Source organism: Haliotis rufescens, unplaced genomic scaffold, assembly GCF_023055435.1.
Source record: "Haliotis rufescens isolate VD_foot unplaced genomic scaffold, xgHalRufe1.0.p SCAF_16, whole genome shotgun sequence".
In the NCBI taxonomy this organism is placed as follows: domain Eukaryota; kingdom Metazoa; phylum Mollusca; class Gastropoda; order Lepetellida; family Haliotidae; genus Haliotis; species Haliotis rufescens.
The window spans coordinates 6,076,194-6,148,282 of NW_025963846.1; the positions used below are offsets into that span (position 1 = coordinate 6,076,194).

Genomic DNA, 72,089 nt, shown 5'->3' on the forward strand with positions numbered 1-72,089 from the left:
GAATAACTAACTTACTGAAAGTCTACTTATTTCTTTTCTTAATTCCATTTTTTCATGTCTATCAAACTTTCATAAGAGCGGGTCATTTGAAACAAACTTAATCCCATATTCATGGATTGCCTAGGATTCTAAACGAAGTGCCCTTAGCAGGCAAATTTTGAAAATATTGCTCTTTTGTTAAAAATTGGTAATTGTTCTTCCTTTTTTCAGAGGGATTGCATTCAACGCAATCATATAAAATTAAGTGTTGCAGACTCTTCCTGTTTATGGGGAAAATGCATGTCACCTTGAACAAACCACCGCATCAGTTGTAACTATAGTAACTTGAATTGGTGAATATTTAATTCCCACTTGGGAATTTCTGCTGACATTTGCTGCAGGCTGAGAGCGGAATATCAGGTTCTGAGCATGTCTGGATAAGTCCCTGATATGATGATCCTGATCTCAGAGTATGGGAGCTACAGCTCATGGCTTACGAACAAATGTTTTCAAAATTGATGGACATTACTTGGTTTTGAAGTAGGCCAGTGAGTATTTGGGGATGTTTAGTCACAATGCACTTGATTCTTTCTTGTGGCTAAGGGTACCCGAAAATGACTACCGTAACCTGTATTACCTTGTGAATCTGAACCCGTCCACTCCATCACTCTGTAGAGGGACAGATCACAGGTATTAATGAACATTGATGAAGTTATTGATGGAATCATTTGTTTCCGACTGAAATGGGTGAAGTCTTTGTACAAGTCTGGACCTCATTTCACAAAGTGATCACAGCTCTGTGACTATTGGGAATCTGTATTGAGATATAAAATTACAACAGTTGTAGCGCTAGGATCACTGTGATCTGACCTGGGGCCTGTAATTGCATGATCATACTTTGACTATATAACCAGAATCTATTTGTGAGATCATATGCATGACAAGTCACACTGCATGTTACATATATTCCTGTGGCATCTGCACAGCAACCTGTAGCACAGTATGTTGGTTGGTTGGTTGCCGCACTCAGCAATATTCCAGCTATATGGCGGCAGTCTGTAAATAATCGACTCTGGACCAGACAATCCAGTGATTGATATCATGAGCATTGATCCACACAATTAGGATCGATGACATGCATCAACCAAGTCGTAGCACAGTATGTGAGGGTCAAGGCCAGATGCATGCACAGTGACCTGTAGCACAGTATGTGAGTGACTTCAGGCCAGGAAGTGGTAGATATTTAGCATGGCACAACCAGGATCTGGTGGCATGGCTCTACTTATGTCTTTCAGAGGAGTATTGACCACCTAGTATTGTAGAGTGTGATAATAACAGAGCTTGAGGAGTGAGTGGTGATGATATTGGCATCAAGGGTCAGAATTGAAGCATGAAGGGCAGTGGTAAAATGTCATGAGGGGGCCAGGTTATGAGCATGAGGGATGGGGTATGGGCAATACCGGTGGGGATAGAGTCATGAGGGCGCAGGATAGAGTCTTGACGGGTAAAAAGCCATTAGAAAATTGAAGAAAGACATGAATGGTGGGGGAGGGAGTCATAAGGTGTTGGGGATGTGTGTTTTGGTGTTATGCACAGAGAGATGTCACTGTTTTAAAAATGATGATCTCATATATTGTGGGCGGTATGAATTGGAATCTTAAAAATATAGCTTCATCATCAGATCATGAATGTTGATTTGGGCAACATTCAGGCATGGGCATGTTTTGGTTGTCAGGCATCTGCTATTTCTCATTGCAATCCATACAAAACATAGCTGTGATAATGTTTGAGGAAATTGTTTTATTGGATAATTTTGGATAGATTGTGAAATGTATTAGCCAGAGAGCATGGAGAGTTGGGGAGCGAATGTTGCATACATGTCACAAGTACATGTATTGAGATTGATGAAATCCGCAGTAAATGTATTTTTTTGTACATTTTCCATGTTAATGTTTCCAGAGTACAGATACTTGATATACTAAAGTGAAATCGTTTACATGAAATTTGTCACTGTTATTTATAAACTCAAGTATTGATTTTCTAAGAAATAATGTTTGCATTTCCTACCAATCATACACAGAAGATTTGGATTATATCACATTTCCAAACCAATCAATACTGACAGTGACCATATCTTCCAACACTCCAATGCTCCAATGACAGGCAGCAGAAGATGGATGGCAATCAACTTATTGGGTCCTTGTACAAGTTCTGGTGATATCAGATATTATTATATAATTTGATGAATACTATAGTTTTAGCTTTGCTTTTTTTCAGTCAAATGTATTTATTTTTACTGTTGCCAAGATTTGAGGGACAATAAATTTTTATTCATTCCTGATGTTTCTTGTTATCATTATAAAGATGGATACATTATAAGATGATCTGGCACTGCTGGCCCAGTCATCCAAAACTCTGTAATTGGTTGTACAGAGTTGCATCCCTTAGGTGTGCCAGGATCAGATGATCATGGGTTAGAATTCCAGATTTGCTCTGATTGTGATCGTTATTTGTCATCACTGCAGTATTTTCAACTACAGAAATTTCAAGGATAGAGGCAAGCCAGTACTCATGACCAAGGAGTGCTTAGGTTTCACTGAAAAATATGGCAACATTACTTGCTTGACAACATGTGCAATAGCTTCTGCTGGTTGTTTGTGATTGAGTATCATGGTCAGCTACTCACATCAGCTGCTGGTGATTGAGTGAAGATGCTGTGATAAACAGTAGAATAACCAGGCAGCTGATAGACAGGCTGTGAGGGAAATGTCAACCCATCAGTCAGCAATATTCCAGCTAATTGTTATAGGGCAACCTGATTATGATCGTTTTCCGAGACTTACTATTTAAAAGTCCAGTTTGGAATGCCTTCATGCATGCAGACTCGTTCTTGATCCACATAAATAAACATGCTGTATTACACATTGTGTAATACCAAAAAGGTGGTTAAGTACTGCGGGAACAAGTTTCACTAAAAAATATTCAAAACTACCAACATCTCTGGGCATTTCAATGACATTGCGTGTAGAGATAATACATCACCGAGAGGAGCTCATGCAGCTCGATGACCCAAGCAACCCTGTTGCTGAGCTGACGTCACATGGTATTGTTTCGCCAGTGGATCTTGCAACAAAATTCCACAAATTAAGTCAAAGGGCACTGTGACGTTATTGTTAACTTGTGGTGCAGAACCCTGTTCCACAAAGCGAACATAGCGAAAAGTCTGTCGTAAGTCTCTGTTAAAGTATGGGAGTTACCATAACATTAGCACCACGATAGCTTTGTGGACTGGACGCCTGAATTCTAAAGGTGAGCCGTTGTATGGCATTAAGTTCCAATTCCAACCCGGATGTTCATAAGGTGCTGTGACATAAATAGATGATATTATATAAGTGTTCATGTCATACTATATATGTGTACGACACGAGTGTCTAAATTCCGGTGAGTTTGTGCGTGGCTGCTGTGTACTAGTCCAGACTAGTATCGGTTTTAATGTGCTAGCTTACTGAGATACCACGCCGACGTTTAACATGGATACCTCACTCGGGCACACTATACTGACTCCGAACCCAAGGGCGGGTTCCTAAATTTCAAAATCCTCTCAGATAATTTTACTGCCTACAACACACTACTGCCATATAATAACCTTTTAATCATAAACCATAACATCAACTTGTATATTGTAGCTCTTTGCAAGTGAATGCAATACATTTTCACCTTGTCTGGAAGACATTGTCGCGTGAAAGCCACCTGAAGAGACGAGCAGACGACGAACTAAGGGACGTAACTCCAATTTCTCACCACTCACGGCTGATATCAATTCAAAATGATATCAGCTCGGCAGGTGGTGTGATACGGATCTGGTTATAACACCTCCTGTGTTGGCTCTATCGCATATGCAAAATGCTTCATATCATAGATACTTAAATGAAAATAATCAGTAATACAGAATACTAAATGAGCCCCGTGTAATACCAATTTTATGAAACGAGTGAATAGTTCTAGTATCTGACGAGCGATACTAGAACTATATATTCACTCGTTTCATAAAATTGATATTACACGGGAGTGAGTTTAGTATTTTATCTATAACTTGCCGGGTTTTTAAAAACCGTTTATTTAAAATTTCACTGTCCTGTGTCAATAGTCTGACATCTACCTGATCCACAGCCTATTCCAACTGAGTTTACGGAATAATACTTCAAACACGTCAAAAGTTGATAATTAGGAGATAAACATGTGTTTTCAATGTAGAGCTAGGTTAACTGTAGATTTAACCCCGCCAAATTGAATTTGGAACCGAACGCGCAGCGTGAGGTTTCAAATGTTAAATTTAGCGCCATGACTAAATAAAACGCGAACTCTTTGGTGTTAGCAAATATACTGAGTGAAGCGGCGTGGGTTGAGTCCACTGTTTTGAGTGGGTTGTTGATCTGAATTACGGAATCACCGAACAAAATATGGCGCTGTATATACTCAAGCAGTTTGTTTACACCGTAATACTTCACTCGAACATATGACAGGCATTTAAAGCATATAAGCACGGCAACTTGGTAAGCTAACATGATGGGGGCATCCCTAAAGAAAACAAAGCAAGCTTTGCAAGGCTTTCGTTCTACATCGCACGTTACCATTATGACGTCATATCGCTCAATGTGACGTAAAATATATGACGTCACAGTCGTATATAGAAAAGCGCCAAAATTCCAAGCTCTCTGTTGTCTCCAAAACGTAAATACATTCCCTTTGTTGATTTCTGTCGTGTTTTCTGCACGAAATGTATTGCCACACATCCTTTGAATATTGTAGTAACCGCACCTGTGCATTTTGTAACCTGTGATTGTAGATATAATTATTTAAATATGCCTACCGACAACGACTGAAAATGGTACTATTCTATGAATATTAGCTTCCGCGGTGATGCGGCCGTCAAACCAGCTGTTTCAATCAGAGGGGGTTTATTGTGATTTAATAGCCTCTGATTGACCAATCAGAATCGAGTAAATTCCAATTCATGGTAGAATTTAAATTTAATACCATACACCTTTAGAATTCAGGCGTCCGGTCCACAAAGCTATCGTAGCGCTAATGTTATCGTAACTCCCATACTTTAACATAGACTTACGACTGTCGTTACGCTACGATCGCTTTGTGGAAGAAGGTCGTGCACGGCCCCGATCCACAAAGCGATCATAGTGCTAAGACGATCATAACTCCCATATTTTACCATAGAATTACGACTGTCGTAGCGCTAAGGTAGCTTTGTGGAACAGGGTCCCTGCACCACAAGTTTACAATAACGTCACAATGTCCTTTGACTTAATTTGTGGAATTTTGTTGCAAGATTCACCGGCGAAACAATGCCATGTGACGTCAGCCCAGCAGCAGGGTTGCACTCTCAGTGATGTATCATCTCTACACCCAGGGATGTTAGGAGTTTTGAATATTTGTTTGTGAAACTTGTTTGGTAACACACACACACACACACACACACACACACACACACACACACACACACACACACAAATGCCAGTCACTGTATACGTGCACAAATCTTGAACGCCACTTTAAACTCAATTCATCGTCAGTCTCATATAAAATGTCACTTGGAAATTGTAGGTCTTCACGGACTACTGCCTACGCGCGGTACGTGAACGCTACCGACGTGCTTTGTTTATACATTACACTCTCCAGTTTGGAAGGTACATTTTCTGACATCAACACTTCCGCGTCTCACGTGGTTGTACATGACGGAAACACATCAGCATTTCGCTGTTGCACAAGTCAATATAAAGAGTTGATTAAGTGTCCTAGCTTTCACTTTTCTGTATTGGAATTCTCGATGTGTTTTGAAGTGATTTTCCATTGACAGGCCCACGGATGCTTAAACACACACACAAGAATGCCGGAATGTAGATTGTTTTGTAGGCGTGTCACATACGTATTGTCATTTCTGACCTGAATCTTTTATTGTGGGTGTCTGTATGAGAATGTATTACGGTCACGTGACACTGTGCGGGGTACCTACCCACCTTCTTCACACACGGTCACCTGGAGCTAAAAACAGCTAATGTCAACTTACGTTTACAAACATAGCGACGAAGAGTGTCTGAACGCTTGGGCTCGCTATCATAGTGTTCATGTGACGGATATCGGGGATATTGTAAGCAAGATACATTGAACACTATTCTTAGGACTTACGGAAACTCATAGTTGCTCAAAGTGAAACTACAGAGTTCCGTAGTTTGGGCATGAATCGTAACGTTGAATCGCAGGGATCGTTTGATTTTTTAAGTCGTTTACAACTGATTCCTAAACGTGGGATGTTCATCGTTGTTCGTGTATCAGGGATATATTACACCTTCTGAAACACGGATCACAAAAATTAGATGTGATTACCTTCGCCAAGTACTGACTTCGTGGAGTGACTATGGTGGAACTGGCCAGGAATTATCTCCTTGTCGGCCTCTGTGCACTTGGCTTGCTTCATGTCACACGGGGTTTGCGTCTTGGAGCCTTTAATCTGAAAATATTCGGAACATCCAAGGCATCTAAGCCCGATGTTGTAGAAACAATCGCCAAGGTAGGTGACATGTTTATGGCTATTGGACTTACGACATCTTTGTTGTAGAAATACTGACGGACCACAGGCCTATTTATAGCACAAATCTGTGCCGGTAGTAGATATTCAGAAATTGTTTACTTTTGTCTTATAATTTCTAACTGCATTGAATATAATATATAAGCTGTTATTTTCAAAATACATCGATATTTGCAGAAAACATTAATTCATAAAACTTAAAGATATTTGGAGATTGAAGCAAGGTATGTACAACTTAGAGATTTTGATAAAACCGGCCATTCGTGACCAACTCGTGTTATTCTGGGACAAGCCGAATAGCGACTCGTGCCCCTCTCAATGCCATTTTTGCGACCGGGTTCCGTCTTAGCGCAAACGAGCATACCTAAAACAATTGTCAACTCGTTGCGTAATGGTTCACATAATATTTCCCCATGTATAATATATACTTCAGATGCAATTTGAAGCACATTGGGAAGTGCGGAATTATACAGTATGATTGAACACTTTTAACTGTTTCTTGGGTATATTTTTAGATGCAAGACATATGTAGAATCAAAAATTATTTCTGAGGGATTCTTTGACGAAGAAGTTAAAATCATAAGCGCATTCTGATTGGTTTGTCGTATTTTCGCACATAACATTCATTGATAGGGGGACGAGTCTTCTTGCAGGTTGCGGAAAGGGGCGAGTGGTGACGAATGAAAACGGGCATATGAGAACAATGTGGCACTCGTGTTAACTGTAAACTACACTTGTCACAGTCAACCTTCCTTCCGGTTTTTTATGTTTCTTCCTGCTTCAATGTTCAGTACATATGATGAGCATTTAGATCTAAATCTGGAAAATGAAATTCTATATTTTTACAAGAGTAGTTGCATATGATGCTTTCCAGTCTTAAACTGTGTTTTAAACATGATAAATTAATGACATTTTATGAGATAATGCTAATGAAGAGTGTCTTTTTGTATATACATATGTCTGAGTCTTTGAGTACACGTATCAACACATATTTTAGTAATGACGTGTATGCACGTGACACCGCGGCTGTACACACATGACCCTTGAACCCGAGATAAATGGGCTGTATATTTCAAGTTTTTTTTCCATGACTGCAGATTATATCTCGGTATGACATCATCCTGTTGATGGAGATCCGCGACATAACGGGGACGGCCGCATCAGTGCTACAGGAGAAACTGCAAAAGTGAGTGTGTCAGAGTACACACGTGGATAGTGAGTGTGTTAGTGTACTGACGTGCCGAGTGAGTGAGTGAGTGAGTATTAGTGCACACACGTGCGCATTGTGTGTGTGGGTGTGTTAGTGCACACGCATGCAGGGAGTGTTAGTGCACATGTGCAGAGTGAGAGTGTGAGTGGCATAGTGTACTTAAGTATAGAGTGAGTGAGTGAGTTGTGTGAATGGCAAGTTGTTTCTTTTCAAAAGGTTCTTTTCGTTTCTATTTTTCACTGGTTAAGAGCGACTCCACGGCCAGGTCTTCGAAATAAGTCTGGACATGTAATTAGAAGCTGTATGAAGCTGAGACATTGTCTTGGTTTAATTAGGGTAGTCTTTACTGCTGAATTAATATACATAATACAACTTTAGTCTGCAGACAAAGCTGGCGTTGGATGACTTGAAACAAACTTGCTTGAACTGCCAATTGGGCAAAGCCTAGTTTACCTAATAAATAAAGCGAAGATTTATTTAAAAAACGATCCGGTCGTAATACCGGGAACTTTTAATTTATCCTTTTAACAGACAGGTCATTTCGTTTTATTGTAGACATAAAGATGTAACGTCAGTATATGGCTTTGAAATCAGCGATCGTCTTGGGCGAACGAAGAGCAAAGAGGAGTATGTTTTCATTTACAGGTAAGTAACTCAGTTATTTCTTCACATCATCGCGTCCAAACAGCTTCCTCCGTACCCAACACATTACCCTGGGAAGTCGTAACCTAGTAGAGTTGCATGATGTCATTGCAAGCCGTGTTAAAAAGAGTCTTTGCAGAAGGCTCGATTTGAGGTTTGTTAGAATTTAGGTATGCAATTTGATATAGAGCAAAGCAAACTGCCGCGAACTCCCTCTTTCTGTGTGTGTGTGTGTGTGTGTGTGTGTGTGTGTTTCCGTGTTGCCCATGTGACAGAGCAGTGCATGTCTGTCTACTGCCATTTCTGTAATGCACAGCTAGACTCCCAACACTGTCTTAATCCTCCTCGCAGTGTTTTAAAATAATTTTATTCAAGGGTAGACTAACATTGAATTCCGCACTAAGTACCCGAAGGCTTGTCAGATACAGGTGTGGTGGTGAATATGTTACCAACACGGTCGTGTTGGCGGGGGCGAGGATACAGCTAGTGTTGTTACTGATGCAGTTATATCACGTAGTATCGTTGTGACGGCTTGTTTCAGGAAGGACAGGGGCATCAGCGTTGTCGACAAGTACCATTACGACGATGGAGACGAGGCAACGAAAGAAGATACATTTGAAAGAGAACCCTTCATTGTTCGGTTCAATAGCAATAGAACAGGTGGGAGTGTAACCTTACCCTTCTGGAATACGCTAGACTTCTGTTTTACATATATACCGCACAAAAAAACTTCATTTGTGTTTTACTGCTTTATGCTACTGATTAAGCCAGCATGGTTTACTTCAATTTCCCGGGAAGCATAATAAATAAAATATTGCTATTTATAGACACGATACATATATTTAAGTAAATATTTTTTGTAATGTTTTATTAACATCCATGATATGTTGTTCAGAAAATAGCAGCTTACACAACATTTTTCTTGAGATAAGAGTTATCCCCCTTGCCTCGGGAAGGTGCTTACACCATCGTTTGGTTCCAAATATTTCTGATTGCACACACTAGTTCCATCGACACCGTTTGTCCCGTCAGAGGGAAGTGCCATTGCAGATGGGCCACATCAACCGGAGTAGGCTAATGGTTAGCGTTAGCTCGTTACATCGAAGATCGGGTTCGATTCCCCACCTGGGTACAATGTGTGAACCCAATTCTCAGTTACCCCTGCCGTAATATAGCTGGAATAAACACGTCGCAGAACCCAACTCACACACTCATTTACCCAGTCACAAGGAGTGAGTGAGTTGGGTTTAACGCCGCTTTTAACAGTATTCCAGTTATATCGCGGCAGTCAGAAGGAAGGTAGTGGTGGCCTATAGGTGTATATAAAGCGACTGAACTCCCGACACCAAGATTAGATTCTTTTCATTGGTATAGTAGCAGGGCCCAAGCAGCCATGGTGTCCTGGCCATGATGAACTGGACAAGTCTCCATTGTTTTATAACAACATGAAAAAAATGTCCCAATTAACCATAAGCTGCCCCGTGATGATTCGGATAAGAATTGGCCACGAGCGACCCATGCTGGTCGTAAGGGGCGACCAAATGCATCGAGTGGTCAGGCTGGATGACTCGATTGATTGCTTGTCATCCTACCCCAATCGCGTGGATCGATGCTCATAATATCAACCACTGGATTTTCTGGCCCAGACTTGAGTAGTAACAGGTAGCCTTCATAAAGCTGAAATATTGCTGACTGCGTCGTTAAACAACAAACAAACAAACAAACAAACAAGCAAGCCAAAATGAAGAACACAAGCAATATGCAATTAGAAATGTTTCATGATTATTCTTATTAATTAATATTGGAAACAGCTTCCAGTCTACGTCAATATTTGACCAGAATAATGTTATATGACCTGAATAATGCTTTACAGGACCTGAATAATGTTTTATAGGACCAGAATAGTTCTTTATAGGACCTGAATACTGTTTAATAGGACCTGAATGATGCTTTACAGGATCTGAATAATGCTTTATAGGACAGGAATACTGTTTTATAGGACCTGAATAATGTTTTATATGACCTGAATAAAGCTTTACATGACCCGAATAATGTTTTATAAGACCTTAATTATGCTTTATAGGACCGGAATAATTCGTTATAGGACCGGAATAATTCGTTATAGGACCTGAATAATGCTTTATAGGACCGGAATAATGCTAACAGTAAATTTCAACACAACTCACAAACTCACACTTCAGTGGTTCCCGACTTCTCGCTCGTGGCCATCCACACCAACCCCACCAAGGCGCTGGGAGAGATCAAGTCACTCCTCGATGTGTATCACGACGTCAAGCAGAGATGGAAGACCAATGACGTCATTATCCTAGGTGACCTCAATGCTGATTGCACTTACGTACGCAAATCTCATTGGCCAACGATTGATATACGTAACCAGCCGGAATTCTACTGGCCAATCGGAGACGAGGTGGATACAACTGTCACCGACACAGACTGCGCTTATGACCGGTAGGAGTGTTTTTATCTTGGAGTAATATTTGCACAATTCGCATTAAATCTTTATAAATCACTCGATTAAACTGTTTCTCTGTGTTTCTGTGGAATGCTGCCGTCGCATGACAGGAGTGGGGCTACGGACACTTTATTATGCAGATTCTGTAAGTGGCGGGTGCTACGGGTAGGACAGGACATGCTTACCCTTTGCACGAACACCTCGTGTCATCACTGATGTTCAGTGATACATTCTCATAATTTTCACCACTATTTTGCCTTTCACGCCCAAAAGAATCTTTTCGTCCGTTGATAGAGACTGGTTCCCTGGCGTTGACGTTTTATAGTTTCAAGAACATGTAATCTCCTAAACCAGTAGGGGTTCTACTCCCAGGATTACCCTAAACCCTGCAGGGGCGGTCGGGTAGCCTAGTGGTTAAAGCGTTCGCTCGTCACGCCATAGACCCGGGTTCGATTCCCGACATGGGTACAATGTGTGAAGCCCATTTCTGGTGTCCCCCGCCGTGATATTGCTGGAATATTGCTAAAAGCGGCGTAAAACCATACTCACTCACTCACTTACTAAACCCTGCACACATCCTAATGATCACTACATGTACCTCTTGACCCGTGAAGCTCCCGGTTAGAATTGACCTTCAGCAACCCATGCTTGTCGTAAGAGGCGACGAACGGAATCGGATGGTCAGGCTCGGTGACTTGGTTGATGCATGTCATCGTGTCCCAGTTGCGAAGATCGATGCCAATCACTGGATTTTCTGGTCCAGATTCGTTTATTTATAGACCGCCGTCATACAGCTGGAATATTGCTGAGTGTGGCGTTAAACAACAAACAAAAAACCCCAAAAGGTCGAGTTAGTTATGGTGCTGTAATACTTTACGTTTTGCATACCCGTTCACATTTATAGCTGCCGAAGGTATGAATCTTTTGTTTGTATACAAAAAGAGATATGTACACACTCGACGGTTGATATGCAAATAGGTGCATCCGATTTCCAAATACGGACATCCAGTTCAGGTTCTCATACATTGGGTCATGTGATTCACGCCGCTGCCAGGACGCCGTTCAAGTGCCATTAAAGGATACCATGGACATTTTGATACCGCAGTTCCTAAACAAGGAACGTTATATATATTTGTCCTGATAGTAAGATGAATTGTTCCATAATTATAATAATTATCCTTCAGTCTGTTGAACGAAAAACATTGCCACAATAATTACATTGTTGCAGTTGTGCAAGATGTTTTTTAACCCTTCCTTCAGAATATCAAATGGTTTTTGCCCAATGTGTTGCAAGGAATTGGTTTCAACACTTTTCCTGGGCAATTCTCGATTATTTACAAAGCGCCGTTATATGGCGGGAATGTTGATAACTCGGCCTTAAACAAAATTGACTCACTCGTAACTGTCAATCATTTCAGGTTCATAATAGCAGGAACCAGACTCAGAAACAGCGTGTTAAACAACAGTGTCGGTATTTACAACTTCCAGAAGCAATACAAGCTGTCGAAAGAGCAGGTAAATTTCTTTTCCATGCGTGACCGCTCGTGCATGGTACGGAAAGGGAGACTGTGAATGTCACCAGTCGTCACTTTCTGGCGTGTCTCTGCTGTGTAGCATAGCAACAAGAACCTACAGAAAGAACAACCGTTATCATCCTTGTCGCTCCACTTGTCTGAATCATTTAATCAACTCAGCAAACACGGTAGTAATATCCCGGTGCACTGATACATCAGCGAAAGTTTATATATTTGACAGGGCCCTGGACTAGCCCTGAATCCGGATACTCGGAGAAACCCTGATGTATTCAAGACAGGAGACATGCACAAAGACTTGTTGTTACTGATGTCTCCTAAACACTGAATAATAATAATAATAAAAATAAAATTATTAATAATAATAAAATTATTATTATTATTATTATTATTATTATTATTATTATTATTATTATTCCGTAAATGTGCTTTACCATTCACCAAGTCAATTCTTATGGCGCTATGTTATTATTACTCCGGTCGATGGATCAGTGCGCATTCTAATTTCATTTTCTGCACGCTTGGGAATATACAACCCAAGCTGCCCAGTGAGGCGCCAGGTGGTTTACAATCACAATATCCGCATCTCATCCTACCGGGTACCCATTCACTGCTGGTGAACAGAGGTATATTTCAAACAACGTGTCTTACCTCCCCTGTGCATGCTCTACATGTTTACACAAGGGGGTAACGGGCGACCTTTAAAATTACAATCTTACCAGAAATTCACTTTCAATCGCATAAAGTATACATCTTCCCGAGGTAAGAGAGTTAACTGACATTAAAAGTCCAGTTTCCGAACTAGGCTGGAACTAGGCTGGAATTCCTGGGCTCAATCGTAGCGCCACCAGTGGCAATTACGAGTTATGTCCTTTCTGTGCCTCTCCTATTGACCAATCAGATTCAACCTCTCGTATCACTTGCATTTGCTTCAAACAAAACGGTGGCGCCCAGTCAAGACGATCTGATCGATAATCAAGATCTATATTGTGATAAAACGAGTCTTACATCGCGAAGTGCATCAAATCACATGAGCACCTTGATTAAAAACATGAAAAGATATAGAAAATATCTGTTGACAATGAGTTAGCGGTGCACATGCTTTGCAAATCCTGCAGTCGACCGAAATCTGCATGACACTTTACGAACCGGATTTCGATTTCGGTGCCCGATTTTGATTGGACTATGCATAGACTCGTTAGTCCAGCGAAAAATATAACTCCACAATACCAGCCTAGTTCGGCAAGGGTGGAAACTGGACTTTTATAGTCAGTTTACTCACTTGCCTCGGGAAGATGAAAGTATATGGAGGTAACCAACAATTTAACAGCCCATAATAAGCGTTGGACTAATGAGGGTGTACCATAAGCGCATAATACTTCTTATTAGTAGATGTTTATAGTAATTTATAGATGTATGTATGATGTATCATTGATGACTTGATTAACGTCACATTTATGCTTTCCCTAATCTGAGCGTTGACTGTCACAGGCCCTGAACGTGAGTGACCACTTCCCTATAGAGCTGGAGTTGAAGGAGAAGCTGGCAGTCGGTGAGGGAGCCAACACGACCTTCAACATGGCAGTAGTTGTACTCTCAACCCTGTTTGTTGCCAAGATGTGCCTATGTTGAAACACATATCGAACACGAAACATCCTCCGTGTCCTTATCACTGTGATACAGATTAATATGTGAACATTTGATTCTGTTGGAGATTTAACGAGCGCTTCTGATGGATCCGATTCCGCACCAGGATTGTTGGCTGTGATTATCCCCTTGTGGCAGAGAAAGGGAATGGGATATGACACGACAATGTGAAACAAACATACCCTTGTTACATGCGCCATGTCCCAAGACGATCGTTGTGGGTACTCCTGGTCAGCATGGCTCCCCCGTTTACCATGTTTTTGGAAACAGCCGACTGTTTTGTGACCCTGCTGATTATGTGTCATCGCACAATACTGCGTGTATTGTTGCTCATACTATTAACAACTGGTTAAGACTCAGGCTCAAAGGCCGCCATGACTAATCTTGACTAATGCTGACTTTCTTATAAAAGAAATTGTACGAACTTACAATTCCACTAACGAAAGTGCAATGGATATATACCACACGATGTTACTCAGGTACCCTTTGTGTACTAACCGATTAATGATATACTGGTATACTGAATTTGGAAGATTTTATTTTTTGCATATTAAATAAATCAGATTTTCTAAAATACTTAAAGGGGACGTTTCATTCAGCTATTAGTTATTTCTTGTCAGTGTTCCAATGTCTTTTTAATAGAGTGCAATTTTAATGCCATGGCAATTGTACCAGGATGTTTATTACACAAAAGGGGCGATGGGGTCGTCTAGTAGTTAAAGCGTTCGGTTGTCACACCAAAGACCCGGGTTCGATTCCCTACATGGGTACAATGTGTGAAGCCTAATTCTGCTGTTCCCCGCCGTGGTATTGCTGGAATATTGCTAAAAGCGGCGTAAAACCATACTCACTCACTATTACACAATGACAGTGATAACTGTGCTTTTGCACAAGTAACACCAGGAGATGTGAAATGAACATATCGGGGATTGTACACATTGAACAAAATAGTTATGTGTTTCAATAACCAGGAAGGGAGCAAACTTTTACACTCCAAATGTTCGTTGCCTACCTAGCTCATGAAGGGAATAGGGGGCACGGGTGGCCCAATCGTCTAAGGCGCCGCGATTCGCTGTTCCTTGGGCACGCCAGAAACCTATGATTGTGGGTTGGAATCCCGGTTCGCCCCGATTATGTTTCTAGGTTTGTCAGCACCATACCCATGCTCGTGGGTTTCGACAAAGTGGTAAACGTCTGAGACCTGCATCACTTCGGTCTTTCCTCCCACATTAAGCTGACACGCCGTTAAACCCAACACACTCACTCACTCATGAAGGGAATGGATGGAAGGTATTTCCAGGTGCTGGTTCATGCAGATGCCAAAGGGACACGGGTATGAACATCCGGGCGAGTGCCCTGTGGTACACATACATCCTTTAGAGTGAGTGAATATGGTTTTACGCCGCTTTTAGCAATATTCCAGCAATACACGGCGGGGGACACCAGAAATGGGCTTCACACATTGTACCCACGTCGGGAATCGAACCCGGGTCTTCGGCGTGACGAGCGAACGCTTTAACCACTAGGCTACCCGACCGCCCTACATCCTTTAGAACTGTTACCGGCAACCAATGCTGGAGGCGACCGAATAGATCGGGTGGTCAGTCCTGCGCGGATCTTACTTTTAATCACTGGATTGTTTGGTCCGGACTCAATTATCTATTGGCCGCCGTCATATGGCTCGAATATTGCTGAGTGCGGCTTTTGTATCCCTTGTTGTTGATAAGCAACACGTCATACCCTGTCTTATAAAACTGTGTGTACCTTCTAAGACTTGGCATATTCCGTGCTTGAGGGTTGCCTGGATACAGCCTGCTGAACCGTCCCAGACTCCTGATGGGGAAGATGTTGCGATAGCTGTCGCTGTTGCTGGTGCCAGACTTCGTGGGTGCCGTTCACACGCATCTTCTCGAGGCAAGGGAGTCAACTGACTGTAGAAGTCCAGTAGAAACCTTCCAGCAAATATGTTTTCTGTTTCTTAAACCTTTGTTTCGAATAACGGAGGAAGTGTTGCGAGAAGTTCCGATCTATTGGCAATCTTTTCTTCTCAACAATGACCTTTAATAAACTGATTTAAGATACGTTTGATTACAAATGACCAACGGTGAGGCTATTCTAAGTTGGATAACTTGTTCCTAATTATATTCATTCTTGTGAATACACTAGTTTAAACTAACAAATACACAGGTTGTAGAAGAATCGTCATACCCTCTTCGGGGGCACTGATGACCCCAGTCGCCTAAGGCGCCGAAATTCGCTGTGCAGAGTTGCGACCATAGGAAACGCCAGAAACCTATGATTGTGGGTTCGAATCCCGGTTCGTCCCGCTTATATTTCTACGTTTATCAGCACCACACCCGTGTTCGTGGAAATCACTAAAGTGGTAAACGTCTGTGACAACATCATTTCAGACTTTACTCCCACATTAAGCTGACAGGCCGTGATTTAACTGGAAGATTGTTAAAAGCGGCGTTAAATCCGACTCACTCACTCTTACCCTCTTCAAAGAGCAGTTTACTTCACGTACACATTAGTTGGTTCCAGAAAGTGCCTCTAAACTGTCTGCATTGAACACTTACAACCACGGACACAATCACCGGTTCTAGAAACTCTAGCCTGTACACACTGAACTCTTTATACTGCGAACACAGTCACTGGTTCTATCAACTCTCTTCGATGTGGTTACTGTTACGAAGTGATTTTCCAAACTGAAACGCCAAGCTTTTTAAAGGTTCATACAGGGTCATACAGATATAGTTTTATCCATAAATACCCACGCACGATCAGTGCATAATTCACAAATGATATTGAAACACGCAAGTGTAGGTTTACAATCACAAAAGCCAGTACATTGGGTCCAATACGTGGCAGCAGCAAGGCGTTACAGGCCCTGTAACAAATGTCAGTGCAGTCACGGTATTGTGAAAAGCGATTCATTTAGGCCCCGTCACTATCTACAACGATATCACTTCATCACGACTGAGACCCTCCTGTAGACCCACCAGATGTCTGAACCTGATGGATCGAACCTGATGGATAAAACCTGATGTTATGAGTGAGTAAGTGAGTATGGTTTTACGCCGCTTTTAGCAATATTCCAGGAATATCACGGCGGGGGACACCAGAAATGGGCTTCACACATTGTATCCATGTCGGGAATCGAACCCGGGTCTTCGGCGTGACGAGCGAACGCTTTAACCACTAGGCTACCCGACCGCCCAGATATTTAATAGACTCGACCTTGTGTATATTTGTTCCGATTTTGCTCGTGCTAGAGTTCGATGTACAAGGCTTAACATTGATACCGGGAGACACCCCACAAGTCCACCTGAACGATTATGAACATATTGTAACGAAAACAAGATCGAAGATCTGTTTAATCTCACCGTTATATGCCCAACCTGAGAAAACATTCGAAAGCAAAACCAAATAAATATTTGAATCTCTGTAAAATGTGAGTCTATTTGTAAACTACTTCATATTTGAGCCTATAGCCTTTCATACAATAAACATTTGAATTGAATTGATTTAATTTAATTGAATAAACTACTGATTATTTCATGTTGAGGCCCAGTGGGTTTCTAGTTAAAATAACCCCTTACTGCGCCCAGTTGGCCTTCGGGAAAACTTAATGTGGACACGTGCTACCATAGTGTGTTACATTGTTACATTTTGACTCGCCATACTGTATTGCAATTAACTGTTTAAGCCTTCATGTCGTTTTATTGGCACCTTTGACTGTGGCGTTCCAGTTACTAAATAGTAGTTGGTTGGTTGTTTTGTTGTTTAACGCCGCACTCAGCAATATTCCAGCTATATGACGGCGGTCTGTAAATAATCGAGTCTGGACCAGACAATCCAGTGATTGATATCATTAGCATCGATCCACGCAATTGGGATACGATGACATGCATCAACCAAGTCAGCGAGCCTGACCACCCGATCCCGTTGGTCGCCTCTTACGACAAGCATAGTCGCCTTTTACGGCAAGCATGGGTTGCTGAAGACCTATTCTACCCCGGCATCTTCACGGGTCTACTTTGGAGTCAATCACTACAATACCTGAAGTGAAGCGACTTCACCATCCCCGTCTTATTGGTAACTTCTCGCAATATAGTATCTAAAACAGACCAGAAAAGGCAGACATGAATGTATCGTCACACCTCAAAGGCCACTTCACCATCCCCGTCTTATTGGTAACTTCTCGCAATATAGTATCTAAAACAGACCAGAAAAAGCAGACATGAATGTATCGTCACACCTCAAAGGCCACTGTGGGAATTTAGATATGTGTGTTGTGTAATGTCTGGTACATCTATAGTTAGTGTACTACATAGTTGTGCAAACTACGGTAGCAAACCGCCTCCGTTGTCTAGTGGTAGAGCGTCCGACAGGAGAGCTGAAGGTCCGGGGTTCGATCCCCGACCGCGTCATACCAAAAGACGTTAAAAGATGGTACTTGTTGTTACCCTGTCTGGCGCTCGGCATTAAGGGGCTAAAACAAGGACTGGTCGGCTCGGAGTCAGTATACTGTGTCTGAGTGGGTATTCGTGTTAAACTGCGGCATGGTATCTCAGTGAGCTAACACTAAAATTGGCATCAGTCCGGACTAGTACAAGCAGCCACACAAACACACACACGTACATGCACGTCGCTATATAAGTGCAATATTCTTGGATGCGACGTTAAACCCAATTTCACCTCACCTCACCTCACGGTAGCAAACAGCCACATCTATATGAACACACAATGCCAGTACTGCATTTTGTGGCTTTTCTTATTATCATATCAGGCACTGGTTTGTTTGATGCAGACTCGTTTTTTTACAAACTTGATATTTCTTATTTATATATTGTTGATAACGGGGTCAGACAAACAAACAAACAAACAAACACTCAGTGATGAAACAGGCGGGAGTCATATCTACATAAAAACTCTCTTCAAAATATCAGTTACATGTTAATTAGTTTTGTGAAAACAAGTCCTCCCCCGCTGATCTATATGAAACTTGCCGATGTAAGGTGTACACATGTTGGCACACACACCATGGCCTCTGGTTAGACCATCATCTGCAAATATATTTACAATATTTCTTTTACAATGGCACACTATTAAATCTGTATCTGTTTAATGTTTGTAGATATACTTTTGATAAAAACACATAGATGTATTCCAATATCTTAGGTGAGCGTTATTAACAGAGAACATCGAAACCAATTAATGAAGTGAAGTTAATTATCATTGCTCTGCGTGATGTCCAAAGTTGATATTAAAGTATGCTTCAATAACTATCACATGCATTGAAATTCATTTAGCTACGTGTTCTTCGAGAGGTAAGTCATATTTATGCAATATACAAGGTCTCACAATACAGGTTACATATGGTGCATTAAGTGGAATCTTGGAAGTTGTATGTTACATTGTCCACACTCTTCAGGGTCTCACTATACGCGTAATATGTAGATCCGGGGAAGAATAGGTCTTCAGTAAGCCATGCTTGCCGTAAAAGGCGATATGCTTGTCGTAAGAGGCGACTAACGGGATCGGTTGGTCAGGCCCTCTGACTTGGTTGATGCATGTCATTGATCCCAGTTGTGTGGATCGATGCTCATGATGTCAGTCACTAGATCCCTGGTTCAGACTCGATTATTTACAGACCGCCGTCATATAGCTGGAATATTGCTGAGTGCGGCGTAAAACAACAAACCAAACAAAAACAAAACCGGGTAACATGTTGTAAGGTGAGGGAGAAAGATTATTTCTGTCCTTGTTCAAAAGAGGGTGGTGCACAGCAATCTCAAGCTACATGTAATAGGTTTACAGTTATTTTGAATACAAAAACAAAATGAAAATGTTAAACTCTTAATCTTTCAGTATAGCTGTTTGTTTAGAATTATTATTGAACAGAATTGTTTGCAAAAAAAGCCCTTGCAGACTCGATTGTGCGATTCCGATTATATGATAAACATGTTTATGCTTACAAAGCGAATCTATTGATAACCCATTAACTAATCATAAAATCCTATCTGGGAAGAGGTTATATATTTTAATTCGTTGAATAAATGTCCTCTCCTTCTTATATCATATAATGTGTGGTTTTCTTTAGTGATGTAAATGGTTGAAGCTTTGTGTCTTCCGTAACCTATGATTTTGGGTTCGATTCCCGGTTCAACCCGATTATGTTTCTAGGTTTGTCAGCACCATACCCGTGCTCGTGGGTTTCACCAAAGTGGTAAATGGCTGAGACCTGCATCACTTCGGGCTTTCCTCCCACATTTAGCAGACACGCCGTGATATAACTTAAACACTGTTAAAAGCGGCGTTAAACCCAACTCACTCACTCACTCCATAACGGTAATAGTACCTTCGGTTATACTTGATTAGACACGGACAATGAGTCCATATTACAATTGTTTTTGACCGTATGTGTTCAGAGTGAAGGCATTCTACTGAGAACTATAAATGTCAGCGAACTACCTGAACACCATGAGGAGGAACCATCACGGCCCCCTGAGGACACCTGCAGCAACCGACCTGACCCGATGGCGTCTGACGGGGGAGGGGGACCGTCATGTGTGGGAGTATATTGAGGAGGGACAGGTGCCGGACAGACCCCAGACATTCATAGAGAGAAACGCTGTTGGACTAGATACGGTCAGCATACTAACCTTGTCCAAAGAGGGGAGAGGAACGTTGTTAGCCGCGATACTCTCACACAGAGAGCAACCGTTTTGTATAATATAAGATACTCTCATATAGAGAGGAATGCTGGTAGAATAGGCATCGGCAATGGCCAAAACATACTTGTAGGGGAACATTCCTGGTATAGGGGAACATTCCTGGCTTTGATACCCTCACACAGAGAGATACGCTGGAAGAAAAGCCAGAGTCGGTATACTGACCTTGACCTAAACATTCATATAGAGAAACAAACTTGGACTTGATGTCCCAAATGCTAGCACATTGCTAGCCTTCAGTGATATATTCATAGAGATATTATTAAGGCTCGGTTGGTAGAATAGATACGGAAAGGCGACTGTCCTTAAGGGCCCCGTTCCACAAAGCGTTCTTAGCGCTATGATTGTCGTGTCAGTGATAAAGAATGGTAGTTATGATAGACTTAGCGCTAAGATCGCTTTGTGGATCGGGGCCCTGGATCCAACGATTCACATGGATGAAAACGGTTGAGTCGGTCATATCGCCTTGGCATACATGTTGACAATGATATAGCATAAAATTCACTGATGTATTTAACACTGAAACCGACTTTAATCATATTTACTTTAACCTTTCTGATGTGTAGAATAAGACTTGCGTGGCTCATTCCCACACAGCCCATGAATACTAGCCAAGTGTGGATTCTGGGGAGCTTGCATTTGTATGGTTTAATATGAACAAACCTTGAAATTGAATATCAATGCAAACAAAAATGGCGTCTGAACAACTTAGAGACCGTTACTAAGGAAAGAGCTCGTTCACATCCCTTAGCAAAATGGCGGAAGGTGTCCGGTATACTGCATTCTTGCCAACTGGAGTGTTGTTGACTGCGGCGGCAAATACCATTCACTAACCCTGTACTTTTTGTGTTCTGATCTTTTTGTGTCCTGACCTCTTTGTCAAGTGAATAACCATATGTAAACCCTAAATATATTCTTCGTTACATAACACCAGGTACAATAATGACGAGTTAAACACCTATGAAACGTATTCGCTATAAAAGAAGCTGACTTATTTTGATACGTATCATCCTCTTTCATACTCAACAACACATTCCGACATCCCTTAGACCGAAGATGCCCCGCCACTTCCCCGAGCAGGCACTGCCAAAGAGGCAGCTTACAACAGCATGAGGTTCTACGCTGGTTTACAGGCAGACGACGGGCACTGGGCAGCAGACTACAGTGGGCAGGTCTTCCTTCTTCCAGGTGAGCTCCAACGTCATTAGATAATCACATGAAAGGTGTGCCGTTACCGATATCGAGAAAGATCTTCAGGACAGAAACTTGTAGACCAGGATATGTTACATATCATATATCATTACATTCTGGTTAGAACTGGTAATAAGCGACCCAGGCCGTGACAAGCGACTATGCTTGTCGTAAGAGGCGACTAATGGGGTCCGGTGGTCATGCACATTATCGTATCCCAATCGATGCTCATGATGTCAATCACTCGCTTGTCTGGTCCAGACTCGATTATTTACAGACCGCCTTCATATAGCTGGAATATTGCTAGCGTTAAAATAGTGCGGCTTTAAACAAAAAACTGATCTGATTGTTTGTATTTGTAAAGGTCAGTTTCGTAAAACTGTTTTTATTGTAAAGTAAGTGCTAGTTAGTTGTGATACATTATGGGAACTCGTGTAGTAATGTCTAACTTTCTTCCTTTCAGCTTACGTGATCGTCAGCTACATCACCGACGCCCCTGCTCCCGACCCCCACAAGCTGGAGATGACCCGCTTCATGAGGTCCGTGCAGTGTCCCGATGGAGGCTGGGGTCTGTAAGTACAATACTGCCCACAGTCCAGTGGGACCTCCTTATCTCGAACTGGGACCCCCTTATCTCGAACTAAGACCTATTATCTCCAAATGGGACCCTTTATATATAACGCGATAAAAAGGCTCAAGCGTTGAGAAGAGGGGGCTGAAATGTTTGTCCGTCACGACGTTCTCTATATCTTTGACCAGAAACCTATGATTATGGGTCAGAATCCCGGTTCGCCCCGATTATGTTTCTAGAGTTGTCAGCACCATACCCGTGCTCGTGGGTACATGCATCACTTCTGGCTTTCCTCCTACATTAAGCTGACACGCCGCAGTATAACTGGAATACTGTTAAAAGCGGCGTTAAACCAAACTCACTCACTCACTAGATCTTTGACATACTGAAACATAAGAATAATACTAAACAACGGAGGATTTTAAACTACAGAAGTAAATCAGTTCCTCTTACTTCATACTTTATCTTTTGTGTAATCCTCTCTCAATATAGTCGCATCGTATCGTCGCACGCTCAACATGTGTCTCGAATCGTGCTAGACCTCGTGTTGGATATGTATCAGCCTCCGGATAAGAAGGGATTAGATTGTGTTGGTTTCATCTCGTTATGTGCTATATCCTGGGCTCAAGGAATGTCTCTGTTTTTTAAATATTCCAGTCACATAGCTGGTCCGCCAACTGTACTGGGCTGTACTCTCGGCTACATATGTCTCAGGATACTAGGGGTTCCTGCTACCGATTCCGATCTTCTTCGAGCAATGCGGTTGATTCAACAGCTAGGTGAATGGTCTTACTTGGACTAATACATTTTCACATTATTTACTTATATTCGAAATTTGCTAAATGTGGTTAATAAGTTACGTCAAGGCACGTGAAGAAATTTTATGTTTTGTTCACTGTATGAAGACACGTCTTCACGTGTTACCAATTACTGAATGCCTATGAAAGATCTAACCTCTTTATATGTTTGATAATACTATATGAGCGACGTGACTAAACACAGATTACATATGCAGTCACAACATAAACGTAGCACTATCTCCAGGGCTCGCTGAATCTCATCTCATGTTACTGTGGTCTCCAGGAGGGCCCGTGTCTGTCCCCACGTGGGGGAAGGTGCTGTTGTCTGTCCTCAACGTCTACAGCTGGGACGGCGTGCACTCCATGTTCCCTGAGATGTGGTATGTAGTCGCACAAGAAACTGCTTCAGCAGATGCGTTTTCCCTAGTTTATAACTGATGCACATACTCTCTCCAAAACAAATTTTTAGTAAATTTATTGTACCTAATAAAGTCGATATATTTAATTGAATATCATAGATACAAATTTTGGAGCTCGATAGTCACATGTTGTCGTTGTACAAAGGCATTGAAAACTGTTCATTGTCATGTCACATAAGGCCACAAGAAGGCGCTGAACTTAGTATCTCGTATGACCGCCCCGGGCAGCAATCACGGCTCCTCGGTAATGACTGGATACGTGTACGAATTCTGTCTTGCAGAATTCTGCGCCATTCTGCTTGTAACGCGTTGGTCAGTTGTTGGAGTGTCTGCGGCGTGTTCTGACGTTGACGTACACGTCCATCGAGTTCATCTTAGGGGTGTTCGATTAGGTTGAGATCTGGAGATCTCGACGGCCAGGGCAAAACGTTGATGTTGGCATTATGAGGTAGTTATGGCTGCGTTTTGACGCACCGTTTGTCGAATATCAGGCCACCAACATTTACAAATACCATATATCATATTTATATACCGGATTTCTGGTGTAGTCAGGTTCAATGAACTACATACTACCTGTGCGTTTCATTTTTTGAAGAGTGTATATACTGTCATATGCCGCTTTTGTGTTTGAAAGTAGAAGTGTACTTGTAAACCTGACACAATATGACAACTTATTGACGTCTGGTAGCTGAAGTTTACAATGGCGCCCGGTGTTGTTTCTCTCCTTATTGACGTCTGGTAGCTGAAGTTTACAATGGCACCTGGTGTTGTATCTCTCCTTATTGACGTCTGGTAGCTGAAGTTTACAATGGCGCCTGGTGTTGTATCTCTCCTTATTGACGTATGGTAGCTGAAGTCACAATGGCGCCTGGTGTTATATCTCGGCTTATAGCTGTATGGTAGCTGAAGTCACAATGGCACCTGGTGTTATAACTCGGCTTATAGCTGTATGGTAGCTGAAGTCACAATGGCGCCTGGTGTTATAACTCGGCTTATAGCTGTATGGTAGCTGAAGTCACAATGGCGCCTGGTGTTATAACTCGGCTTATAGCTGTATGGTAGCTGAAGTTTACAATGGCGCCTGGTGTTATAACTCGGCTTATAGCTGTATGGTAGCTGAAGTCACAATGGCGCCTGGTGTTATATCTCCGCTTATGGGTGTAAGGTAGTCACATTACAACCCGGTAAATATGAGCTTTAAAGATATAATAGAAGTCATTAGTAACACACATTTAGACGTAGACTATGGACTTTCAGCAAGGCAACTCGAACAAGGAATTACTATTTAATCTGATCCATTTCCCCAAAGGCTGCTGCCCGAGTGGCTACCCTTCCACCCCTCCAAGATGTGGTGCCACACCCGTATGGTATACCTGTCCATGGCCTTTCTCCACGGGAAGAGGTTTACAGTCAATGAAGATGACTTCATTCGGTCGTTGCGGAAGGTATGAACATGTCCACCGTGAGAAAACAAATACCCACCTGTGCATAAAATGGACTTGTCCGACATTGCCGAGGTCGGATTCGTTTGAGGGAGTTATAATTATTTAAATACGGGTAAATGTTTTTTAAAGACTACACTTTATCATCATCTTTAAAGAGGCTGTACATTATGTTGATATCTCATATTAGAAATAAACGTCCCGTGGTCGATGTTTGTCGTACAATAAAACACTGCAGGGGGAATATATGATTTATTCTCCCTGCAGTGTTTTATTGTACGATCAACAACTCCCACTCGTCGTATATTTCTTAACTAAGACCAGGCCAGTATGATCAAAACATCCAAATTGGCAACACATTTACTTGCGATGCACAAATGCCGATAACGATGATGGCATGTGAATGATGTTATTGCCGACGACGATAAAGACGGTTGGGATAATGGTGATGATGGTGGTTGGGATGATAACGATGCTGATGATGATGGTGATGATGGTGATGATGATGCTATTGCAGGAACTGTACAGTGAGGACTACAATCACATCCAATGGAAGGATCACAGAGGGAACGTCAGTCTTGCGGATGTATATGTTCCCAAAACATGGATTTGCAACCTAACATATCGTAGGTTCAAATAACGAACTTTTGAAAGTTTGACTGTTGTAATTTCATTTGTGTAATTAGTCATCAATATTGAGCTTGTTTAACTATCTTTACTTGTGTTACATATGAGTACTAAACAAATGTTGTCCACATGCAGAGCTTCAGATAAGCAGCGTATTTGCGTAAAATACCTCCCCAAAATATTCAAAACCCAATTACTTTTAATTAACTTGCGTACAGAAACGCATGCAATAAATAAAAAACCCTCAAATGTATAAAAACAGCACGCGTAAATACCCAAATGAAGCCTTTTAGCAGGCGTACAAAGGAGTTAATTTCCGAGATATAATTACGAGCTAATTTACTTTCCGAATCAAGCCTATATATTTAAAACAGTATATACATCGAAAACATTATTTCATCTTTTTTTAAAATCATAAAATGTTCACTAATTTTGGGAAAAACCCAATAGAGTGATAAATAGATGAGTGAAAAATATTGGTTACCCAATGCAAAATGTAATAACCCAATTAAAATCGAAACCCTAGAGTAAAAACTCAACTGCTCAAAAAGTTATCTGGAGCTCTGGTCACATGTGACGTTCTAGACCAGAGATCCTGTGCCCCAAGGGAATAAAATTGTAAATTCAAAACTTTTGCAAGAGAAAGTGATTACCCATCATTGCAAATTACGAATTATATATACCCATATATGAGATGAGACGAATCGTAAATACCATTGTGTCTTGGTCAGAACAGACCTCCGAGCGACTTTAAAGCAATTCATGGTCGTTTGGTACGAATGTGACCGATGCAGATTCAGCAATCCATGCTTGTCGTAAGAGGCGACTAACGGGATCAGGTGGTCAGGCTCGCTGATTTGGTTGATGCATGTCATCGTATCCCTATTGCGTGGATCGATGCTCATGATGTCAGTCACTGGATTGTCTGGTCAAGACTCGATTATTTAGAAACCGCCGTCATATAGCAGGAATATTGCTGAGTGTGGCGTTAAACAACAAATAATAAAAAAATGGTATCCGTTTCTTGTCGAAAAAGGCTATTCAGTAATCTCTAACTGCGTCTTGCAGGTGCGCTGGATGTGTACGAGGGAAGATGCGTTACGTCTGTAAGGGAGGCAGCTCTTCAGACCTGCTACAACCATATCTGTGCCGATGACGAAGCCACGAGTTACACTTGCCTGTCACCGGTTTGTGAAGAAAGAAACTTATTTTTTTCCAAATCAGAATTATGCTTTAACACCGCTTGATGATTTCCCCTACGTAGGATAACAAAGGCCCGCGATTGAAGACCCTATATTGCACCACGTCATACATGGTTGTCGCACACACGTCGATATGGTTGTACATCGCTCTGTAACCATACAGATAATAACACATGAAATGAGATTTATAAAATACTAATTACGTAATACATATTGTCAGTGCTTAACAGCGATCTACGGCCATCTTAAGTCTATGTTGAAATATGAGCGTGGTATCAGCATGTCAAGTAGAGCAGGATAGTGATGAGTGCCTTCGTTGTCTAGTAGAAGAGCGTTCGGCCGGAGTACGGAAGCTCGGTCAGTCACACACACACACACACACACACACACACACACACACACACACACACACACACACACACACACACACACACACACACACACATCACCTGGCGCACAATGGTGAAATGTTGGTACAAGTAATTCATGTTGTAACAACGTTGGATTCGACACCACAAAGTCATATTTTCCTATCATATAATCCTGTCTGATACATTCGACATCCTGATTCGATGCATTTGTAAATTATGTCACACTGAAGGAAATACTTTTAAGCTCCAACCCTCGAATGAATGTGTTCTTGCTAAAAATATCTTTCACTGTAATTCTGATATCGGTTTCTGATGTGTGTGTTTCTGTACTGCATGTTCGAGGTATAAGTTTTCCCCTGATATATGATATTAACGATATAGAAACGCATCCAGATAACAATCTTCATGGGTGCTTATTTACAAATTTACAAATGGGTATAGTGTATACCTGTTAGAAATTGTGTTAGTGAACAATACATCGCCCATACAAGTGCCAAACCCTACATCTGCGATTCTGACAGGTGAGCAAGCTGCTGCAGATGCTGGTACGCTGGGTTATGGAAGGTGGTCAGTCTGATGCCTTCAAGCGGCATCGTGACAGAGTTCGTGATTACCTATGGTTAGTACTCCTATCAGCTTACATAGCACATCCAAGTGCCCTTCACCGTGAAGATCCGGGTTAGAATAGGCCTTAAAGGGGAAGTGTACACGCAAAAATCACTTTCTTTCTTTTTCTAAACAAAACGCAATTTTAGAATTAATTAGTATCTGTGTTTGAAAATATACGATCATTTTTTTCACAGTGAAAGTAGGAAGCTCACAATAGTGTGAAAATGATATGCCGTTATGAGGCCTTCGTTTTTCGAGCTAAACAGGCCTGAGTTATCCCCCTTAGATTATGACGTAATTGGTGCCAATTCAACTGGGTCCCTGTCTATTCTCAACGCAAAAGATATCAAGTACCAGTTTGCGGTAAAACAACATGGCCTACGACACACTCCGGCGCAGTGGTGACTCAGCATAACGCTATGCTGGCTGGCATCTGAGACGCTAGAATCACACATCTAGACCTACACCACGTGAAGCGGCTCTAACAAAGCATGATGACGTCATAATGTTTATCAATTGGCACCAATGACGTCATATTGCAAGGGGCATAAGCCATGGTGTTTTTGTTGTGGAAATAGAACACTTGGTAAATGTGAAAAATATAAATCGTTTTAATGCGAAAAATATGTTAATTAATTGTGATATTTTTATATTTTTGTCTATGACACTTCTAGGTTAACACTTTTAATGTGGAAAAAGTACAAGAAAAATAGGTTAATTTCCGTGTGAACTTGCCCTTTAAGCAAACCATGCTTATCCTAAAAGGCGACTAACGGTATCGGGCTGGTCAGTCTCGCGTTTGACGTTAACCTCCCCCCTCCCCTAGCGAATAGAAATAAAAAAATAATTAAAATAATAATAATTCTGATGTACGTGCCGGACAGTGTAGCGTCAGTACCGTTGTATTTTCCTGGGAGATGTATTTTCATAATGCCACAAACATTATTTCTTCTTATCATTTATGAAAAAAGGGCTTTGTGGCTTTAGTTGTGCGTTGTGAGGAAATCTCATAACATTGTCATTATTTTCCAAGTTGTGTCCTAGGCAACATCTAATATCTAAACTCTCACATTCCACACGTCCCTGCTTGTAATACAGTAAAATGTTGTTGATTGCAATTTGACAGCGTGTTCATCATGTACTATCATCGTACTGTACAGGTTGGGCCGAGATGGTATGAAGTTCCAATGCTACAATGGTTCACATTTATGGGACACTGCCCTCGCTGCCAGGGCTTATAGTGAGGTGAGTTTACATATAACAACACATATAGTAACAGTTTCAAAGTAAGTAGGGGCGGTCGGGTAGCCTAGTGGTTAACGCGTTCGCTCGTCACGCCGAAGACCCAGGTTCGATTCCCGACATGGGTACAATGTGTGAAGCCAATTTGTGGTGTCCCCCGCCGTGATATTGCTGGAATATTGCTAAAAGCGGCGTAAAACCAAACTCACTCACTCACTCACTCAAAGTAAGTTACAGTTGTGGTTAAACTGTTGTCCGTTAAGGAAGGCGTCCTATTTTATTTGCTACATGTCGGGGAGTTATGCACATAACTGTGTTATGACATGCTAACACGTTGGTAAAACAGTTATATTATGGCAAGAGAGTTGTTTTATGTTTTTATCTGTTTAATGAAATCTCATACTGAAGCGACACGGGATCAACTGTTCAATAGACACGGATATGATGTAATACGAATTCGTCAATAACGCCTGGTTTCCTCCAATACTTATAATGCTCTCTCCGCATTTCTATTTGCCGACTATACGCTATTAACTTATTACTGGTTAAGTCACATGATTAACTGTCCTCCGCTGTTGAGGTTCATTTTAAATTCAGTGTTACTGAACCTTCTTTGTACAGTTCCAGAAATTGCATCTCGTCTGTGTCCATTAAAAATGTAATAATTGTTCATTAAAACTATATTTCTACATGCTGAAGACCGCCTCCGTGGTCTAGTGGTAGAACGTCCGCCCGGAGAGCGGAAGGTCCGGGGTTCGATCCCCGACCGCGTCATACCAAAAGACGTTAAAAGATGGTACTTGTTGTTACCCTGTCTGGCTCTCGGCATTAAGGGGGTAAAACAAGGACTGGTCGGCTCGGAGTCAGTATACTGTGTCTGAGTGGGGTATTCATGTTAAACTGCGGCAAGGTATCTCAGTGAGCTAGCACTATAAATCGGCATCAGTCCGGACTAGTACAAGCAGCCACACAAACACACACACACGTACATGCATGTCGCTATATAAGTGCAATAATCTTGGACGCGACGTTAAACCCCATTTTACCTCACCTCACCTGCTGAATCATCTAAACTGATACTGGACACTGGGTAAGACCCTTGCAATATCATTATATACCTTGTGTCCAGGCGGGCGGCGCGAGTGCAGGTTTCACGGCCTGTGTACACAAGGCCCACGCCTACCTCCGGAACTCTCAGATAGAGGACAACGTCCAAGACTTCAGGGACCACTACCGCCAGGAGAGTAAGGTAAAGTTGGCCCAAGTAACGACAATAATGTAAACTTGTGTACGGTACAGTCGCAGGAAGTCCTTGACATTTCCTGAACACTTGTGTCATTGTGTCAGTGCAGTGGTTTTTGGTACTGTCTCCTTCACATATGGAAAGACATACCAGTACATATATACTGTAATTCAGGTAAATTACCAAATATGTTCAAAATCTAGACCCAACATACTGACGCGAGACAGTTTCAATGGAAAACACCAGAAGCTTGGTTTAAACAGAGGTTATGACACCTCTTTTAAAGACTAAGACAAAATTGTTATGGATGAGCAACTTCTTTATTAATGCTCATCCATAACAATTTTGTCTTAGTTACCATTCCAACTTCTAAATGACACTCAAAAAAGAGAAACGCTTTTAAAGAGTCGTTCAGTTACATCCCCTTGTGTCAGCATAATGTACAAAGGAGTGAGTGAGTGAGTGAGTTGGGTTTAACGCCGCTTTTATCAGTATTCCAGTTATATCGCGGCGTGTCAGCTTAATGTGGGAGGAAAGACCGAAGTGATGCAGGTCTCAGACGTTTACCACTTCGGTGAAACCCACGAGCACGGGTATTGTGCTGACAAACCTAGAAACATAATCGGGGCGAGCCGGGATTCGAACCCAAACTCATAGGTTTCTGGCGTGCCCAAGGGACGCAACTCTGCACAGCGAATCGCTGCGCCTTAGACGACTGGGCCACCCGTGCCCCCCATGTACAAAGGAAGGAAGTCAACCAACTTTACCTGAGTACAGTATCATGCCGACCAACAAACCTCATAACCCAGGATTCGAACCCGTAACAAGAGTCTATATTTAATCAACTGTATTGCGTTTTTTTTTTAAATAAATAGAAACATGAATTGTTTCGAGTGGCGTAATATACAGGATATCAGTTTGTTGCTATATCAGTTTTTTTCTTTATGGATAGACATTTAGTTCGGTATAATGAATATTATATCTTGAAAGCATCTTTGACATCTGTTCAAAATCTTCAATTGTCAAATGTCCTTATCGACCAATCATTTGACTGTCTCCTCGCATCCAGGGTGGGTTTACGTTCTCCACACGAGATCATTCCTGGATCGTGAGTGACACAACGGCTGAAGGACTTGTCGCCATCCTCGTGACACAGGGAGGTTACACTGGCCTGACTCAACCCGTCCCAAGGCACAGGCTTTGTGCAGCAGTCGATACTGTATGTATATTTGGTTAATATATTGATATGCAACGTTAATATGTTACCAGTACAAAGTTTCCCATGAAAATCTTCACTAACTACATTACTCTTTTGTAATGATGTCGTCTTTGTTGTAGACGTATTGTAGACTAGTGTAATTACTACCTTTATAGAAATGTACTCACCGCCAAAAGAAACGCGAGCCAATCAGTCAAATCATACCACAGAGTGACTTTCTTCTTATCACCAAATGCTGCACGTGATTTCCAAACTTTACGCGCTAATCCTGCACGAGACAAATGGTGCATCTCGAGTCATGAATCTATGACGTCACATGTGATGCGTTCATGAGTATTGGTTCGGAAAAAATACCAGTATGTTCGTTTTGTGCATCAACCAATCTAAAATCTTCATATATTAACCAACAGGTTTGATATTCGCGTTTCCTTTGGTGATGAGTATAGTCCTGGCACTACAAATATTATTACAATTATGTTGTTAATGCCTTGTATTCTCCTAGAATAGTGGCTATTAAATAAGAATATCTAGTAACTCTTTTTAAAGAAATGTGTACTTTACTTAAATTCTGGTTGAGACATAAACAATAATTCAAATTAAATCGTTTTAATTTGTGTCGACCGTCATCAGTAAGAATGGATATGTTTTTACCGGGTCCCCTTTGGAGATGTGCATTGTGGGAATCTTCTTCCTGTGACAGTTACTGGGCATGCGCTGTGCAGATGGCGGGTTCCCCTCCTATGAGACAACCAGGGGGTCGCCATGGCTGGAACTCCTCAACCCATCAGAAATCTTTGGTAGGTGGCTTTGCAGCAGATGTTAGGCAAGACAGGGTTGGGCCATGTTGTTTGTAGGCATCTACTTAAATAATATACGAGGCAAATTATCATTTCCGCCACAGGGATGACATGACCAGCTTATGGCACGAGACACAGTTACTGAACGCTGTTAGCGAACCGGAGTTAAACAATATGCCCAGATAATGTGGTGCCTGCATCGATGCTCAAATATTGACCAGATATTTATTTACCTTATTATGAAGATAAGAACGTCATTTTTTTAAATTGCATATAATTTCTGACTACACTTGTGGGTTCCCTTAAATAAGAATTGTTCCTCGTATATATCTACACAACTGCAGACAAGTCAGGATTGGGGCCATGTGGTTGGTAGGTTGGTTTAGAAAACTGTCTGATGTTTCTAAAATTTTAATGACGAAATAATATTCATTGGATATCGTTACTATCTCTCTAGCAAGCGGAATGTCCAGCTCGTGGGTGACCACGGTAGTGAGTCGGGAATCTAGTCTGATAACTAATGTTGCATGGTTGCATGACCTGACACTCGTGTATTAAAATCTATATCACATAAGCTCCATGCAGAGTATTGGACTGAATGGTTCACGTGCATTACATATATCCACCCATCACCATGGGGGGTAGTCAACCACGGGCCTTGATTTCGATCTCACACATATGTTTGATACCAGATATCTCAAATGGGTTTCTCACCCACATGTGTGTAAGACAGGGTTGTTACCTAATAATTATAGCAACAGATAAACATGTGGTTGAAAGATAGTACCCTTTGTGATTGTATTTTGGCGATACCCACAGTTTCAAAAAGATAGGAATTTACAATAAAGGGACAAACGAATGTACAGAGTTCTTACATACCAGGGTTGTGTACGCATTTTGGTGTGAAACACTAAACTAACTTTGCAAGATGATACTGTGTTTCTATAATGAGGTGGTCGTTGAGGAGTTTCAGAAAAGACCAAAAGCTCGATAAAACATTTTGAGTTGATTTCTTGCAACTGTTGAACGGTTGTCATACATTTTAGATGTCTCTCATTGCTGCATAGAAACTATAAGCACTGGTTGAAAAAAGGAAACTATAAGCACTGGTTGACGAATAGACACTTTAAGCACTGGTTGAAGAATAGAAACTATGAGCATTGGTTGACGAATAGAAACTTTAAGCACTGGTTGAAGAATAGAAACTATAAGCACTGGTTGAAGAATAGAAACTATAAGCACTGGTTGAAAAAAGGAAACTATAAACAATGGTTGACGAATAGAAACTAAAAGCACTGGTTGATGAATAGAAACTATAAGCAATGGTTGAAGAATAGAAACTATAAGCACTGGTTGACGAATAGAAATTATAAGCACTGGTTGAAGAATAGAAACTATAAGCACTGATTGAAGAATAGAAATTATAAAGACTGGTTGAAGAATAGAAGTTATAAGCACTGGTTGAAGAATAGAAATTATAAGCATGGGTTGAAAAAAGGAAACTATAAGCACTGATTGACAAATAGAAATTATAAGGACTGGTTGAAGAATAGAAACTTTAAGCACTGGTTGAAAAAAAGAAACTATAAGCACTGGTTGACGAATAGAAACTATAAGCACTGGTTGACGAATAGAAATTATAAGGACTGGTTGACGAATAGAAACTATAAGCACTGGTTGACGAATAGAAATTATATGCACTTGTTGAAGAATAGAAATTATAGGCACTGGTTGAATAATAGAAATTATAAGCACTGGTTAAAGAATAGAAACTATAAACACTGGTTGAAAAATACCAACTATAAGCAATGGTTGAAAAAAGAAAACTATAAGCACTGGTTGACGAATAGAAATTATAAGGACTTGTTGATGAATAGAAACTTTAAGCACTGGTTGAAAAACACAAACTAGAAGCATCATAAGCACTGGTTGAAGAATAGAAACTATAAGCACTAGTTGAAAAAAGAAAACTATAAGCACTGGTTGACGAATTGAAATCATAAGCACTGGTTGACGAATAGAAATTATAATGACTGGTTGACGAATAGAAACTTTAAGCACTGGTTGAAAAATAGAAACAAAAAGCACTAGTTTTGTGTTTTTAGACTAAACTCATCAAACCGAGTTGGTGTTTATCAGTGGAACGGAACAGTCAGTTCCCGTGAACACATTACGCCATGGTTAACCCAAGTTCACAATATTTCAGGCAACATCATGGTTGATTACACGTGTGTGGAGTGTACCTCGTCTGTCATGCAGGCACTCAAACTCTTCACTGATGCGTATCCAGGTTACAGGACTGATGAAATAAAAATGACACTCCAAAACGGATTAGACTTCATAACCACGAAGCAGCGTTCTGATGGCTCTTGGGAGGGGACGTGGGGCGTCTGTTTCACGTACGGGGGATGGTTTGCTCTGGAAGCCTTTAGTTGTATGGGACTGACGTATGTCGGACACACTGCCCCGGGGGCAGTGAGGAGGGGGTGCGACTTCCTGGTCAGTAAACAGATGGAGGACGGGGGCTGGGGCGAGGACTTTGAGTCATGTGAACAGGGGCGGTATGTTCAAAGTGAGCGCTCGTACTTCGTGAACACCTGTTGGGCCCTTCTGGCATTAATGGCGGTCAGGTAAAAAGATTTTGCTGGTTGTGTTGTGTTGTGTTGTGAATATTTTTCATATTTTTGAGTGAATGAGTGAGCATGGTTTTACGCCGCTTTTAGCAATATCCAGCAATATCACGGCGGGGGACACCAGAAATGGGCTTCACATCATATTTTTGAAACATGTTAAATGAAGATTAGTTTAATGGAATGATGGCATATAAAAGTCAGCAGTGGACCTTTTCTTTCTGTATATTTTCTGAAATTTAGTTACATTTTGTTGTTAATATATTAAAGTAACCTTTTTGATTGCCCTCCATCCAACATACGAGTACTGTTATTACCAGAGCATTTGTAACTGACAGAATTTTACTTCATGACAGCAGTGTCTATTTCATCCCCACGTTCTCCTTTCAGGTACCCAGTTATGGACGTGCTGGAGAGAGGAGTTCGATCCATTATGTCTAGACAACTTAGCAATGGCGACTGGCCACAGGTGGGGTATCAGTGCTGTAATGTGTTCAATCCAAGCAGACTATGGTTTCTGGAACCAGGTGCTCTGATAGAATGCTTACTGTTAGATGCAACTTGCAACTTGAGAATGAGAATGTGTCCGTGATTTAAATTGTCCAATATGCGAATTAGAGTAAGTTTCTAGAACAAGTGGTGGAAAGTTAACAGTTTTAAAGTGAATTTCAAGGGTGAATGTGTCCGTGGTGTAAAGTGTTTAAAACAGACAAACGCCAGCGAATTTGTCCTCGATGCAGACTGATCAGATTAGTAGAATGCTCCACTTGTTGTTTTCAACATGTTTACATTTATAAAGATTTATTTTCTACTCCAGCATTACTTTCTAGATGCGTACACTTCCTCCCTTAGTCGAGACGGAGATTTTATGTGTTGGAAAAACATTTGCAGGAAGGTGTGAACGGAGCATTCGCGAAGTCTGGCGCCGTCAACAGCGACAGCTATCGCAACATCTTCCCCATCTGGACTCTGGGACGATTCAGCAAGCTGTATCCGGACAACCCTTTAGCTCAGTCTTCTGAAGATGTGTGCATTTAGCATCGAATAATGTATTTCCGCGTCTCTTTGTGCACATTCTAATAAAAAAATAAATTCAGATAAAAAGTGTGTGTCATAAGTATAGGAAAGAGTCGTATTATAGTTTGCAAAGTCGCTGACTTGGTTGAATCATGTCATCGATCCCAATTGCGTGGATCTATGCTCATGATATCAATCACTCAATTGTCTGGTCCAGACTCGATTATTTACAGACCGCCGTCATATAGCCGAGTGCAAGAAACCAACCAACCAACCGAGTTTGCAAAGTGGATAACGTGTCAGACTTTACCTGATGAAGGGGTTCCATTGCCAGGATGGCGGGGATATCTTTTCGAGGTTCTCTCCGTCCGAGGACCTTACAGTTGTTCCATACCATACACCACTGATGTGATATTTGTTCCATACGTACACTACTAATGTTACACTTACTCCATACGTACACTACTAATGTTACACTTACTCCATACGTACACTACTAATGTTACACTTACTCCATACGTACACTACTAATGTTACACTTACTCCATACGTACACTGCTAATGTTACACTTACTCCATACGTACACTACTAATGTTACACTTACTCCATACGTACACTACTAATGTTACACTTACTCCATACGTACACTACTAATGTTACACTTACTCCATACGTACACTACTAATGTTACACTTACTCCATACATACACTACTAATGTTACACTTACTCCATACATACACTACTAATGTTACACTTACTCCATACGTATACTACTAATGTTACACTTACTCCATACGTACACTACTAATGTTACACTTACTCCATACGTACACTACTAATGTTACACTTACTCCATACGTACACTACTAATGTTACACTTACTCCATACGTACACTACTAATGTTACACTTACTCCATACGTACACTACTAATGTTACACTTACTCCATACATATACTACTAATGTTACACTTACTCCATACGTACACTACTAATGTTACACTTACTCCATACGTACACTACTAATGTTACACTTACTCCATACGTATACTACTAATGTTACACTTACTCCATACGTACACTACTAATGTTACACTTACTCCATACGTATACTACTAATGTTACACTTACTCCATACGTACACTACTAATGTTACACTTACTCCATACGTACACTACTAATGTTACACTTACTCCATACGTACACTACTAATGTTACACTTACTCCATACATACACTACTAATGTTACACTTACTCCATACGTACACTACTAATGTTACACTTACTCCATACGTACACTACTAATGTTACACTTACTCCATACATATACTACTAATGTTACACTTACTCCATACGTACACTACTAATGTTACACTTACTCCATACGTACACTACTAATGTTACACTTACTCCATACGTACACTACTAATGTTACACTTACTCCATACGTACACTACTAATGTTACACTTACTCCATACATACACTACTAATGATAGACACTTACTCCATACGTACACTACTAATGTTACACTTACTCCATACATATACTACTAATGTTACACTTACTCCATACGTACACTACTAATGTTACACTTACTCCATACATACACTACTAATGTTACACTTACTCCATACGTATACTACTAATGTTACACTTACTCCATACGTACACTACTAATGTTACACTTACTCCATACGTATACTACTAATGTTACACTTACTCCATACATACACTACTAATGTTACACTTACCCCATACGTACACTACTAATGTTACACTTACTCCATACGTACACTACTAATGTTACACTTACTCCATACATATACTACTAATGTTACACTTACTCCATACGTACACTGCTAATGTTACACTTACTCCATACGTACACTACTGATGTTACACTTACTCCATACGTACACTACTAATGTTACACTTACTCCATACATACACTACTAATGTTACACTTACTCCATACGTACACTACTAATGTTACACTTACTCCATACGTACACTACTAATGTTACACTTACTCCATACATACACTACTAATGTTACACTTACTCCATACATACACTACTAATGTTACACTTACTCCATACGTACACTACTAATGTTACACTTACTCCATACATACACTACTAATGTTACACTTACTCCATACGTACACTACTAATGTTACACTTACTCCATACGTACACTACTAATGTTACACTTACTCCATACATACACTACTAATGTTACACTTACCCCATACGTACACTACTAATGTTACACTTACTCCATACATACACTACTAATGTTACACTTACTCCATACGTACACTACTAATGTTACACTTACTCCATACATATAATACTTATGTTACACTTACTCCATACGTACACTACTAATGTTACACTTACTCCATACATATACTACTAATGTTACACTTACTCCATACGTACACTACTAATGTTACACTTACTCCATACATATACTACTAATGTTACACTTACTCCATACGTACACTACTAATGTTACACTTACTCCATACATATACTACTAATGTTACACTTACTCCATACATATACTACTAATGTTACACTTACTCCATACGTACACTACTAATGTTACACTTACTCCATACGTACACTACTAATGTTACACTTACTCCATACGTACACTACTAATGTTACACTTACTCCATACGTACACCACTAATGTTACACTTACTCCATACATACACTACTAATGTTACACTTACTCCATACATATACTACTAATGTTACACTTACTCCATACGTACACTACTAATGTTACACTTACTCCATACATACACTACTAATGTTACACTTACTCCATACATATACTACTAATGTTACACTTACTCCATACGTACACTACAAATGTTACACTTACTCCATACGTACACTACTAATGTTACACTTACTCCATACATATACTACTAATGTTACACTTACTCCATACATACACTACTAATGTTACACTTACTCCATACATACACTACTAATGTTACACTTACTCCATACATATACTACTAATGTTACACTTACTCCATACGTACACTACTAATGTTACACTTACTCCATACATACACTACTAATGTTACACTTACTCCATACATATACTACTAATGTTACACTTACTCCATACGTACACTACTAATGTTACACTTACTCCATACGTACACTACTAATGTTACACTTACTCCATACGTACACTACTAATGTTACACTTACCCCATACGTACACGACTGATGTTACACTTACTCCATACGTACACTACTAATGTTACACTTACCCCATACGTACACTACTAATGTTACACTAACTCCATACGTACACTACTAATGTTACACTTACTCCATACATACACTACTAATGTTACACTTACTCCATACATACACTACTAATGTTACACTTACTCCATACGTACTCTACTAATGTTACACTTACTCCATACGTACACCACTAATGTTACACTTACCCCATACGTACACGACTGATGTTACACTTACTCCATACATACACTACTAATGTTACACTTACCCCATACGTACACTACTAATGTTACACTTACTCCATACGTACACGACTGATGTTACACTTACCCCATACGTACACGACTGATGTTACACTTACTCCATACGTACACTACTAATGTTACACTTACTCCATACGTACACTACTAATGTTACACTTACTCCATACGTACACTACTAATGTTACACTTACTCCATACGTACACGACTGATGTTACGGTAAACCAACTGCACATCACTGATGTTACGGCATACCGTACTCTACTGATGTTACTGTTACTCCATACCATCCACCACTGATGCCACAGTCACCTCAGACCTAAGGCCTGTGATATTACAGCTACTCTAGACTGTAAACTACTGGTGGCCTACCTCCCGCATGTTCACACCACTGATGGCCAATAAGTTAGTCTTTTAACAACTGCGTGAGAGTATGGAAAACTCACTTATCTACAGTAAAGGAGGCTTTGAACACATTTAACACCCTCCGTATTCATCAGATGTGGCATCATCAAATTTCAAAACTTGAAGAATGAACTGTCTTGCAAGCATGATGCCAGGGTATGAAACTCCCAAAATATTCAGCCAGACCACAGGACTGGCTAGCTGAAATACTTGCCAGCCCTGACCAATACCTGCCTGCCCACTATAATCATATGTTTCTCAGGATAAGCTAACGGGGTTTCTTTTGGGTTACATTTTATCATTGATCTTTACATGTGAATTAATGTTTATCATCAGGAAATATTTAGAATACATTCACATATGAAATAAACCTACCGTCGGGCAGGGGGATTTGAAAATCTGGCAGCCCGAGTTGAAATCAACCCGTCTCGGACGGTCGGGCAGGCAGGTATTTCGAACACTGAATTGATGCATATGACGATGACGTCATTTCTGCTGTGGGTGACGGTTAACACCTTGTGGAGGAAAGCGTCTACTCCAGTGGAGTCTAGCAACTCCCGCCACGTTGACAGAAGTGTGTTGACCTCGAAAGGGATCAGGTTGAAAAGGTTTTCTCAAAAGAAATTAAATTGTCAACGGCGCCTGAAATGGCAATGTGCTTTATGCTGCTTGTATAAGTGAGTGAGTGAGTGAATATGGCTTTACGCCGCTTTTATAAATATTCCAGCAATATCACGGCGGGGGTCACCAGATATGGGCTTCACACATTGCACCCATGTCGGGAAACGATCCCGGGTCTTCGGCGTGACGAGCGAACACTTTAACCACTAGGCTACCCGACCTTCCGCTTCTTGTGTGGTTGAGCCAGGCGATTCTTTATAACAAAATATCATGAACATTGCACTCCACATGTCTCAATCACGAAGCTGACAGGTATGCATTGGTGTAACTGCAAAAAAATGGAAAAATACGCGAACCAATATCTCAGACCCAATGTCCACTGTTGGTGAGAGGCATAGATGACAAGCGCGTCACCAGGTGAGCTAAGTAATATCAGTGTATATTATTGGAATACGATAGGTTTGCGTTGGTGAAGGAAGAGCAGCATGAAATAGTACTTGTCAGACTGACAAGCCAGTAGAGCCAGGTAGGGATCATGACGTTGATCTAGGAGAGTGAGTGAGTAGGCAATTACGCCACATTTGGCAATATTCCAGAAATACCACGGCAGGGGAAACCGCAAGTGTTTCTCAAACACTGTGCCCATACGGGGAATCGAACCCGAGCCTTCGGCGTGACGAGCAAACCAGTTACCCACTTGACTACCCCATCTTTACCAAACCCCGTGCTCGAGGAGAGACTCCTAGGTACCGTAGTAGAACAGTCTAGTGGCGGTGATGGAGCTCGGTCGCGTCCAGGACAACATCCATGTTCTCGTGGGTACACAATTAAGACCAATGCTGACTTTATTCCATGATAAAAGCATTTTGTTTTCTATTGTCATTCCCCGCCACATGTTTTCCCCATTTCGCAATACGCGGTTTCTGATTTACCGACTCAATAACATTTATTCAATGAAATACTGACCCTGATAAATGTATGACACACAGCCATTAAAAAAATGTAACCAGCGTTAGTTCCGCGTCACGAATATATATAGGTGTGTTGCAGATAACGAACTGTGGGCGCCGTGTTTGCTGACATAACGAGATTCCTGGAGCGTTGCGGGATATTTTCATCATCGATTTGAAAACCGTTCTTTGAAGATATTCTAATACCAGAACGTAATCAGTATATTACATAGGATCCGTGTTACTATGGCGTCCTTGACCTTTGCCTGTGTAACTGTGATCTGTCTTCAGCTGACGCAAGGTAAGAATCTTGGTTCCCGGGGTGGGTCACGGGTGGTCCAGTTGTCTAAGGCGCCGCGATTCGCTGTGCGGAGTTCGAATCCCGGTTCGCCCCGATTATGTTTCTAGGTTTGTCAGCACCATACGTATACCCGTGCTCGTGGGTTTCACCGGAGTGGTAAACGTCTGAGGCCTGAATCACTTCGGGCTTTCCTCCTACATTAAGCTGACACGCCGTGATTTAATTGGAATACTGTTAAAAGTGGCGTTAAATTCAACTCACTCACTCACTCAAAACTCAATGACATATATCTTTCAATTTCAGTATTTTACTGAGGATGAAAAAAATGGCATTACATGTTACATTTTCCAAGACTTTTGAGATCGCCTAGGATCACTGATTGATAGTGTTTAATAATCACGTGCTTATGATAAGTAGTCAGAGTCATAAAAAGGACTACTTTTGGCAGAGAGTACTTATGATTACGGAATAGTTTGGTCACTTTAATACAGGAAAACCCATATAGCACATGTAACTCAAATATGTACTAGTGTATGACAGCAACACATTTGATAACATTATATTCATGATCACATTCTGTGAGGCATGTAACAAACCTGTGTACAATGGGCTGATACCCGGATGTTGTCAAACAAGTCGACACATATGCCAATATTCACGATCATACACTACATTGTAGAGAAATGACGTCATGCATATATCTAGGGGGAGCCATGAAGAATGGTCAGACTAGTAGGCTCCGGTGAATGCTGACTTTTTGACAATTTGACCACATTGTTATAAGACTAATTGAAAGAGTTGAATCCTGCGCGTCATATTTACTGTCGCCATAGATGTATGTTTCAAATTCCCGGTGTCATATAAATCATAGTCTGTTATCCATAAAACAGAACAGACAACTGACAATGTAGAAACGGTCGGAATCAATGTGTCCTCAGGTATTCTTAGTGGGAACAAAATAAAAACTTTTTCTCCCGCATCACTTTTGAGAAACATTTGCTTGAATTATTAACTTTATATGCGGACTAATGTTATTTATGCTTCCTCCTAACGTCAATGTACCAAGGGGACGGTGGGGTGGCCCATTGGTTAAAGCGTTCGCTCGTCACGCCGAAGACCCGGGTTCGATTCCCAAAATGGGTATTATGTGTGAAGCCCATTTCTGTTGTCCCCCGCCGTAAAAACCATGATACTAACTCACTCACTCCATGCACCAATTGCACTGAAATGCTCTGAAAATGAACAGCTGCTGCAAGTTCAAGAACTGCGTCTGAAGAGATTTGGTCATAGATAATTTCAATATTGCTCATCATCATTGTGGGACAAATGACAATCAGATCCACCACTGTTACCACGCCTCTCATTGTGGACGGATAGGTCTTCAGCAACCCATGCTTGCCGTAAAAGGCGACTATGCTTGTCATAGGAGGCGACTAACAGGATCGGGTGGTCAGGCTCGCTGACTTGGTTGATGCATGTCATCGTATCCCAGTTGCCCATCTACATGCCCGATGACCTCTACATCTCAGAACAGAATACTGTATAATTCACTGCCTTATTTGTGTTAATGATTTCAAAGACTGGCCATTCCAACCAACGAGGCAGCGAGGTCCTAGGTAGGACATGTATATGTTGGAACAGGGGTGTCACGATAGGCCTACATAATGTGTTATTACACCTGATCACGAGACCACTGACCTATGAACTGTCTTTATGAATTGTTTTTAGAAAATGTTATAATGTAGAATTATCAAAACGTCTGCTTACATGATTAACAAATGGTTGACTGCGTCGTAAGAAATACTTCTCACAATGTAAATTTCAAAGGTAGCTTGTGCACCGTCAGTGGACCCCAGCGTTTATACCACCTAACTGCAGGAATCTCACTCATCATTAGAACAGTACTTGCTCCTAGTCTTTTACTGTCTTCCGTTGGCACAGTTCCTACAACTATAAGTTGATCACTTAAACACTATATGTTTTTGTAATTTCCAGCAAACCCGATGTCCTTTCTTCATATTTAATGTAAACTTAATTCTAATTCTGTTTACTTGAACCCCTAGCGACATCGACAACAACATTGAGAAGTACGATCCCGTCACCAGCAGCAACTGTAACCACACCACCGCGAATAACGACAGCATCTCCCACGACGCCAGATATGGCTACATCAAGAACTACGACTATATCGACCACAACATCGGAGAATCTGGCAGCACACTCTTCATCAACGTCACGCATGCCTAATAATTCAACTCAAGATAATACAGGTATGTAGACAAATATAAAGTCCTGGCGTCCGTTCCACAAAGCTATCGTAGCGCTCATGTTATCGTTACTCCCATACTTTAACATAGACTTACGATTGACGTTACGTTACGATCGCTTTGTGAAACAGGGTCCTGGGCTTTTCTAATCACTGACATATCAATAATTGAAGCTCCCTCTCGGTGTCGAGAATTCAGATTATACGGAAATGTTGTTCAGAACTACAGTCCACCCCTCTCATCTTGGAACGATTATTTGAAACCCTATCATTTGAAACACCACTATCCAGTTTCAGTGAGTTTTGATCAGCGCCACTTGGCAATATGTGTGTAGATCCGAGATCTTTCTCTTGGAAAATGGAATCTGGCACACTATCTGGCGAGGAGGGTCGGCTGGTTCTCGCACAGTTTGGCTGGCTAGGCTCTTTATCAGCTCAGGGCTATTGTCCCTCTACATGCCTAGAACAGAATACTGTATAATTGTTAGCCTGATTTGTGTTAATGTGTTTCATATGAAAGCGTTACATTTAAAGCGTTTAGGACAAGATGCCTGGCCATTCAAATCATCAACCTTACTGAGGCAGTGGGGTCCTAGGTAGGCACTGCACTTGTACAAAAAGCTGTCATATTCCATTTATATGTTAGAAAATGGGTGCTACGATGATACCATAGCACAGTCTCCACAGCGCATGCATGTCCTGTTGGGGCGGTGGAGCAACCGACTGATTTCGGCGTCACCCCGAACGCCAGCTGCCGTTCCCCACTTTTTAAAGTCCATTCTTGTATGGTTGTGAGAAGAGTAAAACATATTCATCTTCTCACATCTGTCATGTCTATCTTAAATTCCCTCACTTTCAATATCAGTGCAAACTACGGTCCCGTCGCCACAAACCACTGTATCTCAACCACCGGTTATAACGACTGCATCATCAACGCCATCAGTGACGTCTACCACAAATACATCTACTACAGCGACCACAGCATTTGAGAATCCGACTGTTACTACGTCAACTGTGTTGTCCACGCTATCAGCAGCAAAGATGACCGCTGGCACAAGCGACATCACACCGACGGCGACGTCAACACACGCTCCATCAACGTCACACATGCATAATAGTTCAACCCAATATAACACAGGTGTGCAGAACGCATACAAAATACTTGGTTTTGAAATCACTGACATCTCTTCTGAAACATTCTCTCGGTGTCAAGAGTTCGGGTTATTCTGAAACATACACATATTGGGGCGGTGGAATAACCGACTGGTCAAAAGGTCATGTCGATCCCCTGCTTGTATGGTTGGAAGCGTTGTAAAGCTATATTAATACTCACCTATCACATTTATCATGTCCAGCTTTAATATTTTCACTTTGATTGGGTTATTTCAGAGACTGGTGGCATCGATGACGCTCTTCTCATCACCTTGTTCTTAGTGACCGTCGTCGTCATTGTCATCGTAATATGTATAACAGCAGTTATCATCACTCTCATCAGGTACAGACTCGCACTCTGATTGTCTAGCACCGATCACGCTCTTCATATTTGTATCTGGATCTACCATTCGCAATCCACTAAAATGTCCGGACTGGTGGTACTGGGGTGTCGCTGTCATCATTGCAGAATTCCGTCCCTTAGATGTGCTAGGATTCGACCCGTTTATTATCCTTGGTTAATCAGCACAAACTGTCTCGTTGGTTGCATGTTTTTGGTAGTATAAATGGATTAATTTGGGGGTGGATGGTGGCAACTATAAAGGTTAAGGGTCTATCGAAGTAAGCAGATACACTTTCAATGTCTGCGTCCTGTTTGAGAGAAATACTATATTTAGACATACAGCAACAACACATTTATAGTGAGTGAGTTTGGTTTAACGCCGCTTTTAACAATATTCCAGTTATATCGCGGCGTGACAGCTTAATGTGGGAGGAAAGCCCGAAGTGATGCAGGTCTCAGACGTTTACCACTTCGGTGAAAGCCACGAGCACGGATATGGTGCTGACAAACCTAGAAACATAATCGGGGCGAACCGGGATTCGAACCCACAATCATAGGTTTCTGGCGTGCCCAAGGGACGCAACTATGCACAGCGAATCGCGGCGCCTTAGACGACTGGGCCACCCGTGCCCCCCAACACATTTATAAACACATAGAGAATTGTTCAACCTCGGCGTGATACATACGCTACCACTGTGTTCGGAGACGGTTGTCGTCACAAGTGTCAAGTTTCCTTGTAACCATTAACCGAGTTTGGTTAAGTTGTGCATTTTCCCGTAAGTATTGTACCAAGTTCGTGGTGGTATATGTGTTATACAAGTACCTGTGAATCTGATTTGCCAATCTAATTTCAGAATATTATTAATATATATTTCGAAACATGTTTAAACTATAAACATGTTCAAACGTGTTTAAATTCTGAACATGTTTAGATTATGGGGATGTTGTGTTGAGGTGGCCCAATGGTGTTTAGGCTGTGAGACGATCGCTCATTTCATGTGTTTAGACCTAAATGCGTTCAGACAGAACGCTTCAAATGTGTATTCCGTGTGGGATTTACACAAATTCCTAATCATGTTTAAATCTAAACATGTCTGGTGTGTATTTATATTTAAACACATTTTTTACAGTGTACATGGACAATCTTCCAGTTTTTTATAACGCAAACCGGACGTTCTAATGTGTTCAATATTACAGGAGACAAAGGAACAGGAACTCGAAGGACAATCCTCCAGAACCTCGCTACGCCAGCTTTGTGCCTCCAGATGAAGCAGAGGGCTACCGAACTCTTGATCGTGCTGTGTGCAAGAATGAATTCCTACATCTTGAGGAACGCAATACTTGTGAAACAGAAGCTGAACCACACTGTGATAGACTGGAGATCGAGTTGACAGAAGATGATTACACAACCATTGACGGGGTTGCAGCAGTGTAGTATATCCAGTGAATGGTAGCGAAGGGATGGGGCTTCCATTCCGGACGGCAACTGTTGATTTGTTTGTTTATTTGTTTGTTTGTTGTTTAACGCCACACCCAGCAATATTACAGCTATATGACGGCGGTATGTCAATAATCGAGACTGGACCAGACAATCCAGTGAGTGACATCATGAGCATCGATCTACGCAATTGGAATACGATGACATGCATCAACCAAGTCAGCGAGCCTGACCACACGAACCCGTTAGTCGCCTCTTACAACAAGCATATTTTTTACGGCAAGATTGGGTTGTTGAAGAACTATTCCACCCCAGATCTTCACGGGTCTAGGCAAATGTTGAGATAGTCTGTTTATAATAACTTACTAAAATCTGGATAAGATGTTAATTTGCTCCGTCTGTATTAACGGAGCGTTGTTATCCGTTTTGGCTGTACATGCATTGCATGCATACCCTGTGCTATAACTTCAGATAACCAGATACATGCTAGCAGTTTTGTCCCAATGCAAATGAGGTCACCTGGTAGGAACTACTTGTAGTTAGTTCCATAGAATGATGCGATGCATCAAAGACTACCGCGTAACGTTCAAAATTTTTGATGTAGCTGTCCCGATGTGTGCGTACATATGTATATCAGCACTCATGATATATATAAATGAGGCAGTTCACTCAGGCATTGTATTCCTACTCGGTTGCTATAGTTACTTAGTGACCTCTGAGGCTTGTCGACGAGTGCTGATGCATTGATATCAATACACATGGGTGAGATTCTATGTATCATCCAAAACAACATCCTTCTTCTTTCAACTGTTTCAATTTGTAAACAGTCACAACCAGTATCTTGAGTGTAAACATCACAGCTAACCTGCTTCGGTGACGTCATTTGATTGTGACATCATGGTAACAATGACATCACAATGATCTGCAAAGCATGTCTGGAAGTCTGGGTCTCCGGACAAATTGGCTACGGACAAACGAGATGCCACTCGACTGTTTTCATCTCTCTGTTTTCATTGTCAGTGTAAAACCAGGTAGTCACTGTTGATTAATAAACATACCATTCACATAAACGTAATACATTAATTATGGCGGACCTCATAGAGATTCATGCGTCTTTTCTGATTCAGGATTATGGTTTTATCTCTATGTGAGTGAGTGAGTATGTGTGTTTCTACGTCGCTTTTAGCAATGTCACGGCGGGGGACACCAGAAATGGGCTTCACACATGGGCTGTACCCATGTCAGACTGGAACCCGGGCTTTCGGCGTGACGAGCGAACGCTGTAACCACTAGGCTACCCCACCGCCTCTGTATCTGTGTATATACATATTCTCTCTTATTCCTGTGTACCGCTTGAGGGGCATAGGGCCTTCACAACAGGTCTCCATCTGTTTCAGGCTTGTGCTCTTCGTTTTGCTTCTCCCCATGACATGTGGATTGATCTCAGTTCTGATTCCAGGGTTCGTCGCCAGGATGTTACGGGTCTTCCCCTCTTTCTCTTGCCTTGTGGGTTCCAGTCGAGTGCTTGTCTCGCGATGTTTCCTTGCGGCCTTCTTAGGATGTGACCTATCAATCGCCATTTCCTTTTCTTGATGGTTTCTATTATTGGAGCTTGGTTTGTTCTGTTCCAAAGATCCTGGTTTGATAATTTCTCAGGCCATCTTATTTTAGCAGTTGTCTGAGGCATTTGTTGATGAAAACTTGGAGGTCATGATCTGTCTTCTTTGTTTGTTTCCATGTCTCAGATCAATTAATCCGCAGTTTGGTTCTCAGAGTGATGTTTGTATTCTTCCATATTGGTCTTAAGGTGACAAAAGCGTGCCTTGCTTTTCCAATTCTGGCTCGGATGCCATCGTTTGCTCCGCCTGTATTCGTCACTACACTCCCCAGATATGTGAAGCGACTGACATCTTCGATACATATTAATGATCTCTATATATTTTTGTTTGTGCTCGTTTACATAACAAAATAGAATAAATCACATATTTTACATGTGTGCTGTGTTCCTTATAACTTATAAGACAGCTGTTAAAATGATGAAATGAATAAAGCTGTCTCTCATTTACAGAGAACCACACTGTTAGGAGAAAAAGAAAACAGAGGTGATGTTTTAAAAAAATCTTATTCCAGTTTTAAAATGACAAAGTCTAAACAGTGTGCCGGTGTATAATTTGGTTGAATGTGGATCTGAAAAGTCGTTAAATGTTTTCATTTTTTGATCAAATCAAAATTTGAAAAAAAGTTTCAAATTCTGTTCAGCCATGTTTATGTTCTTGGCACAGGGAAACAACAATAGGCTGGCTATACTTCACATGCTATGACAATATATATATTTATGTCTCCCCTATAGATAAACACGGGATAAATATCTTTATCAGATATAGTGCTCTGTGAATGTTATCTACATTGCACAATCAAATGCTGTTTTAAAAAAACCCTATTGCATTCAGTTGTTCAACATGGAGGAAACCTCAATACAAAGAGACCCTACATATATCAGGCCACAAATGATGTGCCATTGCTAAAGTCAGTTAAACCAGTTTGGTTCACGTCGTTTTGAACAATATCACGGTTATATCACGGCCTGTCAGCTTTAGTGAAACCCATGGGCATGGTGTTGATAAAACACGGATTATTATCAGAGCTCAATATATCCTTTTAAAGCTAAGGGACGCAACTCTATACTGCGACTTGCGACCCCGGGGCTAAGACGTTTCATTTCGAATGAAATTTACAGGTATCGAATCTACAATTGAAACCCCTAAGTTAAAAACATATGATTTTTTCTCTTAATTGTAACTGCATGCCATATACATGTGTGCTTATTAACGGACCGTATTTGAAAATTTCAAACGTAGTTTGCCAATAGCAAAAAGATGTAGGAATGGATAGTCTATATATTTTGAAGGATTGCTCAATTCGAAGTACTTTTTACATATGAATGTAAGATTGGAATTATTTTGGTGCCATATACTTTAAAAATACACATTAATCACTTGTCAGATGAACACATTTTACCATAACAATAACAATAACAGTATTACCTACGTTTTAGAAAGTCTTTGCAGCTCCATGGTCACAAATTGAGCCGTAACATTTAGCTTCCTGTAAATCGATTATCTGATCTTGTTCAATAATGATCACATAGCCTCAAATGCCGTGCCACTGATTTCCCAAACCGAACCAGAAATAAAAGAGACCATTGCAACCGCCTCATCTGTTTCATATACTCTTAAAATAGTAGGTGGTACTCGGGAATACCTTAAGATTTCCAAATTGTAAGAAATATTAGTTTGTAGTAAATGTTGCATGGTAATAATGACCAAATTGGAAACACAGTGCAATCGGTAATGACTGTATGAAGTCATGACTGTAGATGTTATGACTGACAACGATCTTGAAGGACGATAGATGGGAAATGTGACGTTTTTGGATCAGTAGTGCGTAATATCGACGCAATTTGTTAAACATTCATTCACTCGACAAGGCATACTTCGTAAAAGGCTCCCAATGGCGTTTTGAGGGAGAATGTCCCACTGCAGCGTCTGGCCAAGTTCAGCCATCGTGGTCTGCGGCCTATGACGTTGACGCACACGTCTCCCTGTCATGGGGCAAAGGTCAGGGCTCATTGCTGGCCAAGGCATTCTGTGGATGTTGTGCTGATGAAGGTGAACATGGACGATTCATGCACGATGAGCACAGGCATTGTCGTCCTGACAAAACATCGACCCACACAAAAGGGACAACAAAGATTGTCAGTATATTTGTTTGATTGTTGTTTAACGCGGCACTCAGCGATATACCAGCTATATGACGGCGGTCTGTAAATAAATGCGTCTGGACGAGACAATCCGGTAAAAGATATCATTAGCATCGATCTACGCAGTTGGGAAACGATGACATGCATCAACCAAGTCAGCAAGTCTGACCAACCGTTAGTCGCCTCTTACGACAAGCATAGTCGCCTTTTACGGCCAGCATGGGTTGCTGAAGACCCGGATCTTCACGGGTCGTCAGTAAGTTGTGCCAAAGGGTGTCAATATATTATCAAATGCTTCTTTCCTTGACAATATGGAGTGGGGTTCGGTCAGTTACAGTGATACAACCTCACACCACAACCGATCCACAGTCGATCCAGCGACCAGGGACCAGGGACGGCACAACACGTGGCTGTCGAGCGTGGAGATTATCTGCATGTCGACGATTTCTAATCGTATGACCTGTAATTCCAATAGCCTGAGGAATGTTTGCAGCAATTTGATTCGCCGTTTGAGCTCGTTTTCTCTGAGTCTGGTTTCGGATTAGTCGATCCTGCACTTTATTCGTTGACCTAGGCCGCCCTGTACGGGGTCGATCGGCAACAATTTAGGTTTGATGGTGCCTGTTCAATAGTCTGCTCATCACAGAATGTGAAACATTGAAGGTCTTTGCCACTGCTCCATGACCTCTGCCAGTTTCCAGCATGCCAAGAGTTCCGGAGACGCCCGCGCATTGCAGACACCGTATGGCTTGTTCATACACAGACAATGAATAAATAAAGTAAATCACAACAGAATCAATAACATTGACAGATAAATAATGGTGAACAGAGATTAATCGATCTTTCTTGAAAGTGTCAAAATCACGAATGACACCCAACGCATGTGTGTGGCACTTCTTCGTGTGGCACTTGCAAACTGTCGGATATGTTTTGGTGTTGAGTTATACAGACAAAAACGTTCTTGCATAGGATGTTTATCGTCATCACTTTGTTCTAATACTTAAGAATTGACTTTCATTTTGTGTGAGTTCATTGGCGTATGCACCTTCATAGAGTGACTACAAAACTGTATGAACGTCGGATCATGTGACGATGTTTGGCCCCCACTCTAGGAAGGTTCATACTCCAATGAACTCACACAAGTATTAGTCATCATTGATCAATTGGCCGATCATTAAAAGTTGATTTTAAAGATGTGTCAGTTAGATACTAAGGTAAAATCAAGAATTATGGGTCTAAATGATAAGAAACAACGCTTATTGTTAAATGTTAATTATTGTTAATTATTCGTGCTATGGAATTCCCAGGGGTTTCCCCAGGAATGTGGAAGTAGTCCGTCAGTGTTTTACGTCGTTTCAAGAGTACAATCTCGAGATAAACGTATGAACGTCAAATTGAGCGTAAGTTTCGCGAGCATGTGACCCACCTCTCTGTGGAAGAGCTGTATGTCATGTAAACTTCAACGTAAAAAAAATGAAATTCACATTTATATTTCATGATCCCCTACTATATAAGTATATATTTAGATGTATGCATAAATACTGTTTGCAATATTGAATAACATAAGTAATGACTTCCCTGGTTGCTGCGTTGTATGATCTCAATACGTCTTTCATACAGACAATAGCCATGCCATAATCGCCTACTGCCGTCGAATCATCTCGTGACTCAAAATATGAAATTGACATATCTATACTTATACCTACATTGACATATCTACATCCATACCTACATTGACATATCTACATTCTTACGTACATTGACATATCTATATTGATGTACCTATATTCATATCTAGCTTGGCATACCTACACTGACATATCTACACTCATATCTACATTCATACCTCGGTAACAGATCAATGTGTTCAGCTGATATGCAGGGTTACAATAATAAACACTATTGCGACACTATTACAATATAGGTACACACTGTTGTGAAAGTATTACGATCGTTTGTATGGCACCTCTGCTGTCAATGTCGTTGAATTACCCGGCAAGATAATATGTGAGTATTGTCTGGTATAAAAGTAGGACATGTTTTCTGAATTGACAAGTGTATCCTCAAGCAAGGTGTCTTGGCCCAAAGCTACATTGTAAGTGTTTTTTATATTATGAATAACACTATCTCTTTCATCCGTTTAACTCTTTTGAAAATATGGATAGTGTAGGTCCCCCATACATATTAACCACTGATATCTTGACTTGATGGACATGAATTGCGTGCAGAGATAACTCGGTTGATTTTAATCCGTTCTCCTATATAAACACGTTGTTCACGTACAAAAGCTTATGTCATGGCTGAATGTCCAACCATCATGCACAATGCTACGTTTTTATAACTACTCATTTTGCGAAACTGAAGGTTTGAAGTTGAACAATTGACTTGCCTTTGCATGTGTTTGTGATGGGTGCAACTGGTGGGGCAGAATATTTTCACCTTCTCGCGAACACCTGGGTCCACTTGCACAAAGATATCTTAGCACTGGGATGATCGTAGCTCCTTTACTTTAATATAGACTTACAATAGTCGTAGTGCTAAGGTCGCTTTGTGCAACTGGGCCCAGGCATCATCACTATTTGATAGTGATTCATAAACACATGCTCATGATCTAGTCGGAATCGTATAATCAACTCTGCTTTTAGCAGCGATTTCTTTTGAATGTGGAAAAGGTTTTGTCGATTTTATTCACAAAATTGTTCTCCGATTTTAATTCATGGCTAAAATACCATAGAAGCCATTTCAAAATGTCATGTTGACTCGCTATATCTATATGTATCATCTTGTATGTATATTGTTTTGATTTATGCGTAGTTGGATTATGTTATGAGGTTTAAGATTCCACCTTGGCTTATAACGAAGATTACACTTCTACACTGAGTTTATGAAGCTGGTATAGTTCTTTATTGATCAGAACAGAACACGCTGCTCCACTATTGTGCAGAATGTAAACATTGTGATTCAATGGTGGGATATTCTCGTGTTAGGTGTAACCACAATGCAAAGCGTCGGGGACTTTAGCTGGTCAGGGGTCGGGTGTGTGTGTGTGTGTGTCTGATTCAAGCTCTGTCCTGTTACAGACTGTACTGCTTCTAGGGCGACAGTTCGTTTGTCACAGACACAAATTGTGCTGCTATGATTCCACAACAATCCACCGGTTACCTGTGTGCTCTGTTACTATTTCTGTGTCTGTCCTACACAGGTAAGAAAATATAAAAACTATTATTTAAGTGAACTAGGTTAGGTGAAATTTGGCTCAACGTCGCGTCCAAGATTATTGTACTTATATAGCGACGTGCATGTACGTGCATGTACGTGTGTGTGTGTGTGTGTGTGTGTGTGTGTGTGTGTGTGTGTGTGTGTGTGTGTGTGTGTGTGTGTGTGTGTGTGTGTGTGTGTGTGTGTGTGTGTGTGTGTGTGTGTGGCTGCTTTTTCTAGTCCGAACTGATGCCAATTAATAGTGCTGGCTCACTGAGAAACCATGCCGCAGTTTAACATGAATACCCAACTTAGACACAGTGTACTGACTCCGAGCCGACCAGTCCTTGTTTTAGTCCATTAATGCCGAGCGCCAAACAGGGTAACAACAGGTACAATCTTTTAACGTCTTTTGGTATGTCGCAACCGGGGATCGAACCGCGGACCTTCCGCCCGCTCTACCATTAGACCACGGAGGCTGTTTCAAGTGAACTAAATTGTGTCACACAAAGGTAGATATCATCAGCGTAGTACTCATTTTTCGTTCATTTAGGTAAAGACATTGGGGTTACAAATACAAATGTGTACCCTAAGAGTGTATCCCTTGTTTGTTTCAGTATCTGGTGAAGACGCTTGTCCCTGTGTGACTGGCTCCAACTGCCCCGAGAACTGTACATTAGGTAATGTGAATCTCCGCGGAGGATTGTTAAACTGAAACGTATTCATGCTATTCTATATCATAATTCAACTTCGAGGTAAGGACAAGGTAAGACAAGGGCTCCTTTTCAACACTGGAATTGTCAAATTTTGATACTGCAATAAACTTGCTAATGTAATAAGTATGGAAATTATCACACATTTTCAAATGGCTGACAACTACAGTTTGTCTTTTGAACAGTTACACGGTTTGGACTTCACACATGAATAATTACATATAAAAGTATGTCTAAAGCGAGTAAAAAGCTAAGTATGAACAAGTCAAAGACTTACTCGTGTTCAAACGTTAGAAAGAATCATTTCCCTAATACCTCTACGACCAGTTTTTTCCAACTTATTTTTAGTTTACTGTTTATTAAGTGTTGTTATTAGACCCAAACACACAATATTTGAAATGCATAACACCTAATTCTCATTCACATGAATTGATCTGATACTTTCCATTATGATTTAAAACAAAGTTTCCGATTTCTTAACTTGTGCATATCCTCTTTACCAATCCGGGCCTTTATCATACATTGTCCTTTGCACATTATTACACATGTCGAGGATCAACAAACAGTATGTCAATTCTTATGTGGGGCAGGAGTGTGCAGAGTTGCGTGCCAGTAATCTGTCATCGTGCATTTGAATCCCAGATTCTCCTTGATTATGTTTCTTGGGTTGTCAGCACCATACCCGTATTTGACACTTTCATCAACAAGGTAAAATCTGAGACCCGCTTCACTTCGGGCTCTCCCCTCACATCAAGTTGACCCACCGTGATTTGACTGAAACAGCGTGCACAGCGGTGATAAACAAAACTCACGCACCAACTTGTAGGAAGTGATGCACATGTACTGCGCATCTGAAAATGAATGGTGACATAGTGCAAACACGACATGAAAAATGACAAAGATCCAGGTCATGAAAACTCATGTGTCCAACAGTGGGGTCAAGTTCTGCCTGGTACCTTTTGTTGCGTTAGCTTGTTACAGTCGTTCAGGGAGACATGGGTGGAATTCTGGTCAGAACGGCGCTAAACCAAACTCACTCACATCTATTGACATACGTCATTCTCCTATTAAAATGAACAAACCAATGACAACTTGTATATTAACTATTCTCAATATGGGCATGTGGCTGTTATTTACAGAGGACAGTTTGTATGTAATTGTCACTATCAGTTATTTTAGAGAAAGCATTGTTATGAATGTGGCAATATAGTATAGTATTTAAAAGTCAACCATTGATATGGTGTACAGATGTAAGGTAATTTATGAAGACTGTTCGATAATACGGCTGTCCTATGGGGAAAAGTAATTGCTTTAAAACTAAGAGAAAAAGTATGTGTTAGAAAAAGTATTAAAAAACCTACCAGTGGTGTTAATGAGTTTGCGAAATGGAGTGATATAGTGAGTTTGTTGTGTGATCTATTTAGAAGATAAGCCTACTGTGTAGGTGGTGTACTCGCCCTGTATATTAGATACCTCTTATTAATACTTGCCCATTCTACCATGACGGCATGTGCTCTCTTGGAAAGCGTAATTACACAAGGGTACAGTGATGCGCTACCCTAGAACAGGGCGTTAAGGGGTCAGAGATAGATATTAACGTAACGAGAGGTACTAAGGTTCAAGATTAGAATACTCATTGTTTTGACTTGTTCACATTGTTTTTAAGAAGAAGAAGTTGCCAAATAACCCCCAAGTCCTATTTTCATCACAACCTGTCATATTTGACGTGCTTGGACTCAACCAAGTCATTTCTTGGAAATCATTGAGGCAAGTAATTTCTTCGAAATCAACAGGTCACCTCCAATTGTGGGGGTGACAGGTTGTAAAAATAATGAAACCCCCCGCAAAACTTAAACATTTCTTACCAAACTTTGTTGATTAACATGTGCTTTATTATAAATGTTCACGTTTTATTAGTTAGTTAGCAATTATGCCCAGTAAATGATATAAATTAAAAACAACAACACACCTCTCCAACCCGAACTGGGATTACACGTCACTGCTTTCAATGGCTGCCATACTACAGTGACAAGTTGTGTGATGCAAGATGACAACCCTGACCTATGATGTTGTTCAACTGTAACCTGTAGATTTACTGGGAATGATACTGTTGGCACAACGTGATAGTGAATGCAGTTTTCGTGGCCTTTTGGAAAATATGTCCCACTGTACTTTAAATTCGTCACCTACCAATCCTAACGTTTGGGGTTAACGGCGTTGGTCATGAATATCGGTCACACAAAGATTTTTAAACAACATGTTGTCATGAATATAGGTTTTTAAAATACTATTTAGTTATATCTTATTTTACTTTATTATCTTTTATTACCGATCATGTCCCTGAGAGATTTATAAACGTTATCGTTTCTATGCTAAATATTTTGCCTTACTATTTGACAATGATTCATAAACACGTGCTCGTGATATAGTCGGAATTGTGCAATCCACCCTACTTTATGCAGAGATTTCTATTGGATATGGAAAGGGTTTTGTCGCTTTATTAATTCCATCACAAACATCCGTTTTGTACCCCCTATTCGGTACTTCCGCCCAGAGAAACGGGGGATCTACAATAGACCGCAAGGTTCATATGCATATTCATTAATTAATTTCGCTGGTCAAAATTTTAGTTAATAATTCAATTGCCAGGATTTAGAGATAATCTGTAGACGCATTGATTTTTCTCGGTGCCGATAGAGAGACTCAGTACATTTACCATGTGTTTATATATTAATCCACTAACTGGCGGGAAAATGTAGGGAAGGAATCTTTATTTCCGTCCTGCTATGAACCTGTATTAATTTCCCCTGTATCTAAAGAAAATGTTTTTGTCTTAATGTGTTTAAGATTTATATCATCGTTCAGAGTACAATTTAATGATATTTGCAGTGAATATAGCCCCACAAGCAAGGAGTACCTTTACATCTGGGGACAATTATAACTACACCATCACCGGTCAGGCAGCCTGGGTTACTGATGGTGTGACGTCAGGGCCGTGTGCATCAGTCTCGTCCCTATTTCCGGCATGGAAGGCTGAGTTTGGACAGAACAGGACAGTCAACAGGATCAAGATATTCTGGGAAGGTATTCAATCAGTGTTGATTATGCCATCTAGTATTAACCTGATGTATGACTCAACTACACATAACCTGTCATTGTAAACACATGCTCATAGTTTTGTTAACGAATACATACTGACAAAACAAAACAAAACAAAACAAAACAACTTTGTCTATATCATATGAAAAGTAAGACGATGCTTTTCCTGGTTGTGTAACTGTAAAGTATCGCCGTACAACTGTTACACTATTCAGTTCACGTTCCATAACACTCATTACAGATCACCAGGATGACATACTCTGCCACCTGTAGCCACAGGTATGTCATCCTGGTGATCTCGGACACCTGGAATATATACTCATAACAAGAAAACTTTGCCTATATGATATACCGAAACGCACAAGAAACGTCACCCCAAGTAACATTGCATGAAAAGTTGTCCTTTAAATATCTGGGTATTTTTTGTCAAAGTTTCTAAAATTTAACATGACCTTGTCCGGAAAAATGAAATTTGATGATAAAAAGCCCCCAAGCAGATTACAATAAAACCGATAGGCGCCCAAACGCATCACAGCAACGGCCATGGTAACCCGATTCACGTGAGTTCCGTGCAAATTGAAATGCACATGCGTTCCCCCATCTCTTGCCCTATAAAAATCCACCCAGATCGGATAACATTCATTCGTTATTGAATTGCTACCACATGCCAAATTTGAAGAAATCAGCAACACCAAACCCTTAGACGATTGCAAGCTGGACAAACCGCCCGGCAAGTAGCCAATGCATTTCAAGTCCACGTGAGGACTATATACAGGCTTGAACAACGGTACCAGACCACCAACACTACAGATGACCGACCACGTAGCGGAAGACTAAAGGTCACCACCCGACGTCAGGATCGTCAGATTGTGCGACAGCATCTTCAAGATCGCTTTGTAACTGCTGCGGAAACTGCTCGACAGACCATGGGGACACACCAGCGACACATTACTGCAGGTAACGTGAGTCGACGATTGACGAGCAGACACCTCCACTGTCACAGGCCACACCGAGGACCCATTCTTACACCACGTCATCGCCGGGACCGTCTTTGGTGGGCAACAAAGCACCAGCATTGGCGCCACCAGCAGTAGAGAAGAGTTCTCTTCTCAGACGAGAGCCGGTACTGTATCTCAACAGCAGATGGCAAGAGAGAGAAAGAGTCTGGCGACGCCATGGGGATCATTATTCGGATGCTTGTGTTGTTGAGAGGGACTCGTGGGGTGGTCCGAGCATCATGGTGTGGGGTGGAATTGGTCTTGCACAGAGGGTCAGCTCTGTGGTCTTCCAGAACATCGGTCCAGGGAGAGGCAATGGTGTCACAGCAGCTCGGTACATTGATCAAGTCTTGAGACCACACACCATGCCTCTTCTGGCAACCACGAGTTTCAGCATGATAACGCCCATGCCCACACTGCGAGAGCAGCAAGAGGCTTCCTCCAGCAGAATGGCACCAGAACCATGCAGTGGCCTGCCCTCAGTCCCGATTTAAATCCCATTGAGCACCTGTAGAACGAGATTCAAAGACGGCTTAATGGCGTCCGACCAAGGCCGACAACTGCAGCTGAACTGCGTCAGGTGTTCCTCAGAGTGTGGGCTCAAATGCCTATGGCCTTCATGAAGCGCCTCATCCATTCCATGTATCGACGTTGCACGGCAGTCATCAATGCACATGGCGGACACACGAGATACTGACTTGTGATGCCATTTTCTCAGAGACTAGTGTTGTGTTTCACTTTAAGAACATTTGACACTTTAATTTCAACCTTGATGATCAGTTTTGCCAAGGTTCATCTTTTTAATATGTCTCAAAGTATGTTTACAGTGTTTGGACAAATAAGGTTTCTCATATATCTATCCATGTGACGTTTCTTTTGTGGTTCAGTATATTTAAAGAAATGTGAATTTAAACAAAAGGACTTTCCTCATCCATGGTGTAACTGTTCTGTATCGCCATTAACATTACAAGTTACAACTGTTACATTATTTCTTTCACGTTACATAATACTCCTTACAGTTCAAAGGGGATGACAACTGTGTAACTGTTCCATACAATACATGTTACAACTGTTGCAATATTTCTTTCACGTTACATAATACTCATTTCAGGTCCACAGAAGGATGTTAGTGTGATGGTAGGTGGCAGAATATGTCACACTGCGGACAGCTTCTACACATGGATTGCAGAGTACACCCTGATCTGTTATGTACCACTGACGGGGGACAACCTCCTGATGTATCGCCAACCTACAGGACAATCCCTGTATTTGAGTCTCTGTGAAGTGGAAATATACGGTAAATCTTTATAGACTCATGTTACGTGATGATTCTCAAAATGAAACACTTCGGTTAACACAAAAAAACCAAATGCATTCTGAAATCAGTAATTAACTACACAAGATCAATGAAAATTAATAATACATTGAAATACAGAGGATAGCCAATACAATGGATGAAAAATGTGTGATTCTGGTCATAAATATGTGTGTGCAGTAATTTACAACACTAATTATATACCCTTTTCGCAAAGTCAGTGCACCACGCATGTCCAGCAATTGTCACTCTTGAAAACCCAGGAATCAGTACACGGAAACAGGAAGAAATTGGTGTTCTCCGATATGTATCATGTCCGTGGGGGACAGGTTGATGCAAGGCAAGGCAGGTTGTAGTTGGAAGTCAGGAAAGAAGGAAGGTGTAGAGGCCTTCCAGCACTATGCATGTACATATTCTACATTGCCCCTTATGATCAGTGTCTTACTGTTAGCGACTCAGTATTACTGAACGATGCGACAGCGACGTGTCGAGTTGTTTTAGTAACAGTATTGAATCATGTAAAGGCTGCAGGACAACTTAACAAGATGGCCAATTTCTATCTCTTCAGCATTACCCTCTACGTCAGCAGTATGGTGACTCTGGTGTTGTACTGATAGTGACTCTGGTGTTGTACTGATGGTGACTTTGGTGTTGTACTGATAATGGTGTTCGACTCGTGTCTTGTAGTCCGGATAACTGCTATTCTGATGATTGATTTCAGGGCCTGGTACCACAAAGGACGACGTCAGCTCTATTATAACGCCTATCGTGGTGTCGTGTGTCGTCATCGTCGTCGTACTTTGTGTTACAGTAGTTATCATCTGTTATATCAGGTGAGGAAATCTAGTCACATCTCTTTACACAAGTCACAGAGAACCCACAATGATCACATATTGCCCTTTGTGCCTTGGTCTATCTTATAACAACCAGTAAAGTAATGTCTCCACAGGAGCATGGCATTTTTACGACACAATTGTGTGTATCAATTTACATGAAAATTCAAGATCTCAAACATTAGTTCAAAAGGTTTCATGGTAGACGACAAATTTGACGCATCGCTGTGCAATGTGATATCCGATGCAATTCCATATTTTGACCTACACAATTTTCCTGTGATTGTTTAGATGAACACTTAACTTCTCTTTGTATATGTTTTTGATGGGTGTAGATACTGATTCAAGGAGGATATTGTCACCTTTTCGCGAACACCTGGTATTATCACTATTATTTAGTGATTCATATACACAAACTAATGGGTGGCCCGGGTGGCTCAGTCGTCTCAGTCGCCGCGATTCGCTGTGCAGAGTTGCGTCCCTTCACTCACTCACTCACTCACAAACTTATGTACATGTTGTCGGGATCGTACAATGGCCTCGTTGTGTCTCTTGTCTTTACAAAGGGGCATGTTAGCATGCGGCATGGTGAAACAAAAATAGCTTGTGGCGAATACCTGTTCCACTCACATCATTTTTATCACGTGTTTGCCTTTTAAGCCCAAAAGATGCTGTTTCGGTAGATAATCGAGACTTATTTTCTCTGGTGGGGCGTATTAAATTTTCATGATACAATGACAGTTGTCAGTTAATGTGCCAATTTTAGATAAGAAGTTCTAGCTCATGTTCAAGTTAGTGGGGCGGTGGTTCCAGTCGTCATGCAGAAGACCCATGTTTGCTGCCACACACATGCGTCCATGCTTGGTGTTTCCCATCGTGATGTTCTGGAAACATCATGTCACTGTTATTGACAGCGAGCAAGAATAAGGTTTAATTGCAGTGGTATCATTATAAGTTGATGGTATGCTGCTGCATCTTAACCAGATTTTACTTTACGTTCATTCATTCTAGGAAACAACAGGGTCCAAACCATCAAGAAGAAATCAGTCTGAGAGACACTATGCTGGTCTTGAATCCGGACGTGGCGATGGCGATTACTCGAGTCTAAACTGTGCATATGAGGAATTCCCCAATACATTGCCAGACCCTGCGCCCCTTAACACTACTGACAGCACTGGACACTCGCTCTATGCTAATGAGGGGATCGAATCCCGGATGAGAGACTTGAATCCTGACCGTGTGGTGTACGCGAATGGTTCTGTACAGATGGAATAGAGACACGCCACCCTGCTATACATTGCTAATTGAACGATGCCACCATTGCTTGTTATAACATTTATGAACATTAAGTTATTTGGTACATACAGACCTAATGATAAAGCGCAAAACCATAAACTAATAGTAACAATATCTGCGTTATACTTGGGTGTGACTCTCTGCAAACATATACAATAATGAGACAACCTTTATGAGAAGGCAGACTATAAATATATTGGCAGTTGGTTTACGGCGTTCGAAATACATGAGACAGACGCACATTTATTGTATGACATGAGTAAAATTAGGTCTAAACAGTCAGTAGTGTTTAGTAAATATGTACGAATGCATGCAAAATTGTACATAGATATAGATTGTTTACATTCGACTACGTTTTACAAACACAATAACATGAAGACAAAATCGCCACTACAGTTAAGAAACGCTAAAGAAATCACACAATTTAATGGTTTTGAAGATTTTATAGTGAAACTGGAAGCAATCCGTTCGCATAAAACTTTGCCTTGAAGGTGCAGAAAGACGTTGTCGACCTAGTCATTGTATTTTCGGAACATTTCTTCAAATAATTCCAAACTTTGGGAATAACAACTGTAGCCAGCGGTCTGCACAACACAGTATTACTATACGTTCAGAACAATTGCTGGTATAAGAAAAAGGGATATGTGAAAATAAATCCAACATAACCTTTGTTTCTATACTGTGTATATCTGTTCCTTTATGTAATAACTATTTTTAGTATTGAATGTCAATCTTTTGTCCTTCTAGCCAACAGCACATTCACCCGTTCTGTATTATACACACTCTCCTCATACTATATGTTATCACACAACCCGACATGATTTAGTAAGACCTCTATATCTGTGAAATTAACATACAACAATTTTCACCCGTGAGCTTTGGTAAGCATATAGGTCCCTAGCAACATAGGCTTGTCGGAAGAGGCGAGGCGACTGATGGGATCCAGTGGTCAGTCCCGGTGACTTTGTTCATTTCCTGTCACGTGTGTCAAATGCGAGGATCGATGCTCATGATGTCAACCACTGGCCTGTCTAATCCAGACTCGATTATTTACAGACCTGGAGTATAACTGGAGTGTTGCTCAGTGCCTCGTTCAAAAACAAACAACAATCAGCCTGCACACATTTGTAATCGTACTATAACAATATTCTATATTATCGTGTTTAACTCAAAATAATGCTTTCTGTTTTGTATACATAAAATCATGAACTCAGACATAAACTCTTGACATACAACCAGTAATAAACATATATCGGAAAAAAGTTTCTGTTTTTCATTTATTAATCGTTGACTAACTGTTGGAGCCAAATGTTGATAAAATAACAGAAATTTCAGAATTGATTAGATATGATTCCAGACAGAACCGTTGGAGTGGAAAGAAAATCGGGACATGCCAAGACACAGTTAGGACTTTAAGCTAAGATCCCGGGTAGACAGCCATAGAAGAAATGTCAGACAATTGGAAAATAACTTGAAATAAAAAGCGTAATCACTACTTCATGTATGTACACAAATTTGAAGACGCCATTCCTGTCATGTGCTGTTCATTTTAATCAATTGAGGAAAAGTTTGGCATCAATACAATATATTTCACATCCCTGTTTGACAAAAGTTGAATGCCTTCCTGTTATTGCAGATTACATGTGTGGTAACAGGTTTGATACCAGCAACTAGTGAATGTTATCTACATCATCATATGAGCTACATTCACTGACGGTTTTATGTTTTCCTCCTTTATGAATACTCAATATACGCCGGCCTTTATATCAACGGAACGTGACAGTATCAAACACTGGTACTATGTGTACGCTATTTTCTACAACCGCTGTCCAAGAAATGACACGGCAGGGGAAACCGCAGTGTTAGTCAAACACTGTACCAATATGGGGAATCGAACCCAAGCCTTCGGCGTGACGAGCAAACAATTTACCCACTTGACTACCCCATCTTACCCCACCCCGTGCTCGAGGAGAGACTCCTAGGTACCGTAGTAGAACAGTCTAGTGGCGATGATGGAGCTCGGTCGCGTCCATGACAACATCCATGTTCTCATGGGTACACAATTAAGACCAATGCTGACTTTATTCCATGATAAAAGCATCTTGTTTTCTATTGTCATTCCCCGCCACATGTTTTCCCCCTTTCGCAATACGCCGTTTCTGATTTACCGACTCAATAACATTTATACAATGAAATACTGACCCTGATAAATGTATGACACACAACCATTAAAAAAAATGTAACAAGCGTTAGTTCCGCGTCACGAATACATGTGTTGCAGATAACGAACTGTGGGCGCCGTGTTTGCTGACATAACGAGATTCCTGGAGCGTTGTGGAATATCATCATCATCGATTTGAAAACCGTTCTTTGAAGATATCCTAGTGCCAGAACGTAATCAGTATATTAAATAATAGCCGTGTTACTATGGCGTCCTTGACCTTTGCCTGGGTAACTGTGATCTGTCTTCAGCTGACACAAGGTGAGAATCTTGGTTTTCAGAGAGAACTCGAATGCCCTTTTTTCAAGTTCACGTTTATGTCAAGCACGAATGTCGTTGAGTTTCAAAAGTCATTGGGGGGCACGGGTGGTCCAGTCGTCTAAGGCGTCGCGATTCGCTGTGCGGAGTTCGAATACCGGTTCGCCCCGATTATGTTTCAAGGTTTGTCAGCACCATATCCGTGCTCGTGGGTTTCACCGAAGTGGTAAACGTCTGAGGCCTGAATCACTTCGGGCATTCCTCCTACATTAAGCTGACACGCCGCGATGTAACTGTAATACTGTTAAAAGCAGCGTTAAAATTCACTTTACTCTCTCACTCAAAACTCAATGACATATATCTTTCAATCTCAGTATTTTACTGAGGATGAAAAAATGGCATTACATGTTACATTTTCCAGGAATTTTGAGATCGCCTAGGATCACTGATTGATAGTGTTTAATAAACACATACTTATGATAAGTTGTCAGAGTCATAAAAAGGACTACTTTTGGCAGAGAGTACTTATGATTACGGAATAGTTTGGTCACTTTAATACAGGAAAACCCATATAGCACATGTAACTCAAATATGTACTAGTGTATGACATCAACACATTTGATAACATTATATTCATGATCACATTCTGTGAGGCATGTAACAAACCTGTGTACCATGGGCTGATACCCGGATGTTGTCAAACAAGTTGACACATATGCCAATATTCACGATCATACACTACATTGTAGAGAAATGACGTCATGCATATATCTAGGGGGAGCCATGAAGAATGGTCAGACTAGTAGGCTCCGGTGTTATAAGACTAATTGAAAGAGTTGAATCCAGCGCGTCATATTTACTGCCGCCATAGATATATGTTTCAAATTCCCGGTGTCATATAAATCATAGTCTGTTATCCATAAAACAGAACACACAACTGACAATGTAGAAACGGCCGGAATCAATGTGTCCTTGGGTATTCTTAGTGGGAACAAAATAAAAAGTTTTTCTCCCGCATGCTTGAATAACATTAACTTTTATATGTGGACTAATGTTATTTATGGTTCCTCCTAACGTCAATGTACCAAGGGGACGGTGGGGCTGCCCATTGGTTAAAGCCTTCGCTCGTCACGCCGAAGACCCGGGTTCGATTCCCAAAATGGGTATTATGTGTGAAGCCCATTTCTGTTGTCCCCCGCCGTAAAAACCATGATACTAACTCACTCACTCCATGCACCAGTTGCACTGAAATGCTCTGAAAATGAACAGCTGCTGCAAGTTCAAGAACTGCGTCTGAAGAGATTTGGTCATAGATAATTTCAATATTGCTCATCATCATTGTGGGACAAATTGCAATCAGATCCACCACTGTTACCACGCCTCTCATTGTGGACGGATAGGTCTTCAGCAACCCATGCTTGCCGTAAAAGGCGACTATGCTTGTCGTAGGAGGCGACTAACAGGATCGGGTGGCCAGGCTCGCTGACTTGGTTGATGCATGCCATCGTATCCCAGTTGCTCATCTACATGCCCGATGTCCTGTACATCTCAGAACAGAATACTGTATAATTCACTGCCTTATTTGTGTTAATGATATGAAGAAGTCTTTATTTGTACCAAGGCCACTGGCCCATATACAATACATACATTTGAAATAGTGTGGTACATGAAAAAAGGTAATGTCAGGTACAAATTTACAGGTTTACAGGCTTTTCATAATTACGTCTTCTTTCATAGCTGTAATACAGGTATTTACATAGTTTTCCAAGTAATTGTTTACACGAAGATGACAGTAGCGTTTTAAATGTATGCATATTTGGATTATGGCAAAATGTTGTTGGTAAATACAGATGTCTAATATCGTTGTAATATTCACATTCTAAAGTAAAATGATATTCATTCTCTATACTTGTTTCACATATGGGGCAGAGTCGTAAACGTAAGTCAATATCAGCCCATCTACCTTCGTTTACCTTAAGTCTTAGTAGCCCGGCTCTAAGCCTTATCGGGGGCACGGGTGGCCCAGTCGTCTAAGGCGCCGCGATTCGCTGTGCAGAGTTGCGACCCTTGGGCACGCCAGAAACCTATGATTGTTGGTTCGAATCCCGGTTCGCACTGATTATGTTTCTAGGTTTGTCAGCACCATACCCGTGCTCGTGGGTTTCACCGAAGTGGTAAACGTCTGAGACCTGCATCACTTCGGGCTTTCCTCCCACATTAAGCTGTCATGCCGTGATATAACTGGAATACTGTTAAAAGCGGCGTTAAACCCAACTCACTCACTCACTCTAAGCCTTATCAAAACATTTCGATATTTCAGTAATAATTGAAAGGTATTTTTCTGGTTCCAGGAGACTTTTAAAATCTTTATACAGAATGTACCTAGAACTAGCCTTGATAGTACTATTCCATGATTGGTAGAACATATTTATCAAAACGTTTTTAAATCTATTCATGAATGATGGTTTGTCGCCAACAGTTTGACTGAGCCAAACTATCCGTGAGAAAATAATATGGAACGAATAGAAGAAGCATATACGACATAAGCATATTATAAGATTTTCTTGGTATCCTATCTTCGTCCATTTCAATCAGTTTTAGCCAATACTTTACAGAACCACACATAGCATTTACATGGAGTGGGTACCGACCGCATTCCCCATACACAATAGCATTTGGGGTTTGCAAACCAACGTTAAGAAACTTCTTACAAGCCATAATATGCACTTGTTCTATTTTTTCAAATCTGTCTACGCCCCATATTTCCGCACCATATAAAAGAATAGGTTGAATCTGAGTATCAAATATTTTAAAGAAAACTGAAGTGTCAACAAAACCAATCTTCCGTAGATTGCGAAATATTTCCATTAAAGCTCGTTTACCCCTTGATGCTAGATCTGAAACACATTGGTTCATGTTTGATGTATATGAGAATACAAACCCAAGATATCTATAGGAGTTGGCGGTTGAAATACGTTTGCCTTTATAGAACCATTTCTCATGAACAGATAACCGCCCTCCTCGTCTAAATACAACAACACTCGTTTTATCTAAATTAACCGTTAATCCATGTGAATCTGCAAAGTTATCAAGAATATTAAGTTGGTTCTGTAAACCAGTTACTGTGTCAGAGACAAGAATAACATCATCGGCAAACTATAATAATAATATTTCAAACAAGTCAGGAAATAATTGTACGCCGTGTTTCCCATGTGATGAAACATCATTTGACAGTTCATTGATGAAAAAGGAAAATAATAGAGGGCTTAATATACAGCCTTGTTTAACTCCGTTAGGACAATCAAAATATTCTGTATAAATGTTATCATTACATCTCACACACGCTTTAACGGAGGCATAGATTCCCTTAAGTGCTCTCATCATCTTTCCACCCAAGCCTACATCGTGCAGACACTCCCATAGTTTAAGATGATTTACTGAATCAAACGCTTTTTTAAAATCCACAAAAGCAACGTATAATTTCCCTTTTCTTTTCGATAAACATTTGTTAACAATTGCATTCAACGTGAATATGTGGTCAGCAGGAGAATATCCCTGTCTAAAGCCTGCTTGTGTCTCGGGTAATTAACTTCTTATATTAGCCCAGTTTGTAAGTCTAGAGTTTAAGACACTTGTGTAAACCTTACTAATTGTACACAATAGAGATATCCCTCTAAAGTTATCAGGATTATTTTTGTTACCTTTCTTATGTAGTGGAAGGATTATAGCTCTCGTCCAGTTCTGAGGGAATAATCCAGAATCAAATAACTTATTGAACAAATTTCGTAGGAAAGGAGTTATTACATTTTCACAACATTTTAACATTTCATGAGTATTCTATGAAAGCTGACTGGCCATTCTAACCAACGAGGGAGCGAGGTCCGAGGTAGGACATGTATATGTTAGAACAGGGGTGTTACGATAGGCCTCCATATTGTGTTATTACACCTGATCACGAGACCACTGACCTATGAACTGTCTATTTGAATTGTTTTTAGAAAATGTAATAATGTAGAATTATCAAAACGTCTGCTAACATGATTAACAAATGGTTGACTGCGTCGTAAGAAATACTTCTCACAATGTAATTTTCAAAGGTAGCTTGTGCACCGTCAGTGGACCCCAGCGTTTATACCACCTAACTGCAGGAATCTCACTTATCATTAGAACAGTACTTGCTCCGAGTCTGTTACTCTCTTCCGTTGGAACAGTTCCTACAACTATTAGTTGATCACTTAAACACTATATGTTTTTGTAATCTCCAGCAAACCCGATGTCCTTTCTTCATATTTAATGTAAACTTAATTCTAATTCTGTTTACTTGAACCCATAGCGACATCGACAACAACATTGAGAAGTACGATCCCGTCACCAGCAGCAACTGTAACCACACCACCGCGAATAACGACAGCATCTCCCACGACGCTAGATATGGCTACATCAAGAACTACGACTATATCGACCACAACATCGGGGAATCAGGCAGCACACTCTTCATCAACGTCACGCATGCCTAATAATTCAACTCAAGATAATACAGGTATGTGGACAAATATAAAGTCCTGGCGTCCGTTCCACAAAGCTATCGTAGCGCTCATGTTATCGTTACTCCCATACTTTAACATAGACTTACGATTGACGTTACGTTACGATCGCTTTGTGAAACAGGGTCCTGGGCTTTTCTAATCACTGACATATCAATAATTGAAGCTCCCTCTCGGTGTCGAGAATTCAGATTATACTGAAATGTTGTTCAGAACTACAGTCCACCCCTCTCATCTTGGAAGGATTATTTGAAACCCTATCATTTGAAACACCACTATCCAGTTTCAGTGAACTTTGATCAGCGCCACTTGGCAATATGTGTGTAGATCCGAGATCTTTCCCTTGGATAATGGAATCTGTCACACTATCTTGCGAGGAGGGTCGGCTGGTTCTCGCACAGTTTGGCTGGCTAGGCTCAACATCAGCTCAGGGCTATTGTCCCTCTACATGGAGCATAGAACAGAATACTGTATAATATTTAGCCTGATTTGTGTTAACGGGTATCATATGAAAGCGTTACGTTTAAAGCGTTTAGGACAAGATGCCTGGCCATTCAAACCATCAACCTTACTGAGGCAGTGGGGTCCTAGGTAGGCACTGCACTTGTCCAAAAAGCTGTCATACTCCATTTATATGTTAGAAAATAGGCGCTACGATGAGACCATAGCACAGTCTCCACAACGCATGTCCTGTTGAGGCGGTGGAGCAACCGACTGATTTCGGCGTCACCCCGAACGCCAGGGGCCGTTCCCCACTGTTTAAAGTCCATTCTTGTATGGTTGTAAGAAGAGTAAAACATATTCATCTTCTCACATCTGTCATGTCTATCTTCACTTTCAACATCAGTGCAAACTACGGTCCCGTCGCCAGAAACCACTGTATCTCAACCACCGGTTATAACGACTGCATCATCAACGGCATCAGTGACGTCTACCACAAATACATACGTCCACGCTATCAGCAGCCAAGATGACCGCTGGCACAAGCCACATCACACCGACGGCGACGTCAACACACGCTCCATCATCGTCATACATGCATAATAGTTCAACCCAATATAACACAGGTGTGCAGTAAACATACAAAATACTGGGTTTTGAAATCACTGACGTCTCTTCTGAAACATCCTCTCGGTGTCAAGAGTTCGGGTTATTCTGAAACATACACATATTGGGACGGTGGAATAGCCGACTGGTCAAAAGGTCATGTCGATCCCCAGTGGCCATTCCTCACATTTTAGGTTCCTTCTTGTATGGTTGGAAGCGTTGTAAAGCCATATTAATACTCACCTATCACATCTATCATGTCCAGCTTTAATATTTTCACTTTGATTGGGTTATTTCAGAGACTGGTGGCATCGATGACGCTCTTCTCATCACCTTGTTCTTAGTGACCGTCGTCGTCATTGTCATCGTTATATGTATAACAGCAGTTATCATCACTCTCATCAGGTACAGACTCGCACTCTGATTGTCTAGCACCGATCACGCTCTTCATATTTGTATCTAGATCTACCATTCGCAATCAACTAAAATGTCAGGACGGGTGGTACTGGGGTGTCGCTGTCATCATTGCAGAATTCCGTCCCTTAGATGTGCTAGGATTCGACCCGTTTATTATCCTTGGTTAATCAGCACAAACTGTCTCATTGGTTGCCTGTTTTTGGTAATATAAATGGATTAATTTGGGGGTGGATGGTGGCAACTATAAAGGTTAAGGATCTATCGAAGTAACCAGATACACTTTCAATGTCTGCGTCCTGTATGAGAGAAATACTATATTATATAATTAAGACATACAGCAACAACACATTTATAGTGAGTGAGTTTGGTTTAACGCCGCTTTTAAAAGTATTCCAGTTATATCGCGGCGTGACAGCTTAATGTTGGAGGAAAGCCCGAAGTGATGCAGGTCTCAGACGTTTACCACTTCGGTGAAAGCCACGAGTACGGGTATGGTGCTGACAAACCTAGAAACATAATCGGGGCGAACCGGGATTCGAACCCACAATTATAGGTTTCTGGCGTGCCCAAGGGACGCAACTCTGCACAGCGAATTGCGGCGCCTTAGACGACTGGGCAACCCCTGCCCCCAACACATTTATAAACACATAGAGAATTGTTCAACCTCGGCGTGATACATACGCTACCACTGTGTTCGGAGACTGTTGTCGTCACAAGTGTCAAGTTTCCTTGTAACCATTAACCGAGTTTGGTTAAATTGTGCATTTTCCCGTAAGTATTGTACCAAGTTCGTGGTGGTATATGTGTTATACAAGTACCTGTGAATCTGATTTGCCAATCTTATTTCAGAATATAATTAATATGTATTTCGAAACATTTTTTAAACTATAAACATGTTCAAACGCGTTTAAATTCTGAACATGTTTAGATTATGGGGATGTTGTGTTGAGGTGGCCCCATGGTGTTTAGGCTGTGAGACGATTGCTCATTTCATAGGTTTAGACCTAAATGCGTTCAGACAGAACGCTCCAAATGTGTATTCCGTGTGGGATTTAAACAAATTCCTAATCATGTTTAAATCTAAACATGTCTGGTGTGTATTTACATTTAAACACATTTTTTACAGTGTACATGGACAATCTTCCGGTTTTTTATAACGCAAACCGGA

The 72,089-nt window shown here is 41.0% G+C and overlaps 4 protein-coding genes and 1 long non-coding RNA gene across 6 annotated transcripts in view; all 5 read left to right on the forward strand.

The window, feature by feature from the left end:
* Positions 1-5,692: 5,692 nt before the first annotated feature.
* Positions 5,693-14,793, forward strand: LOC124120686 (deoxyribonuclease-1-like). 2 transcript variants are annotated; one of them, XM_046483566.2, is made up of 7 exons: positions 5,693-6,562; positions 7,678-7,766; positions 8,346-8,435; positions 8,974-9,092; positions 10,634-10,901; positions 12,324-12,420; positions 13,929-14,793. In XM_046483566.2, exons 1-7 carry the CDS (start codon positions 6,410-6,412, stop codon positions 14,067-14,069), a joined length of 957 nt encoding a protein of 318 aa, XP_046339522.2. In that variant the 5' UTR covers positions 5,693-6,409; the 3' UTR covers positions 14,070-14,793. The 2 variants fall into 2 exon arrangements, with proteins under 2 accessions (XP_046339522.2, XP_046339523.2); XM_046483567.2 differs by lacking the exon at positions 5,693-6,562 and adding an exon at positions 7,173-7,303.
* A 5,777-nt stretch (positions 14,794-20,570) lies between these two features.
* LOC124120694 (lanosterol synthase-like) lies at positions 20,571-36,275 on the forward strand. Its single transcript, XM_048396725.1, has 16 exons — positions 20,571-20,738; positions 21,871-22,009; positions 22,476-22,584; positions 23,241-23,362; positions 23,667-23,763; positions 25,112-25,247; positions 25,762-25,870; positions 26,940-27,058; positions 27,966-28,063; positions 29,214-29,298; positions 30,425-30,544; positions 31,608-31,757; positions 32,458-32,554; positions 34,761-35,184; positions 35,575-35,653; positions 36,076-36,275. The coding sequence occupies exons 1-16, from the start codon at positions 20,571-20,573 to the stop codon at positions 36,220-36,222; spliced, it is 2,199 nt and encodes a 732-aa protein (XP_048252682.1). The 3' UTR covers positions 36,223-36,275.
* A 5,570-nt stretch (positions 36,276-41,845) lies between these two features.
* On the forward strand, positions 41,846-47,326 carry LOC124120715. The gene is made up of 4 exons (XM_048396680.1): positions 41,846-42,023; positions 44,087-44,293; positions 45,679-45,784; positions 46,982-47,326. Exons 1-4 carry the CDS (start codon positions 41,969-41,971, stop codon positions 47,217-47,219), a joined length of 606 nt encoding a protein of 201 aa, XP_048252637.1. The 5' UTR covers positions 41,846-41,968; the 3' UTR covers positions 47,220-47,326.
* A 6,698-nt stretch (positions 47,327-54,024) lies between these two features.
* LOC124120713 lies at positions 54,025-60,342 on the forward strand. The gene is made up of 4 exons (XM_048396681.1): positions 54,025-54,184; positions 54,798-54,860; positions 57,783-57,977; positions 60,102-60,342. Exons 1-4 carry the CDS (start codon positions 54,118-54,120, stop codon positions 60,299-60,301), a joined length of 525 nt encoding a protein of 174 aa, XP_048252638.1. The 5' UTR covers positions 54,025-54,117; the 3' UTR covers positions 60,302-60,342.
* A 9,012-nt stretch (positions 60,343-69,354) lies between these two features.
* The window catches only part of LOC125380991, a 2,847-nt gene continuing 112 nt past the window's right edge, over positions 69,355-72,089 (forward strand). The window contains exons 1-2 of the long non-coding RNA XR_007221569.1: positions 69,355-69,453; positions 70,804-70,909. This is a non-coding gene — a long non-coding RNA (uncharacterized LOC125380991). The remainder of the gene's footprint in view (positions 69,454-70,803; positions 70,910-72,089) is intronic.

Bases quoted from the DNA above. Each gene is read 5' to 3' on its own strand.
- LOC124120715 (XM_048396680.1), top strand. From the start codon at position 41,969: ATGGCGTCCTTGACCTTTGCCTGTGTAACTGTGATCTGTCTTCAGCTG. The intron at 42,024-44,086 runs GTAAGAATCTTG...TTGAACCCCTAG, and splicing joins CTGTCTTCAGCTGACGCAAG to CGACATCGACAACAACATTG. The intron at 45,785-46,981 runs GTACAGACTCGC...TCAATATTACAG, and splicing joins GTTATCATCACTCTCATCAG to GAGACAAAGGAACAGGAACT.
- LOC124120694 (XM_048396725.1), top strand. From the start codon at position 20,571: ATGAGGAGGAACCATCACGGCCCCCTGAGGACACCTGCAGCAACCGAC. The intron at 20,739-21,870 runs GTCAGCATACTA...GACATCCCTTAG, and splicing joins ACGCTGTTGGACTAGATACG to ACCGAAGATGCCCCGCCACT. The intron at 29,299-30,424 runs GTGAGTTTACAT...CCTTGTGTCCAG, and splicing joins CTGCCAGGGCTTATAGTGAG to GCGGGCGGCGCGAGTGCAGG.
- LOC124120686 (XM_046483566.2), top strand. From the start codon at position 6,410: ATGGTGGAACTGGCCAGGAATTATCTCCTTGTCGGCCTCTGTGCACTT. The intron at 6,563-7,677 runs GTAGGTGACATG...CCATGACTGCAG, and splicing joins TTGTAGAAACAATCGCCAAG to ATTATATCTCGGTATGACAT. The intron at 9,093-10,633 runs GTGGGAGTGTAA...CTCACACTTCAG, and splicing joins GTTCAATAGCAATAGAACAG to TGGTTCCCGACTTCTCGCTC.
- LOC124120713 (XM_048396681.1), top strand. From the start codon at position 54,118: ATGATTCCACAACAATCCACCGGTTACCTGTGTGCTCTGTTACTATTT. The intron at 54,861-57,782 runs GTAATGTGAATC...TGATATTTGCAG, and splicing joins CCCCGAGAACTGTACATTAG to TGAATATAGCCCCACAAGCA. The intron at 57,978-60,101 runs GTATTCAATCAG...TACTCATTTCAG, and splicing joins GATCAAGATATTCTGGGAAG to GTCCACAGAAGGATGTTAGT.